Source organism: Oryzias latipes, chromosome 6, assembly GCF_002234675.1.
Source record: "Oryzias latipes chromosome 6, ASM223467v1".
In the NCBI taxonomy this organism is placed as follows: Eukaryota; Metazoa; Chordata; class Actinopteri; order Beloniformes; family Adrianichthyidae; genus Oryzias; species Oryzias latipes.
This window is the reverse complement of record NC_019864.2, coordinates 16,274,562-16,345,822: the sequence shown is the minus strand read 5'-3', so window position 1 is coordinate 16,345,822 and position 71,261 is coordinate 16,274,562. Positions and strand designations below refer to the sequence as shown.

At 38.5% G+C, this 71,261-nt stretch overlaps 4 protein-coding genes across 5 annotated transcripts; all 4 read left to right on the top strand.

Moving 5' to 3' along the window:
- The first annotated feature begins 3,953 nt into the window (after positions 1-3,953).
- c6h15orf61 (chromosome 6 C15orf61 homolog) lies at positions 3,954-6,041 on the top strand. The gene is made up of 2 exons (XM_004069609.4): positions 3,954-4,573; positions 5,726-6,041. Exons 1-2 carry the CDS (start codon positions 4,231-4,233, stop codon positions 5,851-5,853), a joined length of 471 nt encoding a protein of 156 aa, XP_004069657.1. The 5' UTR covers positions 3,954-4,230; the 3' UTR covers positions 5,854-6,041.
- A 36,986-nt stretch (positions 6,042-43,027) lies between these two features.
- On the top strand, positions 43,028-49,531 carry skor1 (SKI family transcriptional corepressor 1). Of its 2 annotated transcripts, none has more exons than XM_004069988.4 (8): positions 43,028-43,671; positions 43,976-45,681; positions 45,924-46,017; positions 46,131-46,235; positions 46,306-46,365; positions 46,812-46,886; positions 48,472-48,546; positions 48,711-49,531. In XM_004069988.4, exons 2-8 carry the CDS (start codon positions 43,993-43,995, stop codon positions 48,803-48,805), a joined length of 2,193 nt encoding a protein of 730 aa, XP_004070036.1. In that variant the 5' UTR covers positions 43,028-43,671; positions 43,976-43,992; the 3' UTR covers positions 48,806-49,531. The 2 variants fall into 2 exon arrangements, with proteins under 2 accessions (XP_004070036.1, XP_011474388.1); XM_011476086.3 differs by having other exon boundaries at positions 43,029-43,671; positions 48,708-49,530.
- A 617-nt stretch (positions 49,532-50,148) lies between these two features.
- Positions 50,149-59,925, top strand: LOC101160651 (E3 SUMO-protein ligase PIAS1). The gene is made up of 14 exons (XM_004069608.4): positions 50,149-50,229; positions 51,621-52,053; positions 52,236-52,320; positions 52,892-52,939; positions 53,582-53,672; positions 53,758-53,892; positions 53,977-54,082; positions 54,549-54,622; positions 54,911-55,071; positions 55,541-55,674; positions 55,754-55,928; positions 56,014-56,150; positions 56,276-56,313; positions 57,945-59,925. Exons 1-14 carry the CDS (start codon positions 50,206-50,208, stop codon positions 58,281-58,283), a joined length of 1,980 nt encoding a protein of 659 aa, XP_004069656.1. The 5' UTR covers positions 50,149-50,205; the 3' UTR covers positions 58,284-59,925.
- A 495-nt stretch (positions 59,926-60,420) lies between these two features.
- On the top strand, positions 60,421-63,862 carry LOC101170839 (mortality factor 4-like protein 1). The gene is made up of 12 exons (XM_023955779.1): positions 60,421-60,553; positions 61,005-61,051; positions 61,146-61,213; positions 61,306-61,392; positions 61,503-61,580; positions 61,673-61,698; positions 61,822-61,913; positions 62,382-62,483; positions 62,574-62,662; positions 62,759-62,931; positions 63,282-63,366; positions 63,448-63,862. The coding sequence occupies exons 1-12, from the start codon at positions 60,514-60,516 to the stop codon at positions 63,530-63,532; spliced, it is 972 nt and encodes a 323-aa protein (XP_023811547.1). The 5' UTR covers positions 60,421-60,513; the 3' UTR covers positions 63,533-63,862.
- Positions 63,863-71,261: the final 7,399 nt, after the last annotated feature.

Below are 71,261 nucleotides of genomic sequence, written 5' to 3'. Positions count from 1 at the left end.
GAACTGAAAAAAAAGTTTTTTCAACTTATTTATTAGAAAACTTCAGGATAAACAGTACGGAAACAGTTAAATCATGCTGTGCTCACCACTCCTCTCTACTTGCAAAGTTATTTGCTAAATGTTTAATTTACCCACCTGCAAGAAAGTGATTGTTTCCTAGCTGGAAACATGTGGATCACTGATAAACTCGTTTGTTTGGGATGCCGTAAACAGAACAGTCTCAAAGGATTTCAAGCTGGCTCTGGTGACCTTTGCTCAGAATCTGTTAGTCATTCATCAAGAAAAATCCTCTAGTAAACTGCAAGGAGAAACCAACTTCAAGGAATTGTCTTGACATCTTGACAAATTGTCTCCATTTGCATCACTTTCATATTTAATGAAAGTTCAATAACAACTTAGTGTCGACTCTTAAAATCAAAAGCAATGCTCATGAGAAAATGTTTTATTCATTTAGTTAAATTGGCCTACAGGTAGGCCTAAATTTGTGTATTGGAAGTTGTAGACAACATAGAAAAATGCTGCAGACAATTATTAAAGGCAGAAAGAAATCAAAAGATTAGCCTTCTTTTTAGGGAGCTGCTACATCAAGGAAAGACGAAGCAGACATGAATCTATGCTAATAAAATACATATTTCATTCTCAGTGTTTAAAAAAAAATGAAAATCAACTGCTGCTAGAGAAAAAAAAAGTTTACTGACAATGCTTGGATTACCAATTAGAAACAAGGCTTCCTTTGAGTAACTATGGATTGAGATGGCAGCTTTAAATATCTGTCAATCGAATCATCTTCATACCAGAAGTGTGTTCTTTGTATACATAAGAAAAATATTTATTGTTGGTGTAGAATTAAATGTTGGGTTTAATTCTGTGAGTGACCAAGTCAAATTTGAATTATTTTTTTTTATAAAAACACAATTTTATGCTTTATTTTTACTTTGCATTTATAACAGTGTGAACATGAATACTAGCTGTGAAAAACTAACTATATTTGGATTTACTTTTCTAAAGTCAAATGCCACGACGAGGATTAAACCTGTATTTTCTCATTTCATCCCTATAATATAAAATATTACAGAGACTGAATTTTAAAGGCAATGAACTGCATTTCATAGCTTCTCTAACAATTTTTAAAAAAGAAAAAAAAACTGGCTTTAACCTACCTATTTTTGTCATTTGTTTTTAAATGTTAATATAAATGACACAGGTCAGGGATGAGAAGTTTGATAAATTTTTCGATTTCTTTGTTTTGTAAATGTTTTTATTTAAGTGTAAATGGACCAAAATGTATTGTCAAATCCTGTTGAAATTCTCTAGGTCAGATATAATTTTTTTTAAAGATATTTCGGGGTACTACAATGATCACTTTCACAGATTGCAGCCATTTAGTAACCTGAAGTAAATGGACAATACAATCCTCCTGAAGGATTTCTGCTTTATTCAACAGGCTCAGGTGGCCGGGATGTGTCCTTTCTATGCAGGACTATAGCTAGAGAAGCACAGAACTGTCTGTCTGCCTGTCGATCCATCTTTCATCTTTCTGGATTTTTTTTCTTATTTAAAATTTTTGTTCTACAGAAAAATCCAATAAAGTAAAAATGTATTTTGTAAGTGGGTAAGCTTTCCTTTTTATTTATTCTTTTGTTGGTCATGTTAGTTTTGTGGATACTTTTTTAAAGAGAAATATCGATAACCTTTTTGCTACATTTGAGTTTGATAGTATTTAGTAATACTATAACATTCTTGCCAGGCTACTTTACTTAAAGTCCCCGTATGAAAACTTTTTTTTTAAATGAAAACATTCCCAGTGGTGTTTTGATTATGATTGTGAAGTCTGTGACCAAAATCCCACAGCCTAAATGTCTTTAAAAGCCATATTTCATGTTTACCTGAAGCCTCTGTTGCCATAATCTTCTCTACATCGGCGTGCCCATTGGTCCTAAACTTAGTAGCTCCACCCTTTACCCCCCCTTTCTGATAGCTGCGTCTTGCATCAATGAAGAGTTTGACACAAGGGAGGGCCAAACGACACCGACTGACAGTCTCCAAAACTGAAACATTTTGAAATAACTTGCACAGCAAATAAAATGAAATACCAGAAAGAAAGTGATTATTCGCAGGTAATTTTCCAAATATGTGCGGCCAGCGCCAACATTTTTTCTTAAGCTGCGTTCACACCAAACCCAATTCACGCGGTGGAGGGAGCCAGTTTCAGTGTTAAGTCAATGGTACAGACGTGACCTGAGGTCCAGGTTAAGGTTAAGCAACGGGTTCGGCGCAAAGGTCTCACAGCTGCGCGATTTCGGCAGGACAGCATACCCGTCTGAACTGTTTGAACCAAATCGCCCAACAATACCCGTCCCGGGTGTATTTGTGATTTTTTTCTTTCTTTTCATCAAGAAAATAATAAAAAAGGTCACATTGTTTTATTCTTGTTTTTACCCTCTCTGGTTAATCTGTGACAGCAAGCCTTTAAACTCGGTCATAGCAAGAACACAAATGTGGAGAACACATTTGGCAGTTTAATCCAGCCTTAGACGCACTTAAAATACGTCCGGGCAATGCAGCAATGTGCCATCTTCTCTTTTCTGGCACTGGAAGTTTTGCACGCTGGACGGAACAAATCGGGGAGCTTGTGCAATGCGCATGCGCTACTGGGCTGTTGTGACATCACAGTCATCAATTGAAACCGAGCGTTTTGGCGGTTCACACCGCAGGCTGAAACAACCCAATTCTGATTTTTTTGCCCCTATGTGACCTGTATCTGATCTTTTCATGACAGTCTGCACGACACAGATCCGATCTTTTAAAATGTGATTCAGGCCACTTGGGTATGTGGTCCTGAATCCGATACGTATCCGATCTTTTGAAATGCGACCTCCGTCTGACCGGCCAAGCCACATGGATCCGACCCGTACGTCATTGATACGCTACAAACATCATCATTCTGCGTTGAAGTAGGCGGGAACGAGAACATAAACATCAACCATGGCGGATGATGCTGCTGAGACCAGTCAGTGGAAGAGAAGCAAGGTCACCAGCACATCCACATCCCCATTCCACAACAGTGGGTACAGACAATCCTGGCTCCAATGCCTTCTTAAAATGAGAAGATTTTAATTGTGCTGGCTCCTTTGTGAAAATAAATGTAATAATGCATACAGAGCTCCGATGTTGACAACACTGTTGTTGACATCCATTGTTAACGTTAGCTACTTCCGCAAACAACGAGTGACGGCGTTCACCGTTGAGTACTCTTCTGCGCATGCGGGTCACGTCTGGGTCATTTCACGGTCACACAGGAGATCACAAAAGTTCACATTTAATTGAAAATGTGAACGGCCTTGCAAAAAATTTAAATTTTTCAAAAAATCGGAATTGAGCATTAAGCCCTGCAGTGTGAACGTAGCATTATGACAGTTTGATTTAAGAGGAGAAATACTCGGAAAATGGAAAAATGAAAGGATTTTTTAAGTACATTTGTTCACTTTCATGAGAAAAAGAAGTATATGTCAAAAATTCAAAAAGCATCAATACCATCTGAGGGGGACTTTAAACAGTAAAATCATATTTTAGAAAGGTAAGTTTCCTTTCTACCCAAAGAGGCACACACATTGTTAAAAATGTTACTATTTTTCGTTTTTTCCGTCTTATATGTGTGTTTGATATTAACAATTGTTTATTGTGCAAGTAAGTGACTGTGAATGTCTGTAAATTGAAAAATGTACAATAAAGTTTGTTGGAAAAAAAAAGTTTCCTTTCTACCTATTGAAAAATCCGTTATTCATTTAAATACATCTATAAAACTGAATTTTGAAAACACATTTTTATTCTACACTATTATATATTTTTTTTGTTTGTGTGCATGAATTTCTCCTACACGGTCAAGTTGGGTAGGGCTTTATTTTAAGGAGGAACTTTTTAAGACCAGTCATGTTTCTGACCGGATACATTTAGACGTTGTACCAATTGGAACAAGAACGTCCGATAAATTCACACCACTGAAGTAACATTTACTGGTTTTAGCTGATTGTGTCAATAATCAGTGCAAATTATAGCATAATTTAAAATAAAATTTTCCGGATTGTTTTCTAAGGAGACTTTGCCTTAATGAGACGTTTATAATATTGTTTCTTTCTTACAAATGTGGTTAGAAATCGGTCCTTCCTTTTTCTGCCTTCGGTCGCTATGATGCATTAGCGAAAGCTAGTCTTTCTGCTTATTGCAGAAGTCATGAAGGACATCTTTAGGAGAATACACAGCGTGTTTCTGAAGGTCGCTCTCTTCCCGACTTCATTCAGCAGGTCAGGTCCACGGCCAGCCGCCTCCGAGGTGTTGACCTGCCACTTGCTGCAGCGTAACCTTCCGCCGTGGACCTCATTCTGCGTCCGCTACAGCGCCATCCACAACGACCAGTTTGGACTGTCCAACTTCAATTGGGGGGTTCGTGGATCCAACTATCAGATACTTCGAACGGGCTGCTTCCCTTTTGTGAAGTATCACTGCACCAAAGCACCTGCACAGAAGCTTGACTTTGAGGATAGGTTTTTCACCATCTTAAAAGTTATTAACCTGGGTCAGTACTATATATATATATAATTCACACAAAGTTTGAAAATGTTAAGAGGAAAAATCTGTTTGTTTGTTTATAAATAAATAAGTAGCTTGTGTCACTCTTAGCTGCAACAACTGCAATGATGTTGAATCATCTACTTGTAATAAATATTTAACATTGCCATACTAATTTGAACCTTTACCTCTTGCAGAAATGTTTGAATTCAGCCCCTCTATAGTGTCTTAAGTGACCTACTTATAAGGAACTTGCTGAATTACTTTCATTTATCCCTTTAGGCAAGTTATTTAGAAGTGAGTTTGTGTTTGAGTTGTGCTTCGGCATAACACCAGAGCTTAAGTGTCACCAACTAATCAGAAAGTTTCTTTGAATGTTTTTTGTTTGTTTGTTTTTTGATTAACACAGTATTGTTCATTAGCTGTGGCTAGTTGCTGAAGTCTTAAATCTGAAAAGCAGTCTCAGACCATCACACTGCCACTTCCATGCTTGTCAGTTGGGATGTGGGTGCCTCTTCTCCAAGACATGTACTTTGAATCTGTCAAATATTACCCAAAACTCGTTGAGTAATTATAGTTTTTCTTTTTTTTCTTCTTTTTTTTTGAAAAATGTATGACTGTACCTTTTACTAATTTTTTGGCCAGCACAGTCTTTCTCCTTACAACTCCCCATTATTTAAAAATGTCTCCTGACTCTTGACTGAATCTTGCTGTATGCATTTAGTTTGACAGTTATGTTTTATTTCACAACTAGACAACACACCCTTATGTCCTTATAGAGTGGTGATGTAAGAATGTACTATTTTAATGATAAAAGTTCCACATTTGTTTAATTTAAACAACTGATAATGGGAAAACAGATTTTTGTAACCAAATAAAATTGGTTTCAGTAAGTACATTTGACAAATAAATTGATAATCAAGCAAACCAAATTGTAAAATTAGGTCAGATCAATAGTTGACAGGGATGCCAAAAAATATGAGGGGGAATTTTTCTTTTCATTTTACCAATAGTCAGTTTACCTGAAAGTCTTATTCAGAGTAAGCAAATAAATTCAGATTGTCAACATTATGAGCACAAACGAGTGAAATTTGATTCAGATCCAACTCTTCTCTTCTTTCTATGTTGTATATGATGCATGTGTGTCCTGTTGTTGCAGGAATCCCGTGTCTGGCCTACGGTATTGGGTGCTGGATGGTGATAGGAGCCAGAGAAACCGTCCAGACGAGCGTTGGACCCGTCACAGTATATTTTGCATACAAGGAGGAGGAGGGTGCACAGTACTGACATCGCTGTTGACCACAGAGTTTAAACCATGTCAAATGATTACTCACTTTTATTATACTTATTTTACACACCTGAATCACTTCATTCATTGTCATTGCTTTAACAGACATGAAATCTTAAATGGAAAGGTATTAAACCAAATGTATATTAATTGTCTCCCAAACCATTAATAAAATGGTTTACAAAGATCTGATATTTTCATTGTTTTTTTTTAAAGAGACAGTGTAACTAAGCTGTTGCTGTATTATTTATCGAATGATAATGTGATTATTGTGGGACTGACACATTTACTTCTTTTCCTGTAGCAAATCTATGCACCCTTATCCTTTTTTTTTAACTAATGTTCTCTTGAACACAAAAGATTTTGCTCAAGAGAAAACAGTTTGCAAAGCAGGTCTAATGAAATAAGTTTTAATTACCAAAATGTGGCCTTTTGTCAGGAGTCATTTGCATGACTTCCTTAAGGCCTTCCCCCGGCCTTTGATTTCTGGTAATGTGCTTTGCTGACAGGGCACCCTTACCTCTGCGGCACACTTTTGCCCCCTTGGAGAGGCAGCTTGACAAACTGCCATATTGATTTCTCCCCTCAGCGTCTCCTGTTAATAGCATTTATCAGCGACCTCAATTTTCAGGCCTTGGCCTCTTCATTTTTAGCACAATAGAGCCAAAGAAATAATTTCTTGTTGTACATGGAAATCAATGCACCTTTTTGACCTTCGCTGAACACGAAGGCCACAGCAATGACTTCCACTTTATTCTCCATTTCCTGCTTTGTAAAACGTACTTATCCACTCATCAAATACATGAATATGTGACTAAAGAATTAAAAGCAAACCAGCTTAAACACTACGCCGCCTTTTAACTTACACAAATGGGAAAAAATGCTATTATTTTGAGAGGAAAGTAGGTTAACTACTGAATTTTAACTTTGAGGACTGTAACTTTTGCAGCTACTAATCCAAGCTTAAAAAAAAGATTGTGGTCTCAGTGTTACTAGTTGCAAGCCAGCCTTTTGCTTGTTGTCTGCAAAATGTCTGAACTTCATCAAACATGCATGTGCAAAAGCCTCTTAAATGGTGTGATGACACCTGACTATCTCTTTAATCACGCTAATTGCTTTGAACAAGGAACATTTAGACACACTTACAGAAATCTGATCTTCCAGATCTGGCATCACTCACACCCCCACCCCCTTTTCCTCCTTTCATTTCCAGCTTTTCATCAGGACTGAAAGTGTGCATGGGGAATGCTCAGGCAACCATGTCTTAATTACTCATTGACCCTTTGACCCATGAACTGCATTGATACCACCTGACACAATTGCACAGGCTTGCAGCTCGCCGCATCTTTGTGTTGCGGGGGTATTGCCGGATGATGTGAAATCCAAACTGCAGACCATGTGAGTACAATGTATTTGTTTACAGGGCTTCACCTTTGAGTCACTCTAAACTGCAGGGGATGTCACCCCTCCAGCTCAGGCACAGGCTTAGCGTTACACATTGAACCCTAGTCGCCACCAGAGCGGCTCTAAGGTATCAGGATTGCAAGAGAACTTCTGCAAGCTAAGAAAATGCATCTGCGTGTGGGCTGAGTGATGCTTTTTAAAATGGCGTATACTTGTATAGCGCCTTTCTTCCTACAAGGACAAAGCGCTTTACAGTCACAGACCCATTCACCCAGTCACACACACATTCACACACACATTCATACACTGATGGCGGCTCCGCTGCCAAACACAGGCGCCTGCCTACCACCAGAGGCAAGGTGGGGTTCAGTGTCTTGCCCAAGGACACTTCGACTCATGGGCGTGCAAGGCGGGAATCGAACCTGCAATATTATGATCATGGGTCGACCGCCCTACCGCTGCACCACGGCCGCCCCGTTTTTAATGGTCTCCTCCCATATTAAAGTGTCTAAATTACCCACAGTGTCTAATGCGGTAATAGGCGAACAATTAATGTTAGCTTGGCACCTTTTTAATTGCATTCAGGAGATGGTAATAAGTTTTGTCAAGGTGGAATCTTTAAATACTTGAACTGCTTAGAGTTTAGGTAAGTAAAGCAAACAATTGTTAATATTGAGTGCAGTGTTGTTGTGAAGTAGTTGATAGGGTTCAGCAGGGAAATTGCTAGTCAGAGACCACAAAAAAAAAGAAAAGAGAACAAACCGAGTTTATGTCCTTGATTCACTGATGGAGCCACTCTGTGAATAAATAATTTAATAGGCAAATTGCGCTGGTATTTTCTCTGTCATATAGATATATGGCTTGGCAGAAACAATTATGGTGGGAAAAAAGCCCCTGCAGCTACTGCCAGCGAGGCTATCATCGCGAAGCCTGTGGATCGGCCACCAGCCTCGTCTCTGCGTTTGCTCCGCGAGCAGCGGGGGTATCTGAGCCATCACTCACATCCCTTTAAGGATCACGCTGGAATTACATCTTGATGCGGAAGTGTCAGCCAATGTTGTCACCGTATTGAATGTGAGATGGCACCTTTGGAATTAAAAGATTAAAACTCAAACACAAACTCATTACATTTCACAAAGCATGTCCTTGGTGGTGGACATGTCGATCAGCTTTGAGTGGATTGTCCCCTTTTAATGTTTATTAAAAGTTTAACATTTTACTTATCCATTTTTGGTGTCAAGAGGAAATGTTTAAGATTTTGTGGTTGTGAATCCCAGCTTTTGAAATCTGTTTTGATTTTACGTCTTATTTTACTTTCTTTGTGACTGAAACATCCATCCGCCAGATCTTTCTTTTCTTGTTCAAAGACACTTGCAGCAGAGATTAATCTTGAAGATATTAAAAAATATACTACTCTTCAGGATTGATTAACCCGCCTAAGTTGTGCTTAAATTTAAATATACCACCATCTTTGCATATACCTTTATTTGAGTTGTCTTAAGCCTCTACATTCCATTTTACTCCATTGTTTTCCTTCTCAGTTTCCTGGAAATGCTGCCAAAGCCGGTCCCTCCATTCACACTTCACCCTGTTGACATTAAAAGAAGGATGGAGTTTAATAGTTTTGTTTAGGAGGGTGAAATGAACTATTCATTTTTATTATGTATTATGCAGTATTTAAAGTTTCAGCTCATTAAAAAACAGACACCCTCCACACAACCCCCCCAAGGCTGTCTTTTACCCCCCACCAACATCCAGTCAGGCTCCCCTAGCCACAGGCTCTGCTTGATCTGTTTTTCTTCAGTCAAAATTGAAAATATACTGAAATATTTATTTATTTGTTTATGCCTTGTGTCTCACCAAAAGGAAAAATGTCATAGCGTCTCAGTGGTTTAAACAAGCAGCATCAGTAAGTCTAGAAAAACACAACTCTGCACAGTTTTTTGTTTTTGTTGGTGCAATTTGTTCCACTAAATGTATTTTTCCTCATTACAGACTTACTGTATTGCAACTCATTTATTAACATATTGCCTAAATTGTAAACAAAATAGGAAGAAATGATTAGCAAGTAATTTAAACTAGTGTGGTTTCCAATTTTTGTTGTTTTTTAAGAGGTCAAGTAAATGCATGCAAATAAAACGATACCCATAGTTTTAGCATTTTTTGGGGAATTAATATGAATTTATTGTTGACTTATTTCTAAATCTCTGTGTCCTGATTTTATTCACATATCACACAGCGTCTTGACGTATTTGGTTATATTTTTTTACTTTTTTGACTTAATGGTTGTGTATCATGAATGGCAAAACGCTGCATATATTGTAATTTTGCACCTGACAGCCTGCCTCTCATTATTTGATCAGCCTGCTTCTTACTCGGTCACAACAAGCAGCAACCTACACAGCGGCCCGACGCTAAATTGGAGATTTACATTAAATACTTTGGCACCGATGCTGCATACAAACACAGAAATGGAATAAATCAATTTTGTTCAGAGAAATGTTTCACATGCTTTTTCGACGCAGCGTGATCTCCAATCTCTCTGCAAATGAGCTGCGCTGCCTTGTAATGGTTTTTGCTCCTCGTGGGAGGCCGGCGTCTCAGAAAAGCTGCTGATTGAGGAAGAAATGTAATACAGGTGTAAAGCAGACTTGATAGGGGTCTTACATGAGGGTTATGCATTTTAGCAGTGATATACATACTGTTACATATTTATCAAAGAATATGGAATTTGCTGGGTTGACTCTTTCTGCCCCTCCGAGACTTTTGGAGGGTTATTTCGGCTAGAATGTTGTTAATTCTGTTGGAGAAGGAGCCCATTATGTTGAATTAATAGGAATTAAGGGTTTAAATTGGTTAAGTAAGCACTTCATTAATCGTGAGTGGATTCCTACATGAAAGGAGGTGTGCACAGTGTTAGACAGACTTCAGAGGTAACAAAACGGCTCGATATGAAGTCAGAAATTTTGACAAAGCAGGAAAGTAAGGGTAGGATGGGAAATATAAATTAGTTTAATTTGACTGGTATAGATTTTATGTCAAAACTAAAAAATATGACTTTTTGGGATCTACAATTGGAAATGTTTACTTTTCCGGTTAAATGAAAGTAAAGAAAAGTGGATATTTGAAAATGAAAATATGATTGTGTCAAAACTGGTGATATGTATTAACATCAAAACAGGAAAAATGTCAAATTTTTTGTTAGACTGTAATGATATTTTCGATATGACTTTTTTGTTTGTTACTGCCCTGCGACAGACAAACTGAAGAAGCTTGAATCTGCTCAAGCGTTTCCCCGTGACCCTGCATGGGACTATGCAGGTACAGAAGATGGATGGATGAATGGATGGACCTTTTCTTCAGCAGAAGGACTGAATCTTTGGGTACGCTTCTGTAAAACTGTGATGTTGGCCTTTAGTTTGCACATGGAAGACGCCGCCGTGGCTGACTGTCAGGAGCCTCACTTGACAGGCTTCATGTAGTCAAGGCGGACTAATTGAGGTGTGTGTTTTATCTGGACCTGCTAATGATGATGAGGGAGCGGGAGAAGTAGTCTGTCCCCTTAGGCTGAGGAATAGCACGACTTAGCCAACCCTCTGTACTTATTGTCCAGCAAAGGGGGAATTCACTTAATGCAGTGTTTCAGAAAAGTGGATAACTGTGGGCGAGATCAATAAAGTAACAGAGCAGAAAATGAACGGCGTGTGCTGCGTAGCTGCGTTGTAGACATTTGCTGGAAATCGAAAGGTTTTTGTTTCCAGCTAAGTCATCAAACATGAATGCCAATCTAATGTGCATGAAATATACATATCAAAAGCATCTGGAGCTGTTCGTATTTACCAAGTGTATTTCTGTGCGCCGTAGAGGTTGTAGATTTGCTTGGATGAGCCACATTGTTCCTGTGCGGCCTACTGACATCGCTCGAGGGCAGAGAAGGATGGAACCTGAGAGGGGTGACAGTGATAAATAGCCCTTTTAATAACAGCTGCCCCACTTGGCTAGCAAGTCTCAGTCAGTGTCCTCTGTGTATTTATGCCTATGTTTATTTATGCATCCATAGCATGCAGAAAATCACCACCGTAGGGGTACAATCATTCTTTTATTTGTGATGTAGGGGGGGGGGTGCATTGGTTTAACTTTGGCAAAAGGGTAAAGTGGCTCATCTTAAACTGTGCAGAAAGCCATTTAACCCTCAGTTTGGTCTGTTTGTGTCTGTGTTGACATTTATTCACATTTCAGGGAGTTCTTGACTTCGTCCATAGTTGTAAACAAAACACAAAAGCTAAGTTTTTAAAAAATGGGCCTGTCTGACTTTTACAGCCACAAGGATGGCATCCTGTGGAGATTTAGACAATTAGTTAGAGATAAAGCTCACATTTTTTAAGAGCAAGCTCAATATTCTGACTACTAAGTCCGTTTTCTCAAGGTTCAGGATTTACTTTTATTTTCGAGACCCTTCAAATGATTTATTCACCCCTCGATCTGCATGGCTTTTAATTTTTTTGTGCCTTATTGTTGCTGTGTGACTGAAGTAAAAAAAAAAATCCCTTTTGTCTGCTGAATTATGACCTCAGGCTAGAGTTTGTGAATAGGGAGAGGGGAGGCTGTAGATCAGAAGTGTCAAAGCCTCTTCCTGGAGGGCACCGCCGCCATCGTTCTCACTCAAACCAGTTCCCTCTGTTTAATTGGTTCAATTAGTTAAGTATCCATATACAATGTTGTGCATGCATTTTTCACGACTCCTCTTAACGCTCTGCTTAAACAGAACAACTTCCGGCTATGATTTGCCATTTGGATGAATGTCAAAGAGAGTAAATGATTGCGCTAATTGAGTAATTAAAAGCAGATGTTGGAGCAAAAGCCAACAGCGTACACTTTAAACACTTTGCCCTCCAGAAACCCTACACTGTTTTTGACACCCCAGTTATATATGGTTATCCCAGAGGTGCCTCTGTAATAGTTACAGTTTCACCCTTGTGATTATTCAGTTGAAGTCTCCGCTATTGAACCAAAATGGTGTTTTTATGCCATTTTGACCAAAGGAAATGGTCTGGAAAAGAAAAGCCCATCATGCTGCCTAATGGCCAGACTCAGTGATGCACAGATTCAACAGAAGCTCTCGACAGACAGAGCACGGTGTCTCTGCTTTCAACCCATCTCTCTTACCCCCCACTGTCCTCTGGTGGGACACTACTGGCCTGTGCAAAACTCTTTGGAGGAAGATGATGTTCTGTTGTAGGTAATTAACATTGGAAATGTGCCAGTAAAGAGAATCAGTGCGCCATCAAATCACACAGGAACAGAGTGTATTTCACGGTTTTGACAGCTGTTGTGATTGGAGAATAGCTCCAAGGCTTTATACAAAGTGCCGATCAATAAGTAACAATTTTCTTATTAAAGAATAATTACTTGGAGGTTGCATAAAACTGTCAATGGCTCTTTCAGTTTACACTTTTATTGGAAATGTCTCATTGAAGAAATCCTTCTAAAATTTGATCTGGGATGGAAAGTTTTTTGTTTGGTTTGGAATAGAGAGGATTTAGTTATCTTTAAAACTTTTGGGCAAATGTATAAAAGGGAAGTTCTATCTATTATTTTTTTTATAGCACATTTTCAACAAATGTCATTTTAAAACTATGATAAAATGAAAAAGAAGAAAACACAAACAGCTCCGGCTTTTAGTCCTTTCTGATTTAGTCCAGTTTGTCAAACATTGATCAGTCTTTTAGGTCAGTTAAGATGGCAACAAATTTAATTAAGAGTATTTTTTTAGTTTGAACATAATGAAACTCTGGAGAGGAACCATGGTAGCACGGCTTTGACTGTTTCAAGTTGGAGATTTGAGGTGATAATAAAGTAGAAATTAAAATTCTCTATTTTCAGACAATAACATTAGAAATTAAATTTATATTAACAAAACTGGACAATGTCTTTTTACAGTATATTTCCACTGGTCTGCGCTGATCTGTAGAATGAAAAATAAATTTTAAAAATCTACTAAGCTTGTTGAAGACCAACAGACTTTATACAATATCTCAACCATTGCTTTTCATTATTAAATATTTCTTGCCTCCAAGACGTTAACAGAAGCTTTTTAATAGAATTTTCTGTCATTAGCAATATTGTGCAAATATTATTGTGCATTTCTTGAAAAATGTCAGAAGTCAGAGCTCTGTCTCCCCCTCTGGTGACCAGCAGGAACCACCCCCAGAGTTCTAACCACACTACATCTCCCAGCAACCCCAGCACACACATCCTGGATGTCACACACCTGACTCTCATTCATTCAACCAACCACAGCATATTTAAACACTGCACCGAGTGAAGCTCAGTGCAAAGTATTGTCTGTGCCACCCTGCCTGCAGCACCGAGCATTATACCTGCGTCTGAGCTTCTGTTTCCTGATCCTGTTTTGCCCTTGACTCCATTTACCTGCCGCCTGCCCTGACTATTGCCTGGATCCGGATTACCAGTGTTACTTTTCTCATGCTCTAATGCTCTCATGCTTGTGATTGACCCCTGCCTGCCTGACCCTGATTTAGCTTTGTGGACTTTTAGCTGAGCTAGTAAACCTGCTGCAGTTGGAAGCAGCTGTCTGTTCTTGTGAAAAAAATAAATGGTTCAAATGTTATAAAACAAGTAACTAGATGAATGCCGTCAATTACAGTGTATTGTTATCATGAATGAACTCAAGTTAATGTAAAAGTATGGTCCAGTAGAAGTACTCCTAGAAGTACTATTTTCACAAAGAGTTACTTATGTAAATTTTATTTGATACTAGAAATTGAACATCAGAAATGATTCACCTGCTAAGTTTTTTAAAGAGACGCTGATGGCAGCATCCTTTTAATGACTGAGAGAGCAAATTTTCCCAAAAGTAGTGCAGAGGGTTCCTGATAAATCATGCTATAATAACTCTCAGAGCCACATGCGTAGCTAATGAACTTAATAATTACTCATCCCTGGTTGGAAGAGCTTAGCCCGGGTGAGATGGAAGCAGTGGCTTCTAGAAGCCACAGGAACGGCACAACAGGCAACAATCAACACAGAGTCTGTGCCGGCATCAATCACAGCTGTCAGGCCTTTACCAGTCAGTGTAATTTGCTGGTGTTTTCCTGAAATGAGTACACCTTGTAAAATGTAGCTAAGATCACTTTCCCAAACACCTTGGAGCACAATATGTTTAAACCAATGAGATTTATGTGGAATGATTTATCACGCCACTCTTAGAAAAAATATTATTTTGAACTAAGAAAGTGTTTTATGGGCTCACAAAGGAAATCAAAAATAATGTCCTGCATGGTTGAATGTTAGGCTCCTCTACAGATGTTTGCCTGAGTGTTACAGCTCAGCAGCTTTTGTTTGATTTGCTTTTTTTTTTTGTTTTTTTTTATTGTGGTGTCAATCACTCAACTGATACACGTGCCACTGTGCAGATATCTAAAAATATCAAACTGTCCTGCTAATTTTTACCTGTCTGTCTGTCCGTCTGTCTGTTGTGAGGTTAACTGTAACTCTGACATTTGCACATGAATTGTTTCACATAAGTGTGGGTCTGTTAAAGCACAGTAATATTTAAATATGAGTCAGAGCAGGATGGTGAGTAACACTGGACTGTTCACAGATGCTCCTTTCTGCAGAGCTCCACATCGTGTTCTTTAATTCCCAGAGCCACATCTCAATCATACTCCTTGCTAATTTGAGAGTCACCCTCATTTCATTTTAAACGATTCATTTTTGGCAAATTTGTAAATGGCCCCAATGTGTTCCACAATTTAGTCAATTACTGTTTCAGCCAGCAGCACTCCGGGGACCAGGAACACACATTGCCTGGAGGTACCATCTCAATAATTGTTTCAGAAAAGTTGAGAATGGATTGCTAACGCTCTGTTCCACTTATTGAAATGTCAATTGGAGCCAAAACCCTTTTTGCTTCTCCTCTCACTCTTTCTCACTGCACAGTGATTGCTGTGCCTTTTCTTCCCCGAGTTCTAACCGTTAAGAAACAATAAAACTGAATCTGAGTTTTCTGAATTTTTCACAATTAATATCCTAATTTTGCTTCAGTCTAGGTTTTATAAGCTAGTTTTAAATATAAATAACCCAGAATTAATAGGTTGCCATAATTAATAAATCAGATGCACTTTTCCTGTCAATTGTCAAATAAGTGAAATAGATAACAGAACCCTGCTGTATACTTGTAATTAACTAATAATTACTGGGGTAAAATTAAAACATTATACTCATCAAAATTAGCTTTTAATGGGTACTAATTAAGAGAAAAGTCGTTCTTTATGACACCAAACAGTATGACCTAGAGACCCTCTTTAATTAAGCTATCATCAGCCTTTTTTCTTTTGTTCCACAAAATGTGTTATAAATGGCTGGAAAATGTGTTTTGGTTTGTTTTGCCACAAGGTCCTTCTCACACACAGCATCCAATCCAATTAACCTGAGCTGTGAGTTTGGCAACTGCTGATTAATTGAAGCACTTGGGAAACATTCAATGTGCCAGGATACATGTTAGATTTGGCCTTTATCTGTTGCCTTTGTCCTCCCTGCTGAGCCCAAGAATCTCCTCAACAAGGTGTGTTGTGTTACCTTGAATGAGGGGAATTAAAGTATAAGCATTTAGCTCACTTCAGCTTATTTATGAAGCACCAGTTCACAACTAAAGCTGTCTTGTGGCACTGAGAACAAAGCAAGAATCCAATGGATTCCAGTTCAGTTAGTCATTTCAGACGTGTTATGTGGGGGCCATTGACTATAACAGGATGGATGGAGAATGAGGTCATATGACCTAAAGATTTTTTTAATGTCCATTTCAATCTAGTTTTTTTTTTAATCTGTAATTGTCATCCTCTTGAATGAACCTGGCTATTTATTAAAAAAAAAAGAAACAGTCGGGACAATTAATCCTAATGGTTGCTGGAACACAACTAATAAGTTGGAGATTTGACTTTGTTTCATTACCAACTGTACAACATTAACATTAAGACTCAAACCCTCGAGCTGTTGTCATGAACAATTCTTGAATCAGGTTTATTTCTGTTTTAATCTTGAACTATTTTACATTGGAGAGAAGAAATACAAGAAACAAAGCTGGTGAACTGACCTGGTTCCAGTCAGTAACCATTTTAACCATTTTTAACCAGTTTTGTGTACCAGTGAAAGCTATGCAAATGACAATAAATGAATCTAAACATGCTTCAAGCTGGAAGTTATTTGCCATGTCGTGGAGAAAAACGACTTCTTTTATTTTTAAGGAAAGACATAATCATGGGGAGAACGAGCTCCTGTGCCACAATCTTGGCAGGGACAGGGAGGAAGTTGTTGGGGAGAAATCATTGAATAGAAAGTCTATGTTGAAGGGGAAAGAAATGCACACAAAGCTATGGAAAGGCATTGAGACTTTTTAGGGACATCCATTTATTTATTGTTTTACTATAAGATGTCTCAGTGGCATTGCTGCACAAACAAAAACTTGTTCAAAAAAACAGTTGCTTTGTTTAAAAATATTTATAATGATGCCACAGTGAGTTCATTCAAAATTTTAAGGATTGCTTTTTAATTTAAAGACCCACTCAGAGGAAAATTATGTTTTGGGTGTTTTTAACATGTTCATGTGGTATTTGTCTCATGATAGACGACATAAGGAAAATTAAGCTTAAAAATGCATTTCTGACTACTTCTTTATTCAAATCATTGTGAATCAGGAGCAGAAACAAATGTAAATGCATTGTTGAAAAAGCTCGTAGGTACAAACCACAAGCTCTCTGCTTGAGTCCATTCTGACGCATCCACTTGTAGATGACTAGATCCATTCAAGTCTTAATTTTCCCCGTCTGACCTGGAATCTGTCTCTGAGCTGTTTAGTTGGATAGCCCCAATATTGCTCGCCATTGTTGTTGTATCATTAAGGTTGAGGTTGTGTAAGCTAGTGAGAGAGAATTTAAACAATTGGATGACGGGAAATGGAGACAGGCTTATTCCACACCAACAGTCCTTCTCACAACTCAGAGGTGAATTTCTATGAACCGCTCTGCAGAAACTATGTCCTAGAAAACAACACTTTTCTTTTTTATTCTGTCAAAAAATGGCATATTCATAATTAAAAGACCACTAGGAACGTTTTGATAATAGATGAAAAGATGGTTAGAGGGTGACTTTAAAGCTACACAAGGGTTCTAAAGAAAAAAAGGGGGTGCATTTTTCCCTAAAAGAAACTTTTAGCAAACTTCTTCACTGGGTGATCCAGTTCACATTAGAGTCACTTTTGATAACTGGTGAGCATGTGCAGCATGAACTGAGGGTCAGTTGCACCTGTCTGTTCTGATTACTGGATGAGTAAGTCTGTGCTTCTGTGTGTAAGACCTTCTGCTCTATTCTATAATTAACTTTTGCCTGCGCCCATCAGGTTCCATTCCAACCTTGATGTGTCCATAGTGACTGTTGCAGGCAGCCAGCTTGCCATTCAGTATGTATTAAGCTGTCAGAGTGAGCTGCTTTCCTAAGCCGCCTGTCTTCACTGAACAACCCAGCCTATTAACTCCTATTGACTGTGACACACATGTCCCTCCAAAATGAGCGGTTCCGTATTGATTTTTTCTGAGCGCTTCTCACTTCCCCCTTTCATGCCGCCAAGGGTGAGATCTTTATCTTGACCGATTGTGTATGTTCATCGTATCACTGTTGCCATTTCAGACCCATAAACCCATTCCTGCGACCCCCCCACACCCTTTCGCTGCCTGTGTCTCATGGCTACTCGCAAGCAGCATCGCCTCAGTGAGACAATTAAAAGGCTTGACTCCCTTGTGTCCCCTCTTAACACTGTGGTCAAATGGAGCCGCAGACCTTCCACCGTCTCCCTTCAGGTTAATACAGCTTCCAATGTTGGACCTCCCCCCACACACACACACATACACACACAAAACACAGCTTTCCCAATCAATGGAGCTGAATAGAAGCGTGCCACATCCTCTCACTGACGCTCTTTCAGGCCGCTACAGCCAGAATGAACTGTGACAGCACGTATCGACGTCATATCAAGCTCCACTATCGAGAGAAAAATGATCATCTGCAGGTGAAATCAGTTATTGACATGCTGTGGAATAGCTTCCCACCCCCGGGGGACTTATTGATACAGTTTATTGCATATAAATATTTATCTAGTATGTGTCTGACATAGATTTGTCCAGTTTAGGTTTAGGGGTGTTTGTGTGTGGTCCAGTGAACGGTTGGTCCGTGGAGGGCCATCACTGCCTTGCTCACGCTCTCTGCCACTCAACCATGACTCTGCCTCTCCTTTGTGTTGGATTGTGTTTTTACAAGCAGCATGGAATTGCTTTGGCTGTTGCAACTCTCTTGAAGTTAATGGTAAAACAGGTTGTAATTACATTTTATTGCCTCTCACTGTGGAATATCAAAATGGCTTTACTGTGGCCTTCATATTATTTATTTTTTTTCACGCGAACACCATCAATGGAAGAGATGTTCCACTTTTTATACAAGATGGAAATTCAGAAAACATCCTAATAGCGTTTTATTTTAGTGAATAAGGGCAAAAGAATTTACTTTACTTGATAACCTTTCTGCTTAAGTAAGTGATATTTTTTCTGCTGTTCATTTTGTAAGGATATACCAATTACTTTAATACCTTTGGCAAAAAAAAGAAAAAAAAGATCAGCAAACTATTTTTACAACAGAAAGAAGCCTTTGAGAATTAATCCAAGACAATCTATGAAAATTCATCCAGGTGATGTTAACACAGATTATCCATCTTTGAAGGAACTGATTTAGAATCATTTTCTGCTCTTCCAAAATTCCTAAAAGAATTCAATTCTCTGAATCCATAACAATGTCATTCTTAATGTGCTGTGTAAAAGCCAAAGCAAAATATTTGAAAAAAATATTTTTCAGTCACTGATTCCTTTTTTTTGTTCTAAATACATTGAGAGCATCGTCATTGCATTGTGCACACAAAAACAACAAAAGAAATTCTGATTTAGCATCTGATTTTGTTACTTCTTCTTTAAGAAATTATTTTATTTTCCACTTGTTACCTGTAATATTGACACCTAGTTATCTGTGTAAAAAGAACCTTGAACAGTCAGACTGCAACCTCTCCACCGTACCCGGGACAAGCTTGTACACCTGATCAAGACTGGGATAAACCAGTCTACACTGGACATGCAGCTTGGTGAAAAAAGATCAACTTTTAGAGCAATTACTAGAAAATGGAAGAAATACAAGATCAGTGATGTGACACATGGAGCTCCATCATGCAAGATCTCACCTGGTGGGTTACAAATGATCTAGAGAGTGGTGAGGAAGCGTCTCAGAACTACACTGGGGAATTTGTCAATGACCTGAAGACAGCTGGGACCACAGTAGCAAAAGTTACTATAGTAACACACGCTACATTGTCATGGATACAATTCCTGCAGTTCCCCAGAGGTCCCCCTGCGTAAGCCAGCACATGTCCAGGCCCGTCCAAAGTTTGCCAGAAACCATCTGTATAATCCAGAGCAGAACTGGGAGAATATCATGAGGTCAGCTGAGGCCAAAATAGAACTCTTTGGTATAAAAACACCCCTCACCATGTTAGGAAGAGAAAGAATGTTGAGTTGCATCCCAAGGATGCAGGAATGCATGTGGTTCCCAGAATTTCTAAAAGTACAGTTGGAGGTAGAACCTTTACCCACCAAGCCCCTGACTTGTGGAATAAGTTTCAAGCTCATGTAAATGAGGTCGACACAGTTTCTACATTCAAAGATAGGTTTAAAACATTCCTCTTTGGACAGACTTATTGCCAGGCTAGCTAACAATCAGAGAATATTGAACTTATTGCTCCCCTACCTCGCCTACTGTAATGAAGTTTGGGGAATTAATTATAATTTTATTTACATCCGTTATATATATACTTTACACCGGTATTTGTATTTTTGCCCCACTAGATAAAGTGCGGTTTTGGAAGTTAATTTTATTTCCAAAAGGGAAAAAAATACTCCACACTGACCCTTTAACAAAATATACACCACAAATACCAAAGAACTAGTTGTGACACTCTTTCCAACTACTAGAATCAAGCACTTGTGATACTTGTCCAAGAACATTCTGCATTTGTGAAGCTCTCCTACTGAAGCCGTTTTCTGATTACCATTATTTCTTTCATATTGGGGGATTTTTGAGCATTGAAATTTGAGAAATTGCATCTGAATTTAACTCTAAATCAACTTGATCCTTCCTAAAGTCAAATGTGATTTATTTTAAGGGTAATGACGAATGTACAGTGGAATATTGTCTTTTAAAATTTTAGGCAAAAAACAACAACAGGGAAAATGTGATTGGAACTGAGAATTGAACAAAAATGAACAGAGAAAAAATCAAAACATGTCACGAAACTGCAAATAGCGACAAAAAAGAAAACTATTTATTTATACATGCTAAGGAAGCAATCATAGGAGGAAAAAGACGTGTAAATAAAAACTAAACTAACCGAACTCAACAAATTTTTTTTTTTGAAATTCTCCGTAGTCTGGTAATATTTACAATTATTAAATAGTTGTGAACAAATGTATCCTTGAATCTGGTCCACTCAACTTTTTATTTGCTTTGTCATCATAAACCATATGTGGTATTGATCTGCTTTCCTAATTGATACATCTGAACCAAAGTCAATCAACTCCACAACTCTGAATGAAGACTTATCTTTGCTGTTCCAGTCACAGTATTTGACCTTTCAAAATAAGTTTTGGTTCCACAAAGCCCTTAAAGGTTGTCATACAGTAGGACAAAAGGTACATCTGTGTTGTTTTTTCCTTATTGTTTTCATTGGAAATGTCTGGGGCCTAAAGACGTGCAGCAGCATGGTGTCATATTTATGTGATATTGATTTTTGCAGACAAGCACATGACAGAGTGACATTTTCTCCTGGATGATGCACGAGCATCGTCTCGTAAACATGACAGGCCGTCGCAGGTCAAATACCTCTGTTTCCCATCCTTCCCTGTGTCTCTATTACAGGCTGTTGACTTGTTGGCTGATTTATTGACCACCTTTCATGTTTGTTACCAACCACAAAAGCAGCTTGTGAGTGACTGATAGCTAGACTTCTCCTTTCCATTTGCCTCCCATCTTTTGCTTTCTCAATCCTGTTTGTGACTTTAAAGCTATGAGTGTTTTTGTTAATGCTGTCTTCTGTTTATGACACCATAATTAGAGTTAAGGAAGGACACCTAACTACCCCTGTTCCACCATACTGAGAAAGTCAATAATGCAAGCCCAACAACTTCTCACACAATTGAGCCCTGTGGAAAATCTATATGGTCTGCTGCGCTGCGTCTTTATGGGGCTGTTTCACAAAAAGCCACCAGCTTTGTGAGGGTTTTGTCCACTTTTAACTAAACCCTGAAAATCGATTAGGAGCAAAAACAGAGTCATTAAGTCCCAACACAAAATAGGCTGCTCAGGATGTTTTTGCTACACCTTACTGCATTGTTGTACTGTACAAGCTGTAAACTCTTTTTTTAGAGTTGCATCGTTTATACAGGAAGGGTGGTCTTGAAAAGTCCAACCCATACATTGGACTTTGTGGAACTGGTCACAGTGGACACCAACATATAGCTTTGTAGAAAATAGTTCTGATGTTCTGAAAGTCTTTCTTCAGTTTTGTCGGGTACGTACAGTATGTGTGCACTTATGTAAAAACAAAACTTTTTTTATATATTCTTAAACTCAGCTCAACATTAACTTACAACTTAGCTGTGAGGTCAAAGTCTTAAAAGGCCAATACCATGCAAAATCATTTTTTTGAGCTTTTAAGTGTATTATAATGTTCATTCCTAACGAAAAGAAACCCCAAAGTGGTATTTTGATCCAATCATGCCTTTCGGAGCATTCCTCTAGAAACCTGCACTCTGAACCTCTCCCAACCCATGAAAACGAGCGGATTCTCACAGCTGACATAGACCAGTGAGAACAGCCCCTTTGAGGAAGAGTCTGCGCCCGCTGCCCAGCCCCCAGGCTTACACAAACACACACGTTTTCCACTGAGCTAACGTGATCGGCTAAAACACTTTCCTTCTATACGCACAATATGCAATTTTTGCAAAAGTTTGAATGTTGTTTGTTTTCATGGGAGAAACTCAGGCAGAGGCCGGCTCCAGGACGACAAGATGACGACGGTGGCGGCACCCACTTGGAGCGATAGCTGGTGCCTCAGAGATCAAGTCGTCTTACGGGTTGGAAAAAAAGTTCAGGAAAACAATTTATATTTGATTTTCTTTTTAAAAACATACTATTGTTTGCAAAAGGTAATATATTATTATATACATGGATATTTTTTACTATAAGTGGCTTGAGAATAGCATGGCATAGAAGGCCTTTACTGTAAAGTTTATACTTCTTGACACCTCAGCTGTTGAGAGTGTCACAGAGTATAATTTATTGGACATAAACTATCAAAAAATAGTGATCCATTGTAGTCAAGTGAGATAATTATAACCCTGTTTCTGTAATTTTTTCTCTATTTAAATGTCTGTTTTGTTTTTTTAAGTGTAAGAGAAGTTTTAGACAAGCACTTCCTCTTGCTAATTATTTTATTAATAACGTTTGACTTGATTTCATTCTGTATAAATAAAGAGCTTATAACCTCACCTCTTGCCAATCAAATTTCTTCCAATGCACCTTTTTTAAGGATTGTTGTGAGATTTACACATTGCATTTATAAAGTTATTCACTCTTTGGTTCTATTTTTAAATGACAGTCCTTCAAACCATGATGGATTTGAGCTAAGAGTGGAGATACTGATAGGGCATGGTAGAGGTAGGACCTGCTTAAGTCACTGTCCTCTTGAGTGAATACAATAAAAAATGAAATCTTGGCTCATAAACTATTTCAATATAAATATTATATATTTTACAACAACCTAATTGTTGCTCTTGTGTTTTGCACAACTCTATACTGTGGCCTTCAATGTTAAATGAGTCCCAAGAGGTTTTTTACATGAATGGCTTTTTTAATCTGACAGTTTGAACATTTTCTTCTTCAGCTATTAAGGATTTATTGAATATGTCATGGCCTGGCAGCTACTCCCTCCTCCCCCCTCCTTCCTGTGTTGGACGCGACCAGCTGGATTCACTCACCTCATCTACACCTTCCTTCATAAGCTCCTCCTGGATCATCAGCCGGTGCCAGTTCGTTGTTCCTCCTATGGACTTAAACCTATTGGATCCTCACCTGGTCGCTGTCCTCCTACGCTGCTGTCTATCCGCCTCAAGAAACCTCCAGCCAGCCGCCTCTCCTCGCCATGGTTCAAGCCTCGCCCACGCCGCAGAACTCCCTCAAGGAAATTCCTCCTCAAGATTTCTCCAGCTAGCCTCAGCTCTTTGACTAGAGATAAACCTGTCAAGACCTATTTCAGATTAAACCACTTGAAACTTACCATTGAGTCCTAGCCTCCTTCCGGGTTCCAGCATCTGGGTCATTCTGAACTCACGTCCGCATCATGACAGAATATTTCTGGAAATTTGTCACAAAAAGAATTGATTAAGCAATTAATTTGTGTTAAAGAGATGCAAGTTCAGGTAGTACCAAATAGCTTTATGTAAAGAGTGATTCCTCCTAAAATCCACATTAAAAGGTCAACAGCTTAATTTTTTTGTGTGTTACGGTTGAGCTGTGGCTTAAATGAGGGAAATCTGAGTTTTTGGTGGAAAAAACAAAACTGAAACATGACAAAAAGCTAAAAACTGTACCAAGACTGACTTGACAAAACGGTTGACCTGTAAATGACGAACAGAAAGCCATTGGCTGTATTACTGAGGGAGGTTTCACAGCTGCCTCTGTTGAAAACTGAAGATAGGGGTGTTTAGGTACAATGAAGAAAGCACTAAACACAAAACATGTCTTATGCTTAAAGCAAACCAAGTGAATGAGGTTGAAAAATCCTTTTGACTGTTTTATTTCCATGCATGATGGTTACATTCAACCATAAAGACATGTCACTGTGATTAAAGGAAGGCTTCCCCATCTGTCAGTGCAAAAACTGAAATATTTTTTCAAAAGATTTTATATTTCATTCAAGCTGCAGCTGAGAGTCGTGTTAATGAGGCCAAAAACATGTTGTGATGACAGCCGTCAAATGACTTCCATGACAGTACACAAGCACTGGTGTAATTACAACAAAATGCCAGACACCATAGAGGTCTGCTTCTTTATTCTCTTGCTTTAATTATGAAATGGAAATTTAGCTTAAAAGGTATTGATTGCAGTTTCAGAAAAAGAGTAACCCAAAGAAAAAAGTCATGGGAGGCAGAACAGTTGTGTTGGATGGAAAGCACTTTGAGAGACAAAAGCCAGACACCTACCGTTTGGCTTGCTCTGGTAAATTTTCGTCACATAAGATTGATTAGGGGTTAAATGAGCAGGAGGTTGAGACAAATGTCGGTTATGATCACTTTTACTCAGCTGCAGAGTTCAGCCATTAATTAAACTGTCATTCTGGGACTTGTGCAGTCATTTTCTAAGTAACCGAATCCCCCAGAGTGAGGTGCGTCACTCACTTTACCAAGCAGGAGATGAACCAGTGAAGGCAGCAGGACAGTGGAAAGTTATCTGTCATGAATAAACTAGGCCTCGGAGGACAGAGGCAGGCCCTGCAACACAGAGCATAGTGTGGCTGCTGGATGGGACTTTCTTTTTTCCCCTCAGAAGACCCCACATCCCTGGAGATTAAATGGTATTTGTGTTGGATCCAACATGTGCCCCTGAAAAAGTAAACCAAACGTGCGTCATGTCAGTTCACCCTTGACTGGAAACCTAATAACCATGACTGAATGAACCAGTGTCATAATTAAATCATCACTGCTTCGCTTTTGGTGCGCCTGCAACCCTAACCGCAGCAGGAGAGGGGCATGAGGAACACGGCACCGTCGGCAGTGACAGTGAAACCACCAGCTGGGCTTTTCACCAAGTTGCAGAGGCTGATGGGGCGTCAGCCACCCACCTCACACCCACTCAGACCTTATCTAGATATCTGGGCTATCACTCTCTTAGTTACTTCTCCTGCAGCCTTACTTACAGCACCCACTCAGTACTTTAAGGAGGCATGGTTGAAATATTAGTCATTTGTGTCCTCAGCAACTTTTTTATAGATAATCTTAAAATATCACAGAGTCCTGCTGGTTAAGTTCATTTAAAATAAGATTTTCTGGTTAGGCACCTTGAACGAGGTGGGACATCAACATTAAAACAGACCAGAGGGATTCAAATTATGTCTTTCTGGTCTGGTGGTTTTTTTTCTATATCACATTTTCTCATCAATTTCTCCTGATTTTCTCTCAGTTGTGAGTCATGTTCTACAATCATTTTTAATTGATTTGCAATGCCAGAGGTTTTGGACCTGAAATGGCATACATTGATACACATCACACTGAGGCAAAGAATGAATACTTCCTCTTCATAAAATGCCTGTGTTTAGTGGCTGAGCAATAATGAAACAGTGTTTAATCTGTACTCCATGAATTAATTTTGATGCAATTAGTCAACAGTGGGGCCGCCTTGGTGCAGTGGTTGGCCTCTGATCGAAAGATCGTAGGTTTGGTTCCCGCCCTGCCCGCACATGTGTCGAAGTGGACCGTGGGCAAGACACTAAACCCCTCATTTCTCCTGGTGGTTGTAGGTTGGCACCAGTGTTCAGCAGCGAAGCCGCCATTAGTGTGTGGATGGGACTTTGACTGTAAAGCACTTTGGGCCTTCTAAGAAGGTAGTAAAGCGGTATACAGGTATACGGCATTTACCAGGAAACAGTCACATACTGAAAACACAAAAAGAATTCATGAAAACTGTGGACTGCAAGTGAGATCAAGAAATACCATGTTTTCCGCACTAAAAGGTGCACTTAAAAGCCTTAATTTTTTCAAAAAAACAACAACACTGCGCCTTACAATCTTGAGCATTTCCATATGGATTCATTCAGCTGCAAACAAAGTAGGGCCTTACTGTTAATACCCTAACACGACTAACGTAATAAGAAATATTATTAAAAAAAAGTTGGGAGTTGGCATGGTCACAGTAAAGTTTTTCAGTCTGTTTTTTTTACATGTTGCAAACAAGGTTGGGTGTTACAGCTATTGTTAATACACAAACCGAGCTAACGCTTCTAACGTGGTTAGGGTTAGGGTTAGGGTGTAGCTTGTCACAAACAAGTTCTAGAGTCTGTCAGTCTGACCGACCGACAGATTGGTCCCTGACACTTTTATCTCGCTTAATGCACCTTATAGTTTGGTGAGCCTTATATATGTTATAAGTTCAAAAAAAGACCATTCTTTGTCAGTGCGCCCAACAGTGCAGAAAATATGGTGAATGTACTCTATATTATTTCATCATTTTATTGTTTTATTTTACTTTTATCTAAATTATCTTTTTATATAATTTTGAATTTTTATAAATCCTATATAAATACTATCTTAATAAATCTTATCTTCCAAAGCTATTTTACAAAATTGACCAATAATATTAAGATTAGTTTCTGATATCCCTTGAACAATCAAAACCCTTTTATTATTTGCAGGTAGGGACTGACCAGAAACAAACGGTGCTCGGCTCAGTGCCGTCTCTCCCGATCTGTGTTACCTTAAAGAACAATAGCACATTGCACTGCATGTGTAATGACTGTGTACCTATCAGAGTTCATCCTGTTGAACAGAGGATATTAAGCGGGGCGGTTACAAAGGCCAGGCTTTAATTTGACCTCCCTCTGCCCTCTTCTCCAGTGAGATGGCCCGAGAAGCAGGCTGGTGGTTTGGGCAGTCGGTGATGAATGACTGTATTTGGTGGGCAGATTGTTACAGTTCCACACTAATTGAGAGGTCAACACAAAGACCAAATGTGGTAATTGAGTCACTTGACTGTGGTGAGCTTCAACAGTTCCTCTCAGCCTGCAGCCAGCCCTCCGACTCTGTACTTTTCTTTCTTGTTGATATGCCAGCTAAAAGTTGCTTCAGCCTTTGTTTATTAGTTTTTATACACAAACGTTGCTGTTCATTCAAGTAAGTTTGATTGTTTATCATTATAAGTCATCTAAAAATAATGCTTTTTGGTGAAAATATGTCTTAAAATATCTTTTTACTATTTAATTAATACATTCTTACTTCAAACTCATATTTTAACCTGTAAAATGACATTAAATAGTGTTCATCCTTAAAAACTCTTCCACCTCAAGTTGGTCACTTATGTGCTGTTTGTGTAGATTTTTATAACATTAGGCGATGGATTCATGCTGTAACAGACAGATTGCTCTTGAAATATTTGGTCTGAGCCTCATTTCTTTATTTCTCTCCTTCATTCGTTGCCACTGAGACACGGGTCCTGTGTCGTTGGATGAAATTTAATGGATCAGTTGGCCTTTGCATTTGCTTTGATCCTGAAACATGTGCTCAGCTGAGACTTGGGCAGAGGACCCATCCATTTACACCTAATGGCTATTGCCTTTGGATGTGTTGAGTTGTGAACAACAGTGTGTTTTTATGTGTGTGTGTGAAAAGCTACAAGGACAAATGCATTCTGCATTTAATGAGTGTGGGCCAAAGGGAACCCGGGTAGTTAAAACTGAGAGTTGGCAAGACTATTTTGTCCCTTGTTACCTAGCTCTTCTGTTGCACCTTTAAACTGCAACATGCCACTAAACCACTCTGATGGTCTCGCAGGACAAATGTAGAGGCAGCAACCCTGTGTGAATGGGATTGATGGACCACATTAAACTCTGAGCTACATCCTGCTTAAATGGCTTTGCACTCTAAATCTTTTCCACTACAGCACTGAGGGAAGGGCACAGATTGAGAAAGATTTATCCAAGAGATTGTTGGATTGCCGTATCGGCTGCATATACTTGTTTATTTTTTAAAATGCATGGCAAGAAACAAAGCTTTCTTTGTTTATGTTGGCACATTTCCCAAAAGTCTGCTTAAATGTCTACTTTTTTCCACAGACCCTCCTCCCTCCTCAGTGATTGTTTCAATGCACAGAAATATGGATGTTGTAATTACCATTTGCACAAACAAGACAGAAGCTTCATTGATATGCTGTGGCTGACAAGCGAGGAGCCTGGCAACAAGACAATGGAGGGGGCCGCCAGGGGCTCGACTGCACCAGGGACACGGGACCGTCCTGACTTCACTGTCAATTGCAGACGACCAACAAAGGCTACCCGTCATTCACTGCACACTAGCTTTTTAATTAATTTTCAGTCAGCTCTCCGCAGCGCTGTTGTGTGCTGATGCTGACCCGTAGATCTGAATGTAGATCCTCAGCCCTGGCTGTCAGAAGGTCAAAAGTCTGGGCTCCCAGAGCAGGAACCCTGTTTTCTATAACCCCGGACCCAGGGGATGTGACCATTTTGGTTTCTTTCCTTTTATCAGAACTCTCAAAGATGGATTTTTTACCTCTGTCTATAAGTAAATGAGACCCAGCTTAAGGTAACTGCAAATGTACGTGTCTTTTCCTATAAAGGCAGGTCTTATTTGAAGACACAAACAACAGACAAGCATGATGTAAGTCCATCCTCCTCCACTCCGGGATGGCATTGTTTGCTGGTAAATTTCCAAATTTTCATAACTGTTTGTTGTTATGTTTCACCCAAACAAAGAGAAATAATACAAAGATATTTAAATTTACAAATAATTGTACACATTTAATTATATGTATTGCTGCAAAAAGGTATAACAGTGACCTTGATTTTTTACATTTACTATATCACATTTAAAGTCACTAATCAACAGACCTGTTAAAACAACCAGATATGAATGGACATGCTATATTTTTGCATTCTTGTCAACACAGTCAAGGAATTCCAAGAATTGTATGTCCTACTGTTGCACTTGAACCTAACTACAAATATAAGAGTCCCTTATATAAGCCGGAACAGAATTTATAAAATTAATGTAGTCTCAGAGCCATTTTGATCTGGAATACTTCACAGCAGAAGTCACAACTTGGCTCTTACATCTCTGGAACCTTATGCTTCCACCTTGCACCCCTACTGTGCTTTGAGATCTGTTGGGGCTTAATGGAAGTGGGTTTTGCGTGGTTTGTGTTGAGTGAACCAACTGTCTTCAAAGAAGCTTTTAAATAAGTGCTCTTGGCTTATTTATGGTTTTATCTCTCCATCTCTGTGCTAACCCTCTTTTGTCTCTGCAGGGAGTAAAGTTTAGTCTGATCAACTAATGGCGACAGTGTTGGAGGCTTCTGAGCTTCCTTCAAAGCCAACATGCGAGTTGTTCTTTGCCTCAGCTTTCCGAGGACAGATTAGACCTTAAAGCACCTGATTTTCTTACTTAGCTCTGATTGTTGGCTATGCAGCAAATGTTTTAATGCTAAAATCTCACAGGAACTTTATCCCTGTTTCTCAAAAAAGAAATACTTAAAATATCCAAATTATTTAAAAATGGTTTCTGAGTCCGGCCCTAGTGGCGGAACAAGATCTTATCTTGTCTCTTTAAGCTTTAGATCAAATGGAGGACCATTTTGGTCACAATTAATAGAGCACCCCGTGAGACCAAGAGCCCATAGACTTCTTGAAATACTGAAGAAGCCTTTAGGCAGCCAGTTATATGGCTTTCTTCCCCGTCACTCACATTTGTCGTTACGGCACGAGAGCCTCTCTGACTATTCCCCAGTGCAGTGTATGCATGAGTGTGTGTGAGCTCACTGCCCCAAGCATGTCTCATTTCGAAGTGCTGTCACTCCTTGCTTCCTGGCATCTATTAACACACACCATTATCATGCTAATCTACATTGTATGATTACATAAAGTAATTTATGCACAGTTTTACTCCTTTGCTTCACGGAGAAGCACCCTCCTGAATGTTTTGGAAGGAACACTTCTCCATCGTGACTTCTCCTTAATTTCTTCTTTATATTTTGTCTGTTTACTTTAGTGCACTTTTCACACTAGTCCCATTACTTTACTCGGAAAAAAAATCCATAAAAGCTCTAACAACCCTTTTAAGGCTTCTACCTACTGAGAAAATAATAGTGGAAATAACTAACTGAACTGTGCTGCTTTGATCACGAGAGCAAGTTGAGATCACTCTCCTCGCAGTCTTCTTCGGCTTCATGTGGAAGATGGCAAAAATGCGTTTAGTATTGAAAGCGGAGGGCAGGAGATGAGCTCTCTTCCTCATTTATTCACAGCTAGTGGAGTAATTAGGAATGCAGAAGGCTGTTAAATTAAAACTGAATTGCACTTATTAACATTTTAACTACCAACCCCACCCTCTTTAGACACTAAACAAGGACAGTTTCAGCTCTAATATGCCTGAAGAATCCCGCTGAGGGGACTCTTTATGTATCTCTAAAACAAAGACGTGCTTTAAAGTAAGATCTCCCTTTTGTTTAAACAATCAAGCATTTAACATTCAACGTAATATGCTAGGGCTGCCTCCACGCTGTCAGGAAGCACAGCTCCAGAGCTTCTCAAACTCTGCTAATGGAACTCAACTATTTGTGGTCAGATTGGATAGCTAATGGTGGTCCCTTTGAGGGTGACTCTCCAAATTAAATAGCATGGATTCACATCTGTCAGACAAAACCAGGAAGCTCTTTGTAATCAATGACCCAAACCAAGAGAGGCTCTACAGGGGGCACCTCTGCTATGATGGCAGCAAGCATAAAGAGCCACCAGGGATGGAGGCAGCTCACCTGCGCTAACAGGCACCGTGGTTGGCTGGGTGGAACACACTGGAACCTGCAAAGGATTGCCAGCAGGGTTAATGTACATTTATAGAGCAGGTCAAACTACTTTAGCCAGGCACTGATTTATAATACGGGAGTGCAATGTGACTAAACTGTAAAGGGAATTCTTGTTTTTCTGAGCAAACATTGCCGTCGGTGTTGTGTTAGAATGTTGAACCCCATTAATTTTATCACTCCCCCTCTCTTGTTTCTCTACATCTCTAAATTTTGTTTGGAGGAGAGACTAGCAAGACCTCCCGCTGCTGTGGAGAATTTCCTCTCGTTGTTAATTTTCCCTGCTCCATATGGCGCCGCAGACACTTCACCTGCAGGCTGTAGCAGGCCGTGTAGCAGCCAGAAGACAACCTCGGGCTCAGGCTGTCATTTGAGCAGGCCCTGGCATCTGTCTGAGCAGAAGAGAGCACAGCAGAATAGGGACAGCTCTCCTCTCAGCCTGAGTTTGCCACCTGACAAAACCAGACTTTGAAATATAATAAAACATTATTGCAAAGACGTGCAACTCTACATATGAGCAGAAGGCTAAAAGCCCCTCACTGTTATTTCAGAGCTGGAAGACAGCCAGATATATCGTGCCAAATGTGTGCCTGGGATTCTGTTTTCCAGCACGTTCGTCCACATTTGTGTGTGCGTTGTCAGAGAACTTGGAGTTTGCCTATGGCAGATCCACGGAAGAGAGGGTTTCATCCTGGTTTGTCATTGATTAGAGAAGGGTCTTTAATTCCTTCCCACCCCATGTTGTGATTCATTTGCATTTTGCGTCAGAATGTAATGGAGTTTTGCTCCACGGTTTGCTCTGAAAATCTTGGAAGATGTGGTCTAATGTGCATGCAGCCGCTAGCAAAGAGCTTTCTGATTGATTGGGTCTCTTGTGTCAGCTCATTTTTTTATCCTTTCTTTCCCATTTGAGTAGGATTGTGTGCTTGTTGAGCACTTGGGCAAGATGACATTGTAAAGCAATATATGTAACATATTTCTTGTAATTATTAGCATACGGAGGGTTTGTATTACAAATGTGTGGGATACTATTGTAATGGAGTTCTGTGGTATTTCATCTCTAATCTAATATGTACGTGTAACTTTGTATTGCAGCTTTGTAAATGTTTTGTACAGTTACATTTACGATGAAAATAAATCTTTATTATTTCATCCTTAAACGTAAGCAAAGGTAACAGAAGGGTTACCAATATTATTCTCAAATATAACATGATTTGACATTATTTATGTAAATGAATAATGTCACCTAATTTGGAGAAGGATGGGTGACAGTTTGCTAATTACTGACTGATAACACTGTGAGTCGTTGTACTAATTTACGCCTGTAAAGGCTGTGAGCTGTCCTTCATTCCAGCATGTGCCCTCATTTCCCTTGAATTTCCAAAGTTTCCCGTTCACAGAGGTCTGATTTTCCCATTATGTCTGAGATGAGATATGAGGTTAGGGGAAGCTGCTGGTGCAACTGGATTGGCTGTGGGCTGGCGACCAGGCTTCCCTTTCTTGGCAAAGTTGGGAAATTGTGGTTATAACATTTGTCAGCCTCTGGGGAGGCCATGTTCAGGGTCAAAGCTAAATCTCTGAGCCAAGGGCGGAAGGCTAGCCGATAATTCCAGTACAGATGAGCAGAGAGCTGACCTCAGAACAACTGAGGCCGAGCCATGCTGGTTTCTGCCCACCTGCTCCGTAGCCAGTGGGATAGGAGCGAATTAAGGGGAGCTATGGGTGCATCTTACTCTGGTCTTAGCCTGTCTGGAGGGATCCCTAAAAGTCCTTGAACATTTACTGTTGCACTACATTTTCTTTAGTCCATTTCCAAAATTGTTGCTGCTCTCACCAGAGAGCTGGTTTGGAAGTAGCTGAAAGGACCGTCATTGAGTCTATTCTATTAAAAGATAACTGCAAAGTTTAAAGTGATGATATTTCCATTCTTTTTAATCCACATGTTGATTATCTATTATATCAAGGTGTTGCATCAACATGCAATCACTTTAAAACATCTCACCTATTGTGAGTCATGGCTCATTCAACTGATAAATATGTAAATTAAAATATTTTATAGTGGATAGCCAGCTTTAATCTCATTTGCAGGACGTAAACCAAATTAAATGAGAAAGTGTAGCTCATAACAGTTTCGGAAGAGTGTTGTGAATTCATCTCTGAATTAAAAGGGAAACGAATAAGGCACAAAGCTTGTTTTTTTTTTTTATTATTATTACAAATGTTAATGAAAAATGTTATTGACTTGAACAAATGGAGAATACACCTGGAAATGTATATTAAAACCCCTTTCCAATTTCTCTATGTAGTTTGCAATTATAGTTATTTCAGCAGTAGTGGGGGAATTAATTTTGCGTGAAGACTGATAATGCTAGCAATGTAGGAAGAATGGATATTGTGTTGGATAGGGGGTCTCTGGGTATTTACATGGTGTGGAGGGAGCAAAGCTTTATTTAATTGAGAGAATCAATCAATAACAGCGGCAGCACTTTGTCAGAGAAGGTCTTGTAAAACGAACAAGGGATTCAGAGTAGACAAGCTGAGGCTAGACAGATGCCTTACTAAAGTGCTGCATTTTTTAAATGAAGCAAGTGAACATTTTTAAAAATAAACATAAAAATTACAAGGACACGCATTTTTTGGATAGACGGTTTGGAATCAATAAAGAGAAATAAACACTTTTCGGATGTCCTTCCTAATTTCAAGAGATCTGTTTTGTTGCATCCATCTGAAATAACCCAACTACCACGTGGCCTCCTTTTTTCTGATTTTTTTTTTTGTTATTGTAATTTTACATTTTGCAGAAACCTTTTGTCTAAGTAAGGGAAGCTCTCAGTGTGTATCTATGCACAAGATTTGTTATCCCCCCCTTACATCTTCAAATCCACTTTGCTTCTCGAAAGTTGGTAGATGTTTTCTCATGCACCATTGCTAAAATCCTTTTTAGGCAGAAAAAAATCAATCTTTAAGGAAAATTAGTCCCCCTGCAAACTGGCAGCTATCCCACTATGCAAATTCGTGAGCTAATTCACATGATTTCATCTCAACTTCCAAGCAAATGAGATTTTAATTGAAAATGAGATCTTCTACGGAGTCTCTCACAGGAGATGTGCAGCAGGGAAATGATACTTTTCACAGATTGTTTTACAAGACCAAAGCACTTTTTTTTCTCCTTCTTTTTCATCTGTACCATTTGCAACAGCATAGTGGGCTTCTCAGCCTTTTCCCATGACCTGCAGGTTAGTGAGAGCGCAGAGTGAAATTAGTATTGTGCCTCAGCACCTTCTCCATATAAAAAGGCTGGCTATTAACATTTGTGTACTTTCATTATCCTAATGGTGTTAGCACATGTCCACAGATTGCCACTGCTGGTGCAACAATTTTGTCTTGCTGATCATAAAGTGTCCGAGCGGGTCATTTTGATTATGACATGCTAATTACAAATTGTCTCTCCGTGTCTGTGTATCCCTCCCTCGAAAACTGCAAGCGACCTACTGTCTTTAATAGTAAGCTTTTATGAGTTGGGTAAAAAGAAAATAGCAGCAAAAGCTCTCTGCCTACGTTCCTGACGGCTATGTGGCACTCATGCTTCACTGCTTCCCTTTAAACTTCCTAAATTGTGTTTCACAATAAATAGATGCCCAAGTCCTTAACTGCCAGTATTAGATTAGATACCATTATATGTAATAGAAAATTCTCTCCCTGGAATATTTTCATAAGAGTTTGAGGCATTTGATTAATCTGACCACATTTTATTGCATTAATGATTTTTTTTCTCCCCATTCCACTCTGCTGTAAAGATATTGGATACAGGCTAATGCTGTTTTTTTTCCTCTCCCCTCTCTGCTCACTCTCATTCATCCTCAGCCGTTATTGCAATGCATTGTTGATGAGGTGAGTCGGCGTCTTATGTGCTTTCACTCCTAAAGTCATTCCTAATGGAGTGGAAACCTTATATTTTGTTTCCTAATGAAGCACAGGAGTGGCAGACAGCTCCGCATGGGCTGTCCTGTGGCTGCCTGCAGGTTGAAGCCACCGGCCCGAGCCAAGCTGCTCTGAGGGAGCCAGCAGGAGATGCTGTGCCGGGGCAACAGACGGCGTATGCATGAGCTTATACGCAAGTTGCATAAAGAGCCTAGGAAAAATGTAAAATGAAACAAAATAAATGGAAAAAATGATTCAAAGATACACCAGCTAGCTTTTATGTAGCTTTTGCTTAAGTAACAGTTTAAGAAAAGATAAAGATGTTTGGTTCTACTGTCAATTTTCCACTGTTAAAATTGTTTAAGACTTTTTTCATTTACATGCTTTTATACTGTATATGTTAAGGTAATCAAATTGCTTAGACCTATCCACATTAATATTCTGACTGTTGCAGGACTGATTCTAAATCCATATTGGATTAGTACAAAGCCTGAAAGGAAAGCCAAACAACTAGCCAGTGTAACAGCGCTTACAGACGCATTCTGATGACAATTGTGTTTTTGTTGTTTTTAACTTGTTCTTGTGGCATTTTTCTCATAATATAGGAGACGTATTAAAAAAAATTAAGATTAAACTGCATTTCTGAGTATTAATTTATTAAAAGTGTTGTGAATCAGGAGCAGATAAAAAAAAAAGTCATTTGAAAAAGCTTAACACTTGCAGTGACGCAGCTGCTGCAGTCGGCAAACCACAAGCTGCCTGCTCTGCTCGATTCTGATGTATCCACTTACAGACAATTTTAACCTTCAACATCTTTGGCCAAAAACTGTACAGCTGGATAGCTCCAATATTGTACACCATTTTGGTTTCACCTCTAATGTTAGGTTGGAGGTGTAAGCTAGCTGGAGAGAGTATAGACAAGGAGATGATGGAAAATGAGGGCAGGCTTACTCCGCCTCAACAATCCCACCCACAACTCAGAGGCGAATTTTTAATAAACTCCTGCAGCTCTGCAGAAACTCTGTCGTAAGAAAACGACACAGGTTTTGATTTGGCTAAAATGGAGTAATCAAAGTTAAAAAGCTACATGGATCAATGTTAGAATAGATCAAAAGATGATCGATATTTTAACCATCAAAACTCTATAAAAGTTTTGTTGTTTTTGTTTGATTTTTATTATTTTTATTTTTTTACTTAGAAAACTACCAGGTGGTGGTCACATGTTATGCTATATTAGCTTCCAAGATGCAAAATATTAAAAGATTTAGACAAAAACGTCTTAAAAATCAGCTCCTAAAATTACCAGCTAACCAAGAAATAGGTTTGAGTGACCTAAGACACTTTTAAATGTATGCTTAGGAAATAAATCAGGTGTTCCTGAGTTTTAGTGAACTATTATGGGGAAAGTTGCAGATGAAGGGGACATTTCCAAAAAAACCTAAGCTGGAAAGTTTTAACTTTTGCTATGCAAGTGCTTTTGGTATGGAATTATCTCCACCAAGAAAAAAAGCACACAATAAAAAAAACCTCTTTAGACATTTGTCCCCTTTTTGCCCCAGACGTTCAAAGCTAGTGCATAAGGTATAGGCATTAACACATGATGTCACCATCCATTACTGAGAAGAATAAAGTAAGCAGATTACCTGTCCTCAAAATCCTGCTTTTGAGCCAATGCAATCCTTGGGATCTCTACACCTCTGAATCCAATGTAGAAACTAAGTTGAAATTTATTATGAGTTGATTTTTTTGTCTCTCCTCATAAGATTTAAAGTAATGCTATTAAACATAAATACAATACAACCCTGAGTTAGGGTAGACTTTCATCTTTAAGCCGTTTAAAGCTGCGTTTTTGCAGGTTGGAGGTTTTGGTGCATCTGCAGGAAGTCTGAGCTATTCTGAGCTGACATTTCCCACCAAGGTCACTTTTAAAACAAAATGTCTCCTCTGGTATCTGGGTCACAGCGCATTCTGTTACTTTCTCTGAAACTTCCCTCATTTTCTTCTTCCCACATCTTATAATTAAACACACACAATTATCCCAAATTTAATGGGATCTCAGGAGCAGGCTTTTATTTAAGAAGTAATGAATAATATTTTAATTGCATATGTAACTGTGGAATCAAAATGTGCTCCTCTCATCACGTGTAATTACTACCACATTTTTTTTGTGTGGTGTGGTGTTGACAATAACTGATGAGCATTTTCTTTCAATATTTTTGAGGCTCACAGTGTAACGTTTAATAATTGTGAAAATGATCCACTAGGGAAAAGAGGGGACATAAGCACACTAAAACATATGGACAGAGTCTTTTGTTTATTGATGTCTTTAATTAATGATATAATGCATGCCATTGAAGTGGTTTGACCTCTGATCCGATCATTATTCAGAGTGCAGAAGCATCAATCAAACAGTGCTTTTCTCAGATCTATTTCTGTAAACCCCTCAGGGACGGACGGTGCACCCACTGTATCCTCATTTGTATTCAGCTGACCAGAATCTGTAAAGATCATTTAGGTTTCTGTACATCAGGCACAGACACGACAAGAGGAAGAAGAAGACTACGCACAGTGCTGCTGAAGTTCATAAAGACTAAATTGGATGGTTCACTGGCTCAAAATTCGAAAAGTCATTTTCTTTATACGACTTTGGAGTATTTACTGCTTCTTTCCTCTCTGATCTAGCCTGGAAAATATATGTATTTACTCATCTTGGACGGATGATGTTTTCTTCTCAGTAATAACAGCCTCAGTTGTTTTATGCTGCCTCTCCACATGGAAATATGAATGTTTGCTTTTTGGATGAAGTGCTAGCCAGATTGTCTTGGCTATTTGGAAGAAGTGATTTGCATCGCTGCCCAGCCTGAGGTTTGGACGTTGTGTTGATGTCCCACTCCAGCAAACATCGAAGACCATTCTTTGGATACAGACACATTAGAATAAGTCATTCTGTTGTTAATTTATATGCCTTAATACATCACTCTGAGGTAACTGAGTGATGTGAGCAGCAGAGGGAACGGGCAGAAGAGAGACGGAGAGAGATGCCAAAGGGTGTTTCTTTAATATCAAATGAAATTGAATCCTGTGTAACTTCTCTTATACTGTTTTTTAAGTAGCTCCCAGGTTGTTTGTGAAAATCTGCAATCGGATTGGTTCAGACTTTCGGTTCCCTTAATTTCACCTCAGCTCCCAGATGTTAGGTCTTTGTCTCATTGCTGATCCCTGGCTGATCTATGGTGTTGTCTTTATTCTGCCTCCAGTGCGTTGTGGCTCTGTTGTGTTATTGGGTCAGGTGAATCTATCAAGGACAGAGAGTCAGACAGTTAACACACCAGGGGGATAATTACAGGGTGATTGGTGTCCTCATGCTCTCTGCTCTCACTGTCTTTGTCTCCTGCTAGCTTTGCCTAATGCCACAACATGCACAGCATGTGTGGCATTGGAAGTCAACCAACAACAACACCAAAAAAAAGTGAAAACCTGTTCAGTCCCTGCATCTTGGCCCTTTTACCTGTTCCATCTCTGGGGCCCAGTTTGAAACAGCTGTGTTTATTTGATAGAAAACATGTGCAACCATTGTTTACAGATGTTTGTGTGCTTACTTACACCAACTCACTGAGCAGAACACTAGAGAATTTGCTGCCACCTCATCTACTTCTATTATTAACCTAACCTCCAACCTATGGCTCATGATAGTTTCAGCAGCACCAGAGCTGCCCTGATTCTTTACATTCTCATGTCCTCTATGGCTTACAATTTACAACTTTTATAAAGGTGCCACTTTAATTTGCTTTCAAACAAAAAGCAACTCTCACATTGCTTTACAGCCAGGAACAAGTTAGTTTCTAATTAAGTCCTTGCAACAAATCCCCCTAAAGCTTTGCAAAAAAAACATCCTTAAGTCAAACTCAACTCAACCAATGCAGGAACTTTAAGAAATGTAAGCTTAATTTTAAGGAATGTAATAATTTGTCAGTTCAACATTGAACTGACAAATGCATAAGAAAGAAATATCATTTGAACCATACAGCCAAGGAAAACATTGTTTTTGTTTGTTTATGTGTATTTTTAAATGCACAATGTTCAGTTTTTTTTTTTTTTCTTTTTATTTATTTATTTTTTTTTTGGTTTGTTTGTTATAGCTTTGATTAATAGATAAAATGTTGTTAAGCACGAAAGGCATTTTCCAAACAAGTCTAAAAAACAAAAATTCCTTTATCGTACCGGTACTAGAATTAATATAAAATTTCAGGGTTTGGAGTTTTTTTAAATATCTTCATGTACATATATATTTTAGTATACACCACTACGAACTTTAGTTTATTTTTTTGCCATTTGACACTGATATCCTTTATGCAATTTCATTTGTTTTAATATATATATATATATATATATATATATATATATATATATATATATATATATATATATATATATATATATATATATATATATATATATATATATATAAATATACATATATATATATTTATTTATTTTTTTACACATTTGTGTCATTTTGTAAATCGCTAAAGTTTTGATTATCATTATTTTTTTAAATAGTCTAATCTCAGATCTGAGATTTTATTAACATAAAAACCCTTGTTTTACTGTCATTACACTTTGTTATTCACATCAGTGACATCTACATCTCTTCTTGTCTATATGTGCTTTACAAAGTTTTTAACCTTGAAAAGGCTTTTCCTCTTTTTTTCAGTGATGCAGGATTTAATTTCTGTCTGACATGGTGATGACAAGTTTTTTGCACACCTTCTCACTTGCATGTGATCTTGATGGAAATCTCTAGTTCTCTGTTCACACACAGATACACACTTTACACTTTCCAACTTTGAGAGCTGTCAGTGGAGTAGCAGCAGGCCGTTCCAGCACTCTGGACAGTTCCTCCATAGAGACCTGCAGGTTGTTTGCGCCGGAGACCCTCACATCCCTCCTGAAGCCTAACTGGGGGGCACCAACGCTGAGTCCAGCGCTGAGATTTGTCACTTTCACTCCATGAGTGTCTATGTGTGGAGACATTAGTTTATGGAGTAACACCTCCCTTCCCCCACCCGTGCATATCATCCACCCAGAGCCATTCTATCTGTATGGAAATTTGTGCTCCACAGCTGGAATCCCACAAAGCACTGTCATCTACTAATAGTTATTATCGCTTTGGCCTGCTCCCTCACAAAACCCTGCAATACAAGCACATCGCATCTTTATGGTAATGCCCTACAATATAGCTCAAGGCTATGGAGCACAGACCTTTGTTATCATTACGATAATTCCATTCTCACTTGACTCCTCATTATACTCCTGAAGCTGCTCAGGGTTGGATGTAGACAAATTCTTGAATCTTTTTTAATGCATTGCAACATTCAGCTTACATAAAGTCCTTTAATTTTCAGGCTTTTTTATTATTATTGTTATTGTGAGGATTACATTTTTACAGACACTTTTATGAATTAATGGTGCTCTGCTGTAAATTCAAAACACAAGAAATATTGGAGCTCATCATAAGGTTTTTTTATGGTCACCACTTTCAGATTACTGATATTGTTGTGATCTTTTTATTATTTCAATGAAAATTAGAAATAAAACTGTTCAATTAGAGCAAAATTAATTATTTATAATTTTATTTTATACATACAAGGTGTTGTCAAAATATTGAATTTAGCTTAAATAAATCATTACTAATGTGACTGACATTTTTTTTGCTTAGAGAAGTTTGAAGATCATTTTTTATTCTCTCTGGCTCTGATTGTTCAAATTTATTTCCGAGTGGATAAGGTGCTACACAAGGCTGAGTTTTCCAGACTTTTCAGTTTTTACAGAAAAGAGGAGCAGGTGATTTGCTCAACATTTCTGCCGTGACAGCTTTGGGTCAGTTCTATATTCCAGGCAAAGCTCAGAGAGACACCGCAGCTTGTGTCCTTGCATCTCTCTCTCTGTGAATGCCCACACAAGGCCCCTGGATCATACAAAAAAGTAATTGCTGAGTGATTGGAACAGCTTGTCTTGTGCAGCCTGTGTCCCACTCTTGAAGGCTCTCCTCGGAGCACCCTCATTGTCACACAGCCTTTTAGCACCTTTGTTCCTGCCTTCCCCTAGGACCTCACAGCTCACCATTGGCAGATGAGTCCCTGCCTGTGACAAAAGGGTCCCTATGCTCAGCCTCATTTGATGCAGTGATGAACCCCCTCTCCCCTCTTACTCTCCCTCACACACACACCAAAAACAAAATGTTCTGTTTAGCGGTGGAGGATGTGTGGGTCAGGGCCCAGGGGCGGGCTTTTAGGAGACAAATAAACATCCCAGCAAGAGAGGGGTGATGTCTTGTTTACACATTAGCAACCATTTAGCAAGTCTCTCTGTTTTGTCACTGTCCCTCCAGCGGCCTCTCAGACATCTGGTCTTTCTCCACTGTCGACCTTCTCGTTCAGGATTGACAATCGCCTGCTCTGATCGTGACCAGAAGAACTGTGCAGTCAGTGTCCTATTAGCTTACATTAATGTTTCTTTGTTTCAACTTACCACCATAAAACACCTTTTTTTCTTCTTTTTGCTGCTGTTACACTTTAATTGTTGTTTTGTTTCACACACCATCAGGAAAACACATGCACTCACAAACTGCCTGTTTCTAATCCCATCTAATGAGGTGATGACCAACCACTTGTTATAATTGCTTCAGTCTCCTTTTAATTTTCAAGTTTATTAATCATACGTAGAGTTATTTAAGAATGCATAAATTAATCTTAGATTAAAAAGCCTATCAAAACCTCAAAACAATTAAAGAGTAAGGTAAGATTTCCCCTGGGCTGCCACTTTTATTTTAATAGAGAGTTCAGGTGATTATCATACTTTGATGCAGCACTGTGATTAATGCAGACAGTTTTAAATGAATTGTTTCCTCTTGCAGAGAAAAGTGGAATAAGCTCTGGCGCTTTGCCTTCAGATCAGTTATTTTATATAGATATATATATCTTTATATATATAGATAAATATATTTAGTTTTGGCTAAAAATTACTTAAGACCCCTTGATATTGTGTTATTTTTATTTATATTCACCATATAAACTTTCATGATGTCTGTTTATTTTAATTATTTGGTTCAGGTTTATCTGAGAACAACAGTAAATGTTCATCAAGCTCATAAAATTCAGACTTTTAGTGATTTACAGCCAAACAGTTAAAAGACTGTAGCCGTGAAGACATGGATCTGGTTACTCTTTCACCGAAGGCCATGCAGTTTGAGATACATTCTTAATTCGTTCAAAAATATGTGTCTATTAGAAATTCCGTTAAATCCCTCCTAGCATCTTAAGCATTTAATTGCAGGTTTATTGATTTTTCTAATCCAAAATAAGAGAGAAATTTTCGACATTTTGCTTTTCAAGCAATAAATCAAACTCCACTTGACTTTAATTTAATAATCATAATATTTTCTAGTAATGCATTTTAAGTTTGATATCTGTGATTTTTTTCATTTTCTTCAATTAATTATTGAAATAAGCTGATAAATCAAATCAAATCAAATTAAAACTTAACCCAAAAGTTTTGCATGGTGTGTTTATTCATTTGTTTTGAATTAATATATTTCTCTCACGCTATTTCATTTTTTTTCCGCTTTTTGTTAATATGTCAAAGTGAAATTCTTTAGTTTAGCCACTTTAATTTTTAATTCGTTTTTGCTTTTAAAAAACATAATTTTTAATTATTTTACTTTTTATAAAATTAATTAATTTGACGTTTCAAATAAGCAAGGCCGTTTTGCTTCATGGTCATGCGTGATTACGGACAGGTTGTCATTAATGTTCTGTCCCCCTCAAGTCAATGGGGCCAACGGGAACGTGTCTTCTTACCTTCATCAATATTACATCAGCGCGCGGGTCAGATGGAAATGATTAACCCAAACATTTATTGACATTCAAAAGTTAAATGTCCTTCATTTGGGATGAAAGACATTGTTCTCCAGTGTGACTCCTTCTAATTCTGCATGTGTGTGTGTGTGTGGGGGGGGGGTTAAACAAAAGCGGGGGCAGAGTGACCCTCAGAGCAGCTGCTTGTTGTCAGGACGCGTGGAGGCCGTGAAAAGCTTGTGAAGCCGTGGGAACCCAGCACGTGATGAAGTCCTGCAGGCCGCATTCATCAGAGGACCCTGACTGCCGGCGCACAACAATGTGTCTGTGGGTCCCTGCTGTTTAATCCCACTGCGGCCTCCTGCAGGCAGAAAATCACTAACACGGGTTTGCAGGGAAAAAAATCCACAATAATTAATCGAATGGTCCAGACGGAGAAAAATGTGAAGTTTAAAATAAAAAAAAATATTTGTTTTGCATCTCTTCATCCACACGGGGCCCTCAGGCAGCCAAAGGACTAAACACGGAGCATCCTCACCGGTCATGAATCTATACTTTAAAGTGGTTGCCCTCACGAGTGGGAGTGCCTTAAGTTGTGTTTCTTTCTTTTTTTTTTCTTCCTTTGCTCGTTTTCTGTCTTACGACAGCCTTCTGCCATGAGGACAGCGCAGCTGCTGGTGGCGCAGCACAAAGCTTCCGCGCACTCCGAGCGCGCAGAGGAGAGATAGGACAGCGAGGAGGAGGAGGAGGGAGGCGGTGCTGCACGGACAACTGCGTCCCATTCCTAAAGCAAACATCTTTACACCCTTCAACGCAGACTGTCGCTCCCGCATTCGGTCGATCACTCGCGCTGTCACTGACTTCGGAGCGGGAGCTGCGCGAACAGAGGTGAGTCTTCGGGCACAGATTTCTGCGCGTCGTTGACAAGGTCAACTTTTTTATGTTATGAAGCTTTAAAAAGCCCTCTTTTGACATTTGATTTGCTGTCTAAATATCAAATTATTTATATGACACTAATGTTTAAAAATAAGTTGCAGTCAAGCGGCGAAAAAATGTATGTTAGTGCCAGAAATTAGCCTTAAACATAAAAAATATAAATAAAATAACAACTTATAAAAATCGTCAAAAAAGTAAAATTAAACGTTTTATGAAGCAAAATCTTGAATGATTGTTATATTAAACATCTTTCCAGCTTTCGGGCCTCCAAGGATGGACTCCATACCCGCCGGACGAGACTCCAATTCCTCACCAAACTCCAAAGAACTTTCATATCCATCTGCAAACTTGAAGCCCAACCAGGTCGGAGAGACAATTCTGTACGGAATACCCATCGTGTCTTTGGTGATTGATGGCCAGGAGCGGCTTTGCCTTGCACAAATATCAAACACCTTGTTGAAGAATTACAGTTACAACGAGATTCATAACCGGCGCGTGGCGCTGGGCATCACCTGCGTGCAGTGCACCCCCGTGCAGCTGGAGATCCTGCGCAGGGCCGGAGCGATGCCAATCTCCTCCAGGCGCTGCGGAATGATCACAAAACGCGAAGCCGAGAGACTTTGTAAGTCGTTCCTGGGGGCCCACTCGCCTCCCAAACTTCCAGAAAATTTTGCCTTTGACGTGTCCCACGAGTGCGCCTGGGGGAGTCGTGGCAGCTTCATCCCGGCCCGATACAACAGCTCCAGGGCCAAGTGCATCAAGTGCTCCTACTGCAACATGTATTTCTCCCCTAACAAGTTCATATTTCACTCCCACCGCACGCCGGAGTCCAAGTACACGCAGCCGGACGCCGCCAACTTTAATTCTTGGAGACGACATCTCAAATTAACAGACAAAAGCTCTTCCACCGATATATTACACGCGTGGGAGGATGTGAAGGCCATGTTCAACGGGGGTAGTCGCAAGAGAACGATGCCGGGGGGTGGCTCGGAGTCCAGCTCCCCCTTAAAGTCACAAGGCCCCAACCACCCGCGTGACTCACCTGAGGTGCCCGTAAAGATCCTGAGCCGCGAGGACACGCGGGGTGCTATGACGAGCACGCGCAGTTACCCGGTCATCCCGGTACCCAGTAAAAGCTTTGGGATGTTGCAGAAGATCCCCCCGCCTCTCTTCCCTCATCCATACGGCTTTCCGGCGTTCGGCCTGTGCCAGAAGAAGGAAGATGGCATGATGGGAGAGCAGAGCAAAGCCGGTCTGCCCGGGGTCCTGTGGCCTGGTACCAAGGACAGCGCCTATCACTCCTTCCCCATGTTCTGGCCCGCGGCCGGCCCGCTCCCCATGCCCCCGTACCCACAAACTGCACACAAGCCCCCACCGGAGTTGCTCTGTCCCCCCCGGCCCGCAGACGTGGACATTTCTGAGAGCAGCGACCGCAGCACCAACACGTCCAAGGACAGCATGGTGGACAACGACCGCTGCTCCAGCACGCAGTCCACCCGTAACGAAGACGACAAGTCCGGGGATGAGGGGAGGCCGGTGGAGGGGGTCACCCTCCCGCCGAGAAAAATCAGCTACGTGTCCGCATTCAGGCCCGTCATCAAAGACACCGAGTGCATCGCCAAACTGTACGGAAACAGGAGCGCCTACAACGGTTATTTGTCGCCCGACTTCTTGAGCGAGAGCTCGAGCTACCGGTCGGCGTCTCCGTGCGTGGACAGCGACGGGGAGCCGGATGTGGACGTGGAGACCAACAAAACTCCAGAGGAGGAGGAGGAAGAGGAGGAGAACTCGCGGCTTTTGTCTGCGGCGTGTCCTCGGACTCCTCCAGTGGCGCACGGTGCGGACTCAGACTCCAGAGGTGCGCAGCAGGAGGGCCAGGGGGAGATCGTGGCCCCCTCCTCTGACCGAGAAGTGCAGAACAAACACTTGACAGAGCGCCTCATACCTGCACCCTTCTCAGCAGTGAGTGGCTTCAAATGAAACTGCAGCGATAAAAAACTAACAGTTCCTTGGATTTATTTTATTTTTCCAAGTGGTTGCATTTTGGGGTTCTAATCGTGCAGAAGAGTGTGTTCTTGTCTTTAATGTTCACTATTAAGCCTCCACACAAAGTCAAATAAATAAAATAAATAAACTCAACATTCATTTCAAATAGCATCAATTTTTTAGGCTTACAAAAGCAGCAATTCTGTCTCTTTTTGTAGGTTTTTACGCCGGAGAGGGTTGAGCTGCAACAAAGGAGCAGTCCCTATCAGTTCAGACCCACGAGTTACCTGACGGCTGTTCTGACGACAAATGGTTAGACAGCCTGTTTTTATTTATTCTTCAAAAAGAGAGAAATGAAAAAAAAAACATTCTAGAATAAAATCAAAGAGGGGGGAAAAAATCACATCGACTTATTTTCTCTTAAGATGAGAGTGCAAGTAAAGAGGAGCCGTCTTCCACAGTGGAGGAGGTGGAAACGAAAGCTTTTAATGGACAAAGCCTCGAGGAGAACCACCGAGACACAGATGAAGGTATGCATCATTATTATTATTATTATTATTATTATTAATTAGTTTAATCCAAGGGTATATTTATATTCAGGCAAAGACGCTCCTGTCAGAGTTCTCTCAGCACAAAGAGACATCCAAAATCTGGCAAAAGGTAAGAATCCCACCTTTATTATTACCATTAATTGTAACCTATTTCTGTTTATTATCATTATTATTATTATTATTATTTTGTGTGTTTGTTTTTCTGAAGAAGCAAATGCATGTAATTGTTTCCCTGTGTGTCATCCACCACTCTTCTGCCTGAGGGGCGAAGCTCTGCTCAGACATCACCGTGTAAATGCAGTTTAAATGACCTCTAATTAACCTTCACTAACAACCTCTTCTACATGGTAAAATAAAAATAAAAAATACAGCCAGATGTGGATGAAGTTTTCTAAAAATATTTTTATTTTTTGTCTACTTTTCACATTTACAAAAACTGTTTTTTTTCACATAACCCTGATTCGGGAAAAAAAAGACTAATCTTGCCCTGTATAGATAGTGACAGGCCTTTTTCCTTAGTTTTCCTTAACCATCCCTATTTTATTTGATTTTTAGAGGAGCTACAGAAGCAGCTGATAGAGCAAGTTGAGCTGAGGAAAAAATTGGAGCGTGAATTTCAGAGTTTAAAAGGTAAGTTGAGGGGATATGTATATATATATATATATATATATATATATATATATATATATATATATATATATATATATATATATATATATATATATATAACTCGCCCATATTACTTTGGCACATTTCTCATTGACTTTTTCATATGTGTACTCCAAAATCTTTTTTTATGGAAAATGGTTGTCCTCTCTCTCATGTCATGTTTAAATGAAGACAGGGCTGAAGTGCAGCTTCTAAATATTCTAACAAGTTTTTTTAAACTTTTTTGTTTTATTTATTTTAAATGCACATAAAAAATTAAACGTGAAAAAAAACCCAACAACTTTATGATCAGTCTTGCATACTGCACCATTGTAGACATTTTTTGTCTTTGTTGTTTAAACAGCTTTCAAGTTCCACTTGGACTTTGACAACAATACACTCAATAAATGAAATATGGCAATAAAAACAAAAAAGCAGATATGAAGTGTGCAATAGCTAATAGTTTTTTTTAATTCCCTTTATTTGCTAATTCAAAGTTGATATTGAATTACTGTGGAAACAATTAAAGCTTCTCACTAAAAATAGACTGAGCGTATAATAAAATGGCACTTTTTGTATTAAAAAGTATTGTTCACAACAATAGAGGAGGGTCCATCTGGAACATACGTGTTAAATAAATCTACAAAGTAAATAATATTCCTACACATTTTCTATCTTTTTTGTAAAACTAGTAAATTTGCATTAAATCATGCTACAAGCAAATCATTTCACTAATGATGAACCGGCCTCAGACAAGCATAATTATTACAGCGACAATTACCCGACAATAGCAGTAGTGTTTTTCAAAGACATTTATTAAACTGTACTTCAACCTTTTTTTATTGATTGGAAGAGAAACTGTGGACCACCTACAATGCAGAGTAAAAAAACATTTTACATCCTCAGAAAAGAAAACATTAGAAACGAAAGAAAAATCCTGCATCATTTTAAGCTATTTAAAAGTATTGAATTTACTGGATTTACAGTTTTTAGCACAAATGTATGAAGTAAAGCTTTTTTTTAAAATATATAAATCGACTATTAAAGACATATAATGTTGGTTTTATTGAATATCTGTAGTTTTTCTTATACTGCCATTGTTCCATTTCTTATTAGTTTATAAAGAAAACATTTTGTATCTTTTTATTTTTTAATTTCATTGTGCCTGTAAACGCAAACATAAAAATTAATACATGAAATCAGGTTTCTCTTACGGTTTCTCTTGAGAACAGCGCCCCCTATGTCTTGCAAATTTATACCAGCCTTCAGTCAGCTTTGGTCAGTTTTAGAAGAAATCCATTCTGTCCAACCTTTTTGATCTTATTTTGTTTTCATTTATTATTTATTTTTCCTATTTGTTATATGTATTTTTTTCTTCGTGTATTCAAATATTTTTTATTGATGTAAATATTGGGATTCAACATAATTTTAAGAACAAATGCTGTGAGCATGAAACAATTTAAGTGGTCAGTAAAAGATCCGTAAAAACCTTTTTGTTATTTTGTTTTTATTTTTGGTTTGGTCCCTCTAGCTGCTTCTCCTCAAAACCGTCTATTTTGCTTCTCAGATAACTTCCAGGATCAAATGAAAAGAGAACTTTCTTACAGAGAGGAGATGGTTCAGCAGCTTCACATCGTTAGAGGTGAGAGCAATAAAGCAGAGGATGCGGACGCAGATGCCCTGCTTTAAGATGGAGAGTCATTCGGTAGACAAACATGGTGTAAATCTGCGTTTCAGCCGGAGCTCCTCCACCGCGCGCGGCGTGCTTGAACGCTGTTGATTGTTGTATCTCCTTCTTCATAGAAGCTCACGACGCTTTACACCATTTCTCCTGTAAGATGCTAACTCCCCGACACTGCACAGGATCCTGCTCCTACAAGTCCCCGCTGCTCCCACCATGAGGCGCGCGTGCGTCTGCTGCAGCTGAGAGAGCGCACGCGGGCAGCTCCAGAGCCCGGAAAGTGAGAAACCTTCGCGTGAACTCTGAGCAAACGAACTGGAAAAAGAACGATTGTGTAATTAGTTGTAATATTTAAAAAAGAAACGTATTTTCACCACATTTATGAACCCATCTACATAGTATACGTTTGTTTTACTAATATTATGCCATGTACTATTTATTTTTTGTGGCAAAGTGCAATGACAATGTATTTTGTATGTATTTAGTGTTTTGTTGATTTTATTTTTGTCAACACCAGTTTTGACCATCCAAATCATTGCACCTTATTTTCTCAGTGTTGGAAATTAAACTATTTATTTATGTATTTGTTTATTTATTTATGACCATTTTTTTTGTTTGTTTTAATGCAGACAAGTAGCTGACATTGTATGTTAAGCACTTTAAGCAAATGGATGGAAATCACTAAACATTATGAAAAAACTTTATTGACCATTCATTTGTTGGAGTTAGACGTATTTGATTGAGTCAGACTGCATCAACACAGATGTGGGAGGCTAATTTAATCCATCTGTAGTCTTCTAACGAGTAGCAACACATTCTATTTAAATTGGCTAATTTGTTCCTGTTCTGTTTGTTTCCATTGCCAATAAATAAATGACATTTTATTGAAAAAATAATAATTTATCTTTCTTTTTTATTAGAGCAATCGTTGTATCCATGAAAATAATGCTGTTTTATTCTGAAAAAAATACTTTTTTAAATGCAACAGCCAGTTGTTTTAAACAGGCTTTTGCTATTTTGTATTTATTTTTTCTATCAAAAACAAGTTTAAAGTGAAAATTAAAACAGTGATTCTGCATCCTTTTTAGTTTTTTTGCCTATTGAAGAATTATTCGTGTTTTAGGAATATTATGAATCATTTCAACTTCCGATCTGAACTGCATATTTATCTGTGCATATTTAATACGAGACCGCTGAACATGCACTCAAATTTGTTACAAACACTCAACTGTCAAAACCCTAAAATTGACATTTTAGAACATAGCATTTTGATCGACATATTTCTGTAATCAGTAAGCTAAACGTTCGGCATAATCCAAATGTCATACGAATACCAGATAGTAAAACCACAAATGTGGGCCATTTATTGTGGGATGTAAAAATTTGTTTATTTGAGTGGAATGCAAAAATTAAGAAATGTGGACTTTATCGGTTTGTGTAAGAAACAGAGTAAAAGTAAAACATTAAGCCTCAGTGCTACCTTTTTTTATTTCTGTTGCAACAGCGACCCCATCTGTGCGCTGGTGCAAACAAGTGAAAGAAGGATTTCCCCCTCCTTCTTCCAATGCTGCTCAGTCCCTTGGGTGACTGTGTTTGCGCCTGCGCACCTAATGGAACAAGATGGCGGAGAGTGCGGAACTGAAGGTAAAGCGGGTCTCCCCAGTAGCTTAACAAACATAGGGCTCACAGACTATCAGTATCATTTCTTCTATTGTCGCTGTTTTTGTTTGATATCAGGGACACGAATGGGCTAGTTATTTCGATATAAGACAACGGAACAACAGGACATACTCTGTTAGCATACTGGCTAGCTTGTTAGCATTAGCTTTGTTATTGTTGCCGAGGTTCCGTTAGGTTTTCTCTGCGGTTCACCTGCACAGAAGGCCACATTCTATCAACAACAAATACTATCGCCTAGCACTGTCGGTTGTTTTTAATCCAAAAGGATACTAATATAAAAGATTTAATGTTTTTTTAGTAAACGTTTTACTGATTGGTGTTGTGGGAAATGGGCTGTGGCTATACCCTGGAATGCAGGTTAACTTCATTTCTGACACATGGATAAAAGTCATATAGATATAAATATTAACAGCCACTGTGACCCTACGTAAAGTAAAAAGAAAAGAAAAGTATATCCTCGATTAAATGATCATATGAGTGTTTACAGATATCTAGTTATGTTTCATCCACGTACACTTGCCAGTGGTAGCTATTATGCTAACTAAATCTGCGCTGTCCACCTCGCCCTTTATGTTATTAACAATTTAACATGGATATAACACATACATTAAATTAACTCTTCTCTCTTTTAATCCATATCGCAATCGAAATTATTTAATGTATACTAAACTATCTACTTAGATCTATTCTTTAACATCATCGTGTATATGTGTTAGCATACTTACGAGCTAAAGGAGTCTCCACTGTTAACTTAAGATTATGATTGGAATCTGATTGTAAAAGCTTATGTCATTTTCATTTTTAGAGTGTTTAATTGTACCGTCTATTTCGTTTAACACACAATTTGTTTGCGTCGGTTTTTTAAACTTTATGAAAATGCAGTAAAAATTTGTTTTCGTTGTTGATCGATCATGATCATCATGCTATAACAAATTGTATTTTTTGTTTCCCCAAAAATTTGGTGTTTAGTCGTTTTTTACCTTATCTAATTTCTTAACACGTATAAGAGTTTCAATTAATCAACGACTTGTGAAGGAAGACTTTAATTTATTTTCTTTAAGCTGTTTTATTGCTAACACAAATCACTTTTGGCATAACCAGAGACAATACCAAACAAAACAATGCATGGGAAATTTGTTTGAAAGCTAAAAAGGCCACAATAAATTTGTTTTTTTAAATACCATCCAAATAAAGTCATTTTCACTTCAGACAGATTTTTCTTTGAAAATTATGCTCAATAAGATGTTTAAAAGTCTGAAAATCAAGGAATTCAAATAATTTCAACAATTCAATACATAAAACTGTTTTTTTTCTTGTTTTAACGATGTAGCTTACTATTTTCTTTCTTTTACCAGCAAATGGTAATGAGCCTTCGAGTTTCTGAGCTCCAGGTGTTGTTGGGCTATGCTGGGCGGAATAAGCATGGGCGCAAACACGAACTTTTGACCAAAGCTCTTCACCTACTCAAGGCTGGCTGCAGTCCTGCTGTGCAGATGAAGATCAAAGAGCTCTACAGACGGCGTTTTCCAACAAAAATGGTTTCGCCTGTGGACCTAGCTCTTCCCGGTGTTCACTCTGCATCCAGTTTGCCCGCTGGTTTGGCCCCATTAGGATTTGACAGTCACGGATCACCTTCACCGCTGTTGCCCGTTTCCCTACTTGGACCTAAGCATGAGATGAGTCTGCCTCACCTCTCCTCCGCCCTGCACCCTGTGCACCCTGATGTCAAGCTCCAGAGATTGCCCTTTTACGATGTGCTGGATGAGCTCATTAAGCCAACCAGCTTAGGTGGGTGCATGGCTACCTTGTCAGTTTTGTTTATAGTGAAAACACTTCTCCATCTCATACATACCAGTGAAGAGTTTTGGCTGTAGATATCTAAATGAGGTCATCAAGTGCAACGTAACTTATATAACTAAATATATATGTTTTTTAGTTTCCTCTGACTTGACTGTGGATTCTTTTCATAGTTTCAGACAACACTCAGCGGTTCCAGGAAGCATGTTATGCCTTTGCATTAACTCCTCAGCAGGTTCAACAGATCAGCAGCTCAATGTAAGTACAAGACTTCTCCTTTAAATATCCTCTCTGATCATCTTTTGGTCTATTGTAAAAGCATTCCCAGTGGTATTTTATTTAAGATTATGCCATATGTAGCAAAAAAAAAGTTGTTTTCAAGGTCGTGGTCGCTGCATAGCGGCAGTAGTTCATCAGAAATTCACCTCTTGAGTTGTGGCTGCTCCAGTTGGCACAGAGCAGGTCCCCCCCTCTTCCCCTCCCTGTTGCTGAGAACTTGGAGCAGGGAGCTTTCGGCCCCGTCATATTTTTTACGTCACAATAGACTTTTTTTCAAACTGCTTTTTTTCTGGCTACTGATTATCAACAATTTGTATAAAGTAATGCTTAGAAAATTCAAATTTCAGCTTACTTTTCTGCATGAATGGCCGCCATTATCATACGAATGCCGCTAAAACATGTTATACACAATTTTCATCAGACTGGGTCTTTAAATAACTACTATTGACCACTGTTCTAGGTTCAAACATGCATTGAATTATATTAAGTTATATCAAAATCTAGTTGTCTAATTTTGACTAAGCTCATCATTTGTTTTAAAATTCTTTAGGGACATATCCGGGACCAAATGTGACTTTGCTGTTCAAGTACAGTTAAGGTATGTCTCAAACAGTTCATTTCAGTGTCACTCTAAATGAACAAATGTATTTGTGGTATGTCTGTTTAAAGCCTCTTCTTATTAAACATCCTGAACTAGCAACATCCCTTGAATGCCGCAATTCGATTGTTTTAAGTTTGAGCAAATACATGTATTTAAATATTTCGCTTTATGTTTGTTTTTCTGTAAATACAATTTTAGTTTAAGTTTTTACTAGTAAACACTTCTTAGCTGCATGATTGTTAATATTGAAGGTGATTTGCCATTCATGTCAAATGTGGAAGGGTACATGCAGGGTTATTTTTAGTTTCCAGACCAGACACTGCAGGTGTGTGGACACGTTTCTACCATATTAGTAAATACATTCAAAATGTCACAAAAGCTCCACGTAGGGGCACTTACAGACAACTGTAATGTAAATTTAGACCATTTTTTTTTAAAGAAACCAATTCTTGAAAATACAAAATAATACAGCTGAAAGGTCTTAAACTTCTTTTGCGTTCAAGAGATGAACAGCTGTCTTTAAAAAAACTGAAATAATGAAAAAACTAAGCTATTAAACTAGAGCTATTGTAAAAGATGTTGCTTAAAAGGAGCAAACTTACAAAAATATAAATGTATGTCATTTTTTTTGTCTTTCAGATTTTGTTTATCTGAAACAAGTTGTCCACAGGAAGACCATTTCCCTCCTAATCTGTGTGTTAAAGTGAACGGCAAACCTTGTAACCTTCCGGTGAGGACCGGCACGTGACGTTTAAATGGATTAGTGCATTTCTTCCAAAGAAACTAATGAAATTTCCATTACATGTTGCCTGCAGGGATATCTTCCTCCCACCAAAAACGGAGTTGAACCAAAAAGACCCAGTCGTCCAATCAATATAACGTCTTTAGTTCGGCTGTCCACTACTGTCCCAAACACAATAGTGGTGTCTTGGACTTCTGAAATTGGGAGGGTAGGAACCTTGACACAATATTGTAAATCCTGGTATAAAATGGGACGGCATGATGTGTAACTATTGTTTTTGTTGTGTGGTCAGAGTTTTTCCATGGCTGTGTATTTGGTAAGACAGCAGTCGTCTGCCGTTTTGCTGCAAAGACTACGGGCCAAAGGAATCAGGAACCCTGACCACTCGAGAGCTCTGAGTAAGTCCCTGCTTTATTTGCCCTTTCTCTTCTGTTGTGTGAAAAAAGAAAGAAGTTGCTCCCTTTGTTTTCTCTTATAAGTTTCTGTATGCTTTTGTGTACATTCCCCACCCCCACCCAGAAAAACAAGGGGGGTTAGGAATGTTTTTACTTCCTTAAACATTCCTGGCAAAATTCTTTTGTTGCTTCTCTATAAAAGGAGGCCGTTGTTGTTCCAGTTCAGTTTGTAACAAATCTTCGTGTTTATTTTTATGGGTTAACCCCGAACCCTAACCCTAACCCTCCTGCAGTTGTGTTTTCCTGAAGAATGCGTTTTATAAAGAGATGAAAAACATTTAAGCCAATTTAGGAACTGTAAAAGCAGGTTTAGTCGCCACATTTGCTTAGAATTCCTGTTTCAGAAGTGGTGGCGTGCTGTGGCAGCAGACTTGTGTTTAACTTTTGTTTTTCTACTTATATCTCACAGTCAAGGAGAAACTGACAGCTGATCCAGAGAGTGAGATTGCTACCACCAGTCTACGAGTTTCTCTGCTGTGTCCTGTAAAAATTCTTTACTTACTTTGTTCAAATAATTGCTAAAAGTCTTATTGCTTGTTGTTGTGGGTAAAGAAGAATTTGATACAAAAGGCTAGTTATGAATCATGATGAATATAAACAATTCTTCAAAGAATGGGACAGTCAACACAAACTACTTTGTCTGAATGTTTTTTATTTTAAAATTGATTTCTACTGTGTCAGAGGCTGCTTTACCCTTCAACTCCTTTTAATCAAATGTGATGATTTGCTTTGTTCTGAAAACTGATGTTGCTTCTATGCTCTGTGTTAAAGCTGGGAAAAATGAGGCTGACTATTCCCTGTCGGTCAGCGACATGCTCTCACCTTCAGTGCTTTGATGCTACTTTATACATCCAAATGAATGAGAAGAAGCCGACCTGGGTGTGCCCCGTCTGTGACAAGAAGGCACCATATGAACACCTCATTATTGATGGGTAAGCACAATAGTTTGGTACTTTTTTGACCTGCGAAAGTCATTAAAAAGAGTATTGGTGTGGACACAGAACAAGTGTTGGGTCCAGAAGATTATGGGATATTTGCGTCTTCCACGTTCGATCCTATTTGAGAGATCTTGGAAGCTTTTGTGCACACAACTTCCTTTTTTTTAAGCTGTTTTAATGGGAGCCATTGCAGTTCTTTTGGAAAATATAGCCCATACTGTTGTTTTTAGAGGAATTTAGTTTAAGATGCAGATTGTTTGTTTTAACCAGAACTCTGCAATTCTACATTTTATAGCTAAACCTTTTGTGTAATTAGTTTTGTGACAGTTCAATGTTCTGGCTTCTGAATGTACTTAAATCTCTCAAAGCTGTTAAAGTGGTTGTTTTTGACTCAACAGCTCAAGGCAAATGAAGTGCATGTTTAATAAAAGTATTGAAATAGCTCATTCTCATTGTTTTACAGGTTGTTCATGGAAATTTTAAGTAGCTGTTCTGACTGTGATGAAATCCAGTTCAAGGAAGATGGAAGCTGGGCCCCCATGAGGTCAAAGAAGGAGGTGCAGGAGGTGTCTGCTTCCTACAACGGTGTAGACAGTGGTACGTAGCCAGCTCACTTCTGCCTTCGTGTTCTAACTGTCGCTCTGGAGCCAAACAGAAATGTTCTCCTTTGTTGCAGATGTGTCGAGAACAGAAGCGAATGAGCAGAAACGAGGATCATCTCATGATAATAAGAAAGTGGATGTGATTGATTTGACACTGGATAGCTCCTCTGAGGAAGAACAAGACGACGAGCCACCACCCAAAAGAGTCTGTCCGTCTCTGTCGCCTGTCTCTCCACCGCCCAACAAGGGGTGAGCTCGAAAAGAACAAAAAAAGCCGTTTTGTGTCTCTTTGCTCTCTTCTAACTTTTGTTGTCTTTTTATGTCTTCATTTAAGAGTTTTAAATCTGCACAACCAAGCTTCCCCTGTGGCTAGAGCTCCTAGTATGCCCCCTATGGAGACCAGCTACATTCCTCCACCGCCGCCTCTTATCCAGGATTACCGCCACTATTATCACACCAGTGATTTGCCAGGTAGGACATAAGAAGAATCCAAATATCGTATATTTAATCTCATTCTATCAGATTTTAGACTGTGAGTTTCATCAATTTGTTCTGTCTTAAATTAATTGTTTGTCCTTTTTTTTTTTTTTTCACAGACTTAAACTTCTTCTCCTTCCTCCAAGGAGACAATCAGGTACTTCAACATGCTTTACATGAAAAGTCTCATATGAAGAGCAACATGCTGACATTGGCTCAGGCGGTTGAGCAGGTCGTCCAATGATCGAAGGGTTCGCGGTTCGATCCCCGCTCCCACCAGCCAAATGTCGTTGTGTCATTGGGCAAGACACTTCACCCTCCTTGCCTCCAGTGTGGCCTCCACTGGTGTGTGAATGTGCATGAATGAACAGAAAATGGCAGCCACGCCTCTGTCAGTCTGCCCCAGGGCAGCTGTGGCTACAACAGTAGCTCACCATCACCAAGTATGAATGAGGAGTGAATGAATAATGGACACAATGTAAGCGCTTTGAGTGTCTGGAAAATCCATTATTATTATTATTATTATTATTAGTTGTATTGATTATTGCATTCAAAATATATCTATTTTAAATAGCCGGTAAGTCAATTCCAGAACCACATGTTGATAGGCCATCTTTTAAAAATGTTTATATTTCAACACATAAACAACTTCTTATACCAAAAATGGCGAGTATTAGATTAGAAAGCCACTCTGATGGTTTTCTAACGGCTTTATTAGATGGTAGAGTTTGCTGATAGTCTTTGCAGTGTTCGGATTATGTAAACTAGGGCTGCACGATATGAGGAAAACTTGCGATATGCGATATTAGTGATCAATATTGCGATAACGATAAATTTGCGGTAAATAAACAAATAGAAAAATAAACAAAAACATCATTCCCATTTGATTGCAACAGTTTAAAAATTATACTCCAAATGACCCTCATCGACATGGGGGACAAACGTCAGGGTGGCTAACCCTGGTCCTCAAGAGCCTCAACCCTGTCTGTTTTCCAATTCTCCCTAGACTGCTCGATAATGATAACCAAAATCAGGTGTGTTCAGTCAATCAGGATGTGAAATCACTTGAGTCAGCCAATCAACAGCAAGCTGGTTAAGGAGAGCTGGAAAACAGGCAGGGTTGAGGCTCTTCAGGACCAGGGTTAACATAATAGGCCTCCATCTGATTGGTCAACAATGGGAAGGCGTCCATCTGATTGGTCAAAGCATAAAGGGATTTATTTGATGTGTTAAATGCTTCAAGCTGCTAGAAGATTGTTTTAACACATTTTGGGTTTGCGATTTATTGCGATATTCGCCGTCTTTTGCGATATGCATATTGCAGAGCTGGATATTGCGATAACGATAAATTTGCGGTATATTGTGCAGGCCTAATGTAAACTGATTCAAAGTGCTGTGGACTTAAACAGCAGGGGGGAAAATCATTTTGGCTTCACTCCCAGAAGGACTTTACATATATTTTAACCTATAGATCTTTTGTATGCATTGATGCAAACAATGTTTGTTTTTTTAGAGCAGGATCAAATACATTTTGGGGGGAATTTTTCTTCTTAAAATATCTATTCTGACAGGGTGAAAGTTGTTAAAAAGAATGACTGCTTTGGGTTATGTCTTCAGCAGCTGACAGTGTGTATGTTAGGTAACTACTCACAATAATGCAAATTGAAATATTCTTGTTGCTTCAATACATGAAAAGCTTACTGTGCAGAATATTTTTTTATCCATGGATTTAGAATGTGAGTGTGGTTACTGTTCACTTAAGTAATTCAGTCTCCTCTCTCCTTCCAGCATTATAACATGGCAGTGATGGCTGCAGCAGCCGCGGCCTCAGCTTCCGCCCCAGAAGACCACGAACTGCTCCTGAACCGTTTCCTGCCTTACAACTCCTCGCAGTTATTGCGGGAGCAGCCGGGAACTCCTGGGAGCAGCACGTTAGCCGCCACCAACGGAGGGAGCAACAGCGGGAGCACCAGCAGCCTGGTTTCTTCGAGCAGTCTGCGAGAGCGCGACAAAGACAGAGACAGAGACGCCCACAGCATTTCAGGATTGTCGAGGTCTTCAGTTGAAGCGGCAGCAGCCGCCGCCGCCATTTATGGCTCCATATCTGACGTTATCTCTCTTGACTAGACCGACACAGAACTGACACTCAAGGGAGACCTCAAACAGGAGTTCTTTGTAAATAAAATAAAAAAGGAGAAGAAAGAATACCGTGCTATGTACAGAGAGGAAATCTATTTTCATTTTTACTTATCTTATGTATATAAACTTAGGACACCTCCTGTCCGGTGAGTTACTTCAGTTGATATTTTTCTGTGAATACTGAAGGGTTTTTCCACACCTCTTCATGTGGTCCCTTGATTATATTGTAGCTTTTGTACCTGGTTTTTACAATTTTGTTTCAATATTTCATGTCAATGGCATTATTTCAGCATACATGCACAGAAGTTGAAACATCTTATGAAACATATTTGGATTATAAAGCAAACAGGCAAGCCACAGCAACGCAGAATGAAGTGTTAACCCTTTCTGCTTCAAATCTGTTATTATTTTTTTTGTCATCACTGTAGATTTATTTTGGAGACATTCATGCTGTGGTTGTTTGTTTTTTAAGGATTTATTTATGATATAAGTTATGTCGGATGTCTGCTATTTTTAAAAGAAGCATTCCTTATGCCTCTTCCAACGTTGCCACTAGAAATATTCAATCAAATGTGATATCTTTGTGTGGTTATAACAGAATTCTATTTCCTCGCTTCGTTTCCTCAAATCCCATGTGAGTAATGTTTTAAGTTATTCGGGCTTTACGTAAAATAGATTTTTGAATTGGAAAAGTCGGTGTGTGAATGAAGGGCAAGGGTCCCACAATTGGACCTTTTATATATAGTAGACGTATATCTATATCTCAAAGAGCTGCAAAAATTTAGCATTTTCATTTTAAATCTAGCAGTTTACTTTCTCTATTAATCTTCTTGTGTACAAGAACAATTAAATGACCATTTACCACGTTTCTGTTCCACTTTTAAGAAAAGGCTAGTTTCTGCGCCTCTTGAAGTTAGTTTTTCTTTTAAAATAAAATGGTATGACTGTTCTCTTAATACAGATGAATCATTGCATTTCATCTTTTTTGTTGTAGCACTTGCCTTTTATTTTATTATGTTCTTTTTTTTTTGACATCAAGTCTGTGGAGCAGTGAAGTGTTTCCATCCACATCTACCTGAAATCTCACCGGTTTGAGTTCTATGCTGTTCTGTAGTGAGGCCACGGGATGCATAGCATGTTCTGTTTGTATCTGCAAAGCCTTTAACAAACCTGTCATTGCTTAGCCTTGGAGTGAATCACGTGATGCATTTTGGCCAAGAGGTTTAAAATGATTGAATTTATAAATGGATGCCTCCTTTTTTTTCTCAAACTTGTGCTTACTATTAGGATTATTTATTATCATATATATTTTCAGCATTTGTTTGATTTGTGAATATGCATTGCTGTCATTGTGATATTTCTTTTGTAATTATATTATTAATGCTATTTAAAGATGTCACTGTTGCTCGACATGCATTGTAACATTTTCAGTTTCTGTCTGTTGAATGATGTCAGTAACTCAATAGAAGGTTTTGATCATTTTAAAACAGCTACATGGTCTATTGTGTTAATTTATTGTTTTGACACTCATCAAAATATATTCATTTTTAAAGGCTTTTCTTAGTATTTCCCTCTGTTACACAAGACAGCAGTTTCATGCAGATTTGCTGAAATAAAAGTTCTCAGTATAGAAAAATGATTTCCTGTTTGTGATCCGAGAAAGGGCCTTACTTGGCTATTTAGAGCCTTGTGTCTATTGTTTTTTAGGTTTTATTTAAGAGGGGGGGTGTCTTAGTAATCTTTTTAACTCTTGCAAATTAATCTTTACTACATTATTTTGATTTAAATACCATAGAAAAGTAACCAGAACAAAAGCAAATATGAACAGAAAATAGCAATTTCTCAAAATGTATCAACCGGAACACGTGGTGTGGTAGTGTAATGCTGTAGCAGAATAAATTGTATACCTTTTTGATGGTGGTTTGAATGGATGTCCACAACACAAATTCAAGAGTTGTATTTTATGTAATTTATTGATAGCAGTTAAAAAAAAACTTTTTTTAAGGCGAATTACTTCTTCCACTGACTTCAAGTATACACAAACAGCCCGTCTTCCTGCGAAGAGCTGTGCACTCCAGGGATGTCTTCTTTCTTGTCTTTTTTTGTCGCACAATTTAAGCGTCATCGCGCAGACCATGACGTTAGTAGTGAGATGCGCCTTTGCTAACTGTAATGGGAGCTGGCGATTTTTTCAAAATTTTTATAGTTTAATCTGTGAATGGCGCCAAAACAGGACCCGAAACCTAAATTTCAAGAAGGTAGCCTCTTAACTATTGTCCGAGTGTCCGGATAACTGGCTGTGTTTGTTTCTGAAGCTAACGGAGGGATAAACACAGCTATGGAAAGAACACTGTCGGCGCGGAGCTAGCTAGATTAGCATTTATTGTTGTAAGCGTTTAATGTTTTAATCCAGTTAAATCTTGTGGTTATCAATGAATAATTGATGTTATTTGTCGCTAAATTATTAGTTTGAACAAAAGTTGTCAATTTAATGTATTGATATTTTAATTTCCCGCTATGCCCGTCGTTTTCTAATTGACCTTACCGCGCATGTCTCTTTAACTGCGTCTAGATTCATCACTAAACGCTTTATTTGCTTAATTTACATCATAAATATTTTTAATCGTTACAAGTAGTACCGCGTTAAATCACTAGACGTTAGCGAAGCAGCTAAAGCTAACTTCCTTTTTGTTTTCCCTCCTACTTCAGGTGAAAGAGTGCTGTGTTTTCATGGGCCATTGCTCTACGAAGCTAAGGTAGGCTGTCGGAGTTAGCCTGTCTCTTTGACGATGCGACCCTCCAACGTGTTTGATTCACTTTGATCACATTGAAGTGTGCCTGTTTTTGCAGTGTGTTAAAACAAACATCAAGGACAAACAAATCAAATACTTCATTCATTACAGTGGCTGGAACAAAAAGTAAGTTTTAGGTTTTTTTGTTTGTTTGTTTGTTTTTTACTACCTGCTGCTTAGTGAAGTTTCTTCCAGTGACTGAAATCCTGCTCTTCTAGCTGGGACGAATGGGTTCCTGAAAGCCGAGTGCTGAAGTATGTGGACAGTAATCTTCAAAAACAAAAAGAGCTTCAGAGGGCTAATCAGTAAGTTACCTGATGCTGAACTTTCACCCTGCACTGTGAAAACTTCAATATCCACTGATTTGACATAATTGACTTCCTAACCAAGTATTGTTTTTTTTTTGGAAATTTAGAGACCATTATGTAGAAGGAAGAATGAGGGGTGCTGTGCCGAATAAGAAAATACCTGCTGCATCGCAGAAAAATGATGTGTGAGTGAATGTTCTTTGTGTTGGTGGTGCACTTTGATGTCACTCAACGTTTTTGAAATTATCTATATATTTTTCTTTTTTAAATTCCACAGAAAAACCAAAAAGAACAAACAGAAAAGTAAGTGCATCATCCTTTTTTTTTTTTTTTTTTTTTTTTTAAAGCCAAGGTTTGTATTTTGATATGATCTGCTTGCATTAAGAGTTAAATATTATCCTCAATAGCACATTTGTTTTTGTGCAGCTCCTGGAGCAGGAGAGGGGACGAGTTCAGGAGGAGATCCAACGCATCCTCCACGAAAGAAGAGGGCGCGTGTTGACCCCACTGTGGAGAGCGTAGGTTTTTGTTGTAATCGTGGGAAAGCATGGGATATCAATATTCTGTATTTTACATTACACAGCAATAAAATAATGTTTTATCCTATTTTAAAGCTTCCAGGGTAAACATGTTTTTGTAATTTTTTTGTTCATGTTAATTTAGTTATGCACACCACTGGATCACATTATGTATATTAAAGGAGCTGAAATGGTGATTCATAAGAACTGTGTTTTAGCTGCACAAACAAGCCTTATTTAAATAGAAAATCCACCCAATTAGTCAATTGGGTGCTATAATCGCTGTTGACATTTTCCACTTTTGGGATATATCTGTTGTAGTATTTACTCATTTTCATGTACCGGTAGTTGAATTCTACTAGAAACCTGGTTCCTGCTACCTTCCACTGTTGTATTCATGAAATTCCTCATTTGTAAAGACAATTTTGCTCTAAAATAATCGCTCAAGTATTTTTTTTTTTTTTTTAGGAGGAAACTTTTATTAATCGAGTGGAGGTGAAAGTAAAAATCCCAGAGGAGCTGAAACCCTGGCTTGTTGATGACTGGGACCTCATCACGCGACAAAAACAAGTAAATGTTCTTTTTTTATGTTTTTACCTTCCCTTTAATAAAAGCGTGTCCATGCTTGAAGCCCTTAACCATATGAACTCTTGTCTCCAGCTTGTCCATCTACCAGCCAAAAAGAATGTTGATGGCGTTCTGGAAGATTATGCAAACTACAAGAAATCAAGAGGAAACTCCGACAGCAAGTAAAAGATCCTTTTCTTTTATACCAGCTACAAAATAAAAAGGAGACTGGTGTTGTGATTTTGTGTAGACGCACGTTTCTCTTTCCGAACGCTCAGGGAATTTGCTGTAAATGAAGTGGTGGCGGGTATCCGGGAATATTTCAATGTTATGCTGGGAACGCAGCTTCTCTACAAATTTGAAAGACCTCAGTATGCAGACATCCTGGCCAATCACCCTGACACTCCCATGTCTCAGATCTACGGCGCTTCTCACCTGCTCAGACTCTTTGGTATGCTATCACTTGTGTTTTTTTATTCATAAATTCCAGGTTTCCTTTGTAACGCAGCACAGTTGGCTGTTGCCTAACACAATGATACCAGTAACTTCTTTGGGTATTTAAACAGTTAAAACTTTACAGGATGCTACAGAAAAAATGAAGTTCTCACTTTCATATCATGAGCACGGTTTTCCAAACTTTAGTCCAGTTTTTGTCAACCATAGCCTCACTGACAGTGTGGTCTCATGCCTCATGTTCTGATATTAGTTTGACATTAAAGAAGTGAAATCCGTGAAAGACCTTTTAAGGATCAGATTTCTGATTGTTTATTAGTTTCTTTTTTTCTGTTTCTATATTCAAAGTGAGAATTGGAGCCATGCTAGCCTACACTCCACTGGATGAGAAGAGCCTTTCTCTGCTGCTCAGTTATCTACAGGACTTTCTGAAGTGAGCTTTTCTTCTTTTTTTTTCTTTCTAGTCTTCTAGTGCAAATGACGGTTGAAATGATGGTGTGAAATTGTCTTTCAGGTATCTGGTGAAGAACTCTGCTTCACTCTTTAATGCCAGCGATTATGAAGTTGCCCCTCCTGAGTATCACAGAAAGGCCGTGTAGAGTTTTTTTGTTTTTTTTTCTCGGATCCCCAGCCTTCATCCGTTGAACTTTGGAAATCTCATTTTCAAACACTGCGGTTCACCAAAAACAGAATTTGGGACAGATTGGACCTTTTTGGTTATCGGGAAGAATCCGAGCAAGATGTTAAAATGAGTCCTAGAACTCATTTTCCCCCCTCTTTTTATTTCTAGTTTTCTTTTTGAATGCAGCACATTTCAGTTTTTCCTGACAAACATTTCTGTTCAATGTTATCTTCTCCAAGAGTCCTTTCATCATGTTGCTCTTGAAAGCGTCATTATTTTGTAATAAAAAGGTTTTTCTTTTTTGTTGTTTTGTGTTCTGCATTCATTTTGGACGTGTGAGTTTAATGTTTTGTCTGTAGGAGTTTCTTTTTTTTAAAGTTTTGGAGAAAATCTTTGGTTTCTCAAGCGTTCTATCAATTTCTTAAGTTGCAAAAAATTATATTATGGTTGCCATTTTAATAAGTTAAAACCCCTTTTTTGATTAAAAAAAATAAACTGCTAAATTGGATGCTTGTAAAACACGAGAATTAAAGTTAATAGAGCTACGTCTTAATATTTGCTCGCAGACTAATTTACTTTTTCAATAAAACATTTTTGTGCTGCAGTAAATATTTAACAGATCATTTAAAACTTCTTAAACATTTCTTTGGACTTGCCTGAAATATGAACTGTGGTTTTCCATATTCCATTTGTGGCCTTTTTTCACACTTGTATATCTCTCAGAGAATTTTGATCTGATCTATTTTGAAATACTTTTAAAATAATTTCAGTGTTTTATTTATCCAGCAAGGGTTAAGTCTTTAGTCTGTTTTTAAACTAATTTAAAGCCAATTTAGCCTTAAGTATGGTTGAGCAGGCTGCATGGTGGTGGAGTGGTTAGCGCTTGCCTCTAAGCAAGAAGACTGGTTTGAATCCCAGCTGGGTCCTATCTGTGTGGAGTGTGCGTGTCCTTCCTGTGCATAAGTGGGATACATCCGGACACTGCGGATTCATTCTACATTCCCAAAACATGCTTCATAGGTCAATTGGTGACTAAATAGTCCCTATAGGCTTAAATGTGAGTGTGTGGTTTTCTGGTTCTGCATTTGCCCTGTGATGGAGTGGCAAACTGTCCAGGCTTTACTCAACCTTCATCCATCAGTGACTGGGATAGGCTCCAGCAACCCCATGAGCCCAGTGAGAGGTTCTGGAAATATGGATTAAACTGATAGCCTTCAACCTGTTAAAATCACCAGCTTTTTTCAAGCTATTCAATGGCTTATCTTTTGTTTTAAAAAAACAGACTCAGTTTACTTTCATTTAATAAAAACAATATTTTCCTGCTCTATTTGAATCAGGAATATCTTTTTAATGGGAAAAAGTTGAGTGTAGTTGAATTCTGTCTTTTTGGGTCAAAAATATATTGTGAGTGCAGACCAGAGTGGTCATCCTCCTTCCACTATTTTTCCACCTTTGCTGCAAATGTCTTAAAAGAAAAAGAGGAAATTACTCTTTGTTTCAGGCTGATTTGGGGCCTTTTCTGTTTAATGTCAGCAATTCTTTTTACAAGAACAATCTGGAACTTTTTAAGCTCTTATAAATCCAAATTCCCCCAGCTTTAAAAAAGAAAACGGTAGATGTATTTCACTGGAAATCTGTCCCCTATAGCTCTCTGATGGCTTATAAGAGTCCATCAGAAATGCTGACAGCCAGATCTGTTCATGGAAACACCTGAGCGAACACTCAGCGATCCGCTTGCCTTTACTGCCACGTTTGAGGCTTCAGTCGGTCTTCAGGGGCTTCCATGTGACCCAAGTGACCAAGGAAACCTTTTAAGGCCGCCGTTATGTGATAGATGAGGAAGACATCTGAATGATATAGCCAATGCTAATGAGGTGAGCTTAAATGGGACTGATGGTTTCGGCAGGTTTTCCTGCAAACGTTCTGCTCTGCCAAAGAGAGGAACCAGACTTGAAATGTGGTTCTTTTCCCTTTTGGGATGAAGTCAGTCTTAAATGAGAGTATTGAGGTCTTTCTTAAAGCACTATAACACAGATGCTGCTGAAACAAAGTGGTGCACAGCTGCAAACAAATACATCTAAAAAAAAAACAACTTCATTAAATTCAGATGAGTTAAAGCAAAAAAAAGATAAAATCATCCTGAAATAGAAGCCTCAGCAATGTTGGATTTTTAGAGATGTTATATAAAGAATGCAAGGAAGCTTTACACATGGACTATTTTTAATTTAACCAGAAGGGGGTAGATATAAATCTGACTGTCATCAGCACAGCAGTGAAGAAAAACTGTTTTCTCAGAAAGTAATTAAGAGAAGGAAGCATAGAGGGGGGGGCAGCCCCAAAATCAAGCCCCGTGGAACCTTGCTGGACAGTGGAGTTGTGACAAAAGGAAAAAATATATATACAGAATGGGTGATATTTAGGCTGCCAGATTAGATGTAGACCACCTAAGGTCAGTACCAAACCTTTGCACAGATTTATGTAGCCTGGACAACAAAACCATACGTCAAGGCAGTTCGACATCCGGAACTAATCAGCAGAAAACCGTTCTCTAGATCAGGGGTTTGCAACCTGAGGCTCTGGAGCCACATGTGGCTGTTTTACCCCTCCATAGTCGCTCTCTGGCTGAAGAGAAATAAAATAATAGCCGTTTTCAAAAGTAAGGGGGTACCTAATTAGTAATCATTTAGTTTATATGAGCTAAATTTGAAATTTTAATTCTTTGCTCTACACTTTTCCAAGCTTTTCTCAAAATCAGCACAGTCAAGATTTTTTGTGTTATGAAGTGATCTAGAAATAAGGAAATTAATATTAAAATGAGTCTAGATCCTTTTGCTCCAAAGTCTTGAGATAAAAAAAACCTTCAAATTTCACAATGATTGATTGCTGATTAATTTTAAAGGATGTTATTTTAAAGTTCAATAAAGTTAGACTGGAATTTATTGAAATTTAAAAAGTGCTAGTTTTAGATTTTATGAGGATTTATTTAAATGGGCCAACTTGTACTAGGATGATAGTCTAATTTTGCTTACATTTTGTTTTAAAATGAATCATGTTACACTAGTTTTTGTCACTGTAATCAAAATGAATTACAATTAAGTATAACAATTAAAAAAATGCAGACAACTTGCTTAGAACTAGCAAAAAAAAGACAAAACTTCTTGTTAGGCTGTAAAACATTCCCTTTAAAGTAATTCTATCTGACAATTTGCTTTTTACATCGATATTATAAGAGTTCTTGTTAAGTAAAATTACTTTCTGTATGGACAGATCATGTTACTACTTTCTAGCGATTTTCTTATTAAGATTAACTCATTTTTTATTTTTGCATTGTATATTGAAGTTGTTCTGAAGAGACTGACATTGTTCCGCTTAAATAAGCAAAAAAGCAGCTTTTGAGACCTATTAACATTTGCTTATTGTCTGAGCTGAAAGAGCTAGTCCTGGTCAGGTCCTGAAGGTATGAATTTTAGTCAATCACACCATGAATCCAGGTGAAAATGGGCTATGAAACCTGCACATGTCAGCAGTAAATAAAGGACCATCAGAATTCCTGCTGTTAAGAATTTAGGATGCTTTTCAATACTTTTCAAAATGTTTGATTTATACAAGCATCTACACTTTCCACTACGATATCATATAATTTAACAGTTTATCCAAAAGCCTAAGCCTAATATAAAGGTTCACAAAACAGAGATTTTTACTTCTTTGTATGTCAAGTATTCCAAGTTAGTTTCTCCTGTTTTTATTGTCAACAACTGTAGATGCAGCTATAGCTAATGACCACTAGATGGCAGAGACGATGCCAAAATGATTAGTTCCATTTGAGGTGGACTTAAAATTGTAGTCATTTTTTGGGCTTCTCATCTAAAATTGTTAATCTCTCTGATTTATTCTCCAAAATGATTTCCCTCCCACATAAGCAAAAAATAAAGTTGTCAGAATCAAAAAAAAAGCATAAAAATGTTATAAATGTTAACAAAAAATGACTTTTTAACCACTAAGACTATAAATATCCCAGATAATTAGATAATTTTGCAGACACCAACGTTTGCTCTATTGTAAGACAGTGGTATTGGTATCATTTGTGGTTGATAGCATTTATTTCTGTGTATTACTCCTGCAGAAAGGATCCATCTGCTTAAGCTCTTTGAGGCGAAAGACTGTCAAGTGTTTAATGTGGTTGTGAATGTTTCCCCAGACGAAAACTTAGTGGTAGACTAATTACACAATGGGCATGCAGCCTCGGTAGCACACAGCTGCCAAAGCCTTGTGTGACTGTATGTCATTAGTATTGGAAAAGTGCCTTTTCCACAAAAGGTTGCGGTCACTCTGAGCCTCTAAAACATGAAAGCACCTCTTCCGCTCTCCTGGAGAAGGAATTTGCGAGACATAAACAGCCTGTAAAGTGGAAAACTACATCTGTGTCCATTTGTTTTCCTGACAGGCCGCCAGATTTGGTGATTCTTACTAAGGTTCTTTCCAATAACAGTGAATTGGCTAAATAGCAGAAAAGGACGATGTGATCCATCTGTTTTCAATGTGGCGTGGCAGTGGTTTTATGCTCATGATCTCAGCTCTGCGGGGCCGTATGAAGCTGTGGAGACTTCAGAACGTGTGTGGGCTTTATTTTCTTTACTTACACCCTCAATTTAAAGTAGACACTAAAACATACCACAAATGAATAAGATGCACAATGGAATAGAGGCAAGAGGAGTGCTGTCCTGGATGACACAGATGGTCATAGTTTTATTTGTGATAGTTTCATGTTTCACAGTGAAACCAAAGAAATTCTGACCAAATTTTGTGAGACAAAAGCAGCCCTCTGTCAACAACATGAAAGTAAAAGAGCTGCAAAAGTGCAAAAACTCATCTAACACTGTTTAGCAGCTAGGATCAAATGAGCCATAGTTAAATGCTAATTTAATCTACAGGGACTTCACCATTTCACACATCACCTTTGCAGAAAACGGAGGCTTCTTTTGATGTCGAGCAGGGATATCTAAATCGCTGTGAACTGGCAGCTCTGAATATCTAAAAAGATAACCCTCTGTCTTCCTCCTTCATTAGGCGGAATACTGAGCTAAAATACCTTTTTCATGTCGCCACAGTAAACAGCTTAATGTGCTCCTCTTTCATCTGCTACTCCCCTGAGTCTCCATGCTGCTTTGATCCAAGCCTGAGTGTCTGGGTACGATTGCTCCTCTTCACTGTAGATTTGTCCCAATGTTAATTTGGATTTTCTGATAAGCCATTAAAAAAAAAAAAAAGATTGAAAAAAACGCCCACTCACACAGGATGCTGGTGTCATTTAACTTTCATTACTTTGAACATAAAGACTGAGGTCTTTTTACTAAATGGTTGCTTCTCTTTAAAAAAGAGAACCCTCATTGCTGTAAACCAAAATGCAAGAATGTTTGAAATATTAAATACAATATTAATACAAACTACATCATAATATGCACTGTGTCTGCTAATGCAAATTTATTTGGACAATAAAACCCTTTTTTAAAGTAAATAAAACACTTAAATTCCTATCTTCCTGTGCCGCCTGCAGAGGGCAGACTAGGCTTAGAATTAGGTCAAAACTGAATCATTTGTCAGATGATTTGCCATTTTAAACTGCACAAAAGTTAAAACAAAGGAATGGGAAATATATGCAACAAAAGTATTTTAATAATAGTGTAGCTAAGTGCCATATATAGGGTTTGCATAGAGGTCCATGGAATAGGTGGAGGTGTCTCTTTCAACTGAAGTGATCAGAGGTTTATCATTAAAGAACATCAGGGATGATAGCAGCATGTGTCATTCATGTCATTTTTCTTTTTTTCCCCAATCAGAAATCTAGAAATTATACAACCTACTTAACACAAATTCTTAGTTTACTCTTTGTACTTCATGTAAAAACTGTTTGATTCCAGAAAAAATAGGTAGCTTTTAAAACGTTTTATTCTTTTCCATTAAGAACATGCATGTTTCACAGCTACAGTTTGCAATATTAATGTAATGTTTAGTGCTAATTTCCAGATGTCCAGGTGCTAAAAATTGTGTATTTTTTGCAGTTTTCAATACAAATTTTAAAGCACTTAAAGAAAAACATCCATCCATTCATTTTCCTAACCCAATACATCCCTCTTGGGGTTACGGAGTCACTGGCTGTCCTAGCTACTAATCTCAACCCGGGACAGGTTGCCAGTCTGCAACAGAAAAGTCCTATTTTGATAAAAAAAGTTTTTCTTTGTATTCTCGTATATTAAAGTGAAACAGTTCATCTCTGTTATAAAGTAATGCAACATTTCAACTAAGAGGATTACCTGATTAAACTGCACATAAACCTCTGTAATTTATTATTGATATGTAGATTTTCTGGTATTGCCAGAATGTCACAAGTTAATATTTTACTATTTTAAAATCCTGTGAATTCTCTGCAGTAAACAACAGAATACAGATAATAATACAAACAATCGTGAACCATCTTAGGTTTCCTGAAGAAACTCACAAAATATGTATTTTCAACCATTGTAGCATTTTCATCTGGATGAATAGTTTGACGTGGTCAAACAGAAGGAGAACAGTTTAAGAAAATAAAAATGAAAAAATACTCATCATCGCTTTCTGAAGAATCATAGATGCAAATGGTTGAAGTTGTTGGAGAAAATCTAGTTTCAAATCAACTTTTGAATTGACTTGCATATATTTTTTAAAGACTCATGGATTTCTAACTTTGGTAGTTAATGTTTATGACATCTGACCTGGTGCTTCACTAATTGATCACGATTGGACTCATAAATGAAATTACTCCAGCAACAGCAGGAAAATTAATGTCAACAGAGGTTTTTGAGAAACATTGCATCTCATGACAGAGTTTTTACAGGCTCTGAGCTTCAATTGAGCTTCAATAGCAACAATTAAAAAAAAAGAAAGCTGCTTCATGGGCAGACTATTGAGTGGAATCTTGTTTTTCCAAGCAGGAAGGCAGTGGCTTGCTTCAGGTTTGCAGGATTGTAACAGTAATATCTCATTAGGAGGCTCCAACCATGACAGTTACATCTCCTCCGATTGTGCTGCCAGTCCGTTCCGGGCTGAGTGATTCCTTCTGACCTCGACATGCCACAGCTCTGCCCTCAGAGCTCAAACTATCCATGTGGCTTGTTGACAGCTGCTGCCTTCTGGGGCTGCTAAGGATTGACCTGATGCTGACCTCCTGCCAGTCTGCTGTTGGAGAGTAGAGACCAATTTAGACTGGAAAGGAACGTGTGAAGATGAGAGATGTAATGAGGAGGAGAGGAGAAAGTCTGACACTATCATACGGCACAAATTTGACACACACCTTTGCTGGAGTTGCTGAGTCTAAATTTAACAAATGACAGATTTCCTTTGTGCTTCTAGTGCTATTTTAAAGTTATAATTATTTGTTAGGTGCAGAATAACAAACATTATTTTCAAGTCATCAAGTTAATACACAGAGTGTTAGCTTTCTGTGCATCTATCTTGGTTTGATGACTGTAGAGGCAGAATGGGGTGTATTATTACACATTCATAGGGAAATGTTAGGTGTCCTGGATCTTCACAAATAGTCTATCATCAGCAAGCGCTGCACAGTTGATCAGAATTAGCCTAGAATTTTTTGTGGTGAATATCATACAGAAGTGGCGGAGAATCTGTTAATGATTTATGCACCATCTGCTGTTGATGGTTGCGTTTTGAAT

What these genes read in the sequence shown, in the direction of transcription:
- c6h15orf61 (XM_004069609.4), top strand. Translation starts at nt 4,231, where the DNA reads ATGAAGGACATCTTTAGGAGAATACACAGCGTGTTTCTGAAGGTCGCT. An exon ending in CTTAAAAGTTATTAACCTGG is followed by an intron (nt 4,574 to 5,725) that starts GTCAGTACTATA and finishes CTGTTGTTGCAG; the next exon opens with GAATCCCGTGTCTGGCCTAC.
- LOC101170839 (XM_023955779.1), top strand. Translation starts at nt 60,514, where the DNA reads ATGGCGCCAAAACAGGACCCGAAACCTAAATTTCAAGAAG. An exon ending in TACAGTGGCTGGAACAAAAA is followed by an intron (nt 61,214 to 61,305) that starts GTAAGTTTTAGG and finishes CTGCTCTTCTAG; the next exon opens with CTGGGACGAATGGGTTCCTG. An exon ending in CAAAAAGAACAAACAGAAAA is followed by an intron (nt 61,699 to 61,821) that starts GTAAGTGCATCA and finishes GTTTTTGTGCAG; the next exon opens with CTCCTGGAGCAGGAGAGGGG.
- LOC101160651 (XM_004069608.4), top strand. Translation starts at nt 50,206, where the DNA reads ATGGCGGAGAGTGCGGAACTGAAG. An exon ending in CAACAGATCAGCAGCTCAAT is followed by an intron (nt 52,321 to 52,891) that starts GTAAGTACAAGA and finishes AAAATTCTTTAG; the next exon opens with GGACATATCCGGGACCAAAT. An exon ending in TCACACCAGTGATTTGCCAG is followed by an intron (nt 56,151 to 56,275) that starts GTAGGACATAAG and finishes TTTTTTTCACAG; the next exon opens with ACTTAAACTTCTTCTCCTTC.
- skor1 (XM_011476086.3), top strand. Translation starts at nt 43,993, where the DNA reads ATGGACTCCATACCCGCCGGACGAGACTCCAATTCCTCACCAAACTCC. An exon ending in TGAATTTCAGAGTTTAAAAG is followed by an intron (nt 46,887 to 48,471) that starts GTAAGTTGAGGG and finishes TTTGCTTCTCAG; the next exon opens with ATAACTTCCAGGATCAAATG. An exon ending in GCAGCTTCACATCGTTAGAG is followed by an intron (nt 48,547 to 48,707) that starts GTGAGAGCAATA and finishes CCTTCTTCATAG; the next exon opens with AAGCTCACGACGCTTTACAC.